Raw genomic sequence first — 60948 nt, 5'->3', positions numbered from 1 at the left:
AGAGCCGAATGGCTCACAGGGCTACACCAAAATAAATAAACTGAAAAAAACCCTGAAATTTACATGTATTTTGTAGAATGAAGTTGTTTAAGTTGCACCACCAGAGTTGTATCCGCTTTGTCCAGTGGTGAAGCGAACATGGCTCCGTCCAGCGGTGGAGGGAACAACCTCCTCGACAGGAATTAAATTTGACGTTGGCCTAAACGGGGCCTGAGTTCTGTGTGACTGGGCTGTGGTACTCTGTGCTGTGCGCACTGCGCAGCGCGTGTGTCGGTAGAGGCGCTGTTTCGCTAGTGGGGAGCGGTGGCGCCATGGTTAGTGCACTGCACTTCAAACCCGGCCTACCCAAGTTCAATTCCCGCTCACGGCCAACACAGTGACGATTATCTGAATCGGTCCTAGAACTTCGCGAGGTCGGCTCAGCCTTAAGTGAGTACCTGGTGCGATGTGTGAACATCGCCACTAGGGAGACAAAGGCGGATGGGCGTGGTGTTGGCCACCCACCACCTCTTGTGCCGTGTCGGTATTAACAGCACTTCCCCCAAGAGCATGTTCAATGCTATATACTCTGGGTCCTTGCCTCTGCTCTTATTCCGTGTGAGCTGTGCTTATCCTGCTTTGCACGAGCGCAGGAGCTGCTGTGTGCGCTGTGTGTGAGTCGGTGGAGGCGCTGTTTGGCTGTGAGAGCTGCGAGGGGTCGGTGTGTGAGTCGGTGGAGGCGCTGTTTGGCTGCGAGTGCTGTGTGTGCTGTTTGGAGCTCTGTGTTGGATCTGTATCAGTGGAGGCGCTGTCTACCAGAGGGCCGCTCTCGGCGGCTTTGCTCGATGGCGCGGCAGGCCTCCCGTCCCGGGGAAACCCCGGCTCGGCCGGGCCGCCACTGCGGCGGCGCCCGGGGCCGCGCCGGGATCGCGTCCTGAGAGGTGCGGGTGGAGGCGGCGGCGGCGGCGCGGATATGGAGCCTCCGCTTGGGCCCGCGGGGCCGCAACGCCCTCCCGGGGTCCCGGACCTCAGCCATCTCACGGAGGAGGAGCGCAACATCATCATGGCCGTGGTTGCGCGACAGCGAGACGAGGAGGAGAAGGAGCAACAAATGCTGAGGTGAGGGAGGGAGCGACGACAGCCAGAGAGACGCGGCCGCCATGTTCCTGTGCTGCTGCTGCGATGAGAGGAAGGAGGAGGTCGCTGCCGCTGCTGTTGCCGCTACCCCGGCCCCGTGGGCCCCGAGTACCCCCCCCCCCCCCCAAGACGAGGCCGTTCCCCTGCGCTGTGGCAAGAGGGCTCGGGGGCTCGGCTGGGGGCCCCATGGCCGCCGGGACCCTTACAGTGGGTTTACTGCTAGGCGCGTGGCTCTAATTGTGGAATTGTGGTGTATTATTTGTCTCTGTTTTATCAGACCTCGTTGCTCTAGTATTTTGTGCTTTTATTGTTTGCTGTTGTGGCTATTTCGTGCCGTGTTATTTTTCGCTGATGCCCCCCCCCCCCGCGTTGTGTTGATTCGCGCGGCTGCTGAAGCCGCTGGACAGCTCCACGCGCACCACGTGATCGCGGCGCCACTCACACCGGGCTGTGGGCCGTGAGCCACAGCGGCGTCAGAGAGAGGGGGGCACAGAATCAGTCAGGGGGGCTATGGTCAAAAACTGGATTGGGGGGGGGGGAAGATAGAGAGGGACCAGGGTCAGAGGGGGCTGGGGGGGGATTTTTTGGAGGAACTTGAGATGATTTGAGAACTCGGCAACACAGAGCTCATGTGTGACGGAGTATCGGTAATCAGTCACCAGTACAGTAATCAGTACATACCTGGGATTGATTTATACATGTTTGCTGTTGCTGGTTGACCAGGAGGTGGCACACGACTCGCCACAGCCATAGCGAGGGGTATACTGGATGCGGCGTGCAGGTGCGGAATTATGTTACGGGTCGCCTACCCAGAAAAAGTCGGCTCAAATGAACCCCTCGGTAAGAACCACTCATCACCCATTCCTGGCAGTGCTGGGTTTGGAGTCCCACTTGGTGGTGGCTTAGGGCGTACGTAGGTGCAGGAAGAGTGGGTGGAGTGAACATTTCTAGTAGACAGGTTCCACAGAGCAGCACGTTCGGTGCGGTGCATCGCAATTCACAAGCAGTCACATCATGGTCAGCACAGCGATTGTCATCGATAGCTTCACGCCGTTGGCGATTTGTGCACATAGGTTTTGCTGACATTTGTGCGATTGAGGGTGGGGGGAGGGATATGGTGCAGAAGGTATTTACGTCCCCCATGGACACGTAAGTGCGGAAGAACGACGATGGCCCAATTAAGCACCGCCAACATTGCGTACAAATTGAGCATCAACGAGGAGCGTGCATTTCCTCGATGTTGTTACCTTTGCAAAGACAGTGAAGTTTATATCAAAAGGGCAGCAGTTCTTCGATCACTATCCCCGGTCACTGTCCCCGTGAGGTGCCCCCCGTGCCCAGGTGCCCGTGCCCAGGTGCGCGTGTGCAGCTCAGCCACCGGGTGGCGCTCGAAACCGCTCAGTGCCGCCTCTCCCGCGCGGTGTTAGGAGCATGGAGCGGGCGCTTCTTATCGCACTCTGTCGCGCCTCGTCACTTATCACTCTCTCATCGTCACTGTCCTCGTCGGGTTAACTCTGTGGGTGCTTTGCGCGGATCTGAACGCGAGTTTGTGTGAAGCGCTGACCGCCCCCATGGTAATTGGAGCCGCGTGAGATTGCTCTCCTCGAGTCCTGTCGATGCTGTTCCGGCCACGGGCACAGTAAGCTCCCTCGAACATCAGGGGTCGCGCAGCCTGGCTTCGAGTACAAGGCTCCAGTGAAAAACACTGCCGCCGCCAACCACCAATAGCTTGGGGGGCGCGGGGCTCAAGCTGGTCATGGGAGGGTGCTGTGGCGAGTGCAACGGTTGGCGCCGGAGGCAGACGCTGACACAGCAGGGCCGGGCTCTGTGTGGTGAGTGGCGCTCACCCCCTCCGCCCCCCACTGCACTTCCCCTCTTCACTCCCCACATCACTCCCCCACCCTCCACCGCCCCTTCACTTACCTTCCCCCCCTCCTCCACCACTTCACTTCCCACTTACAGTGAGGGAAAAAAGTATTTGATCCCCTGCTGATGTTGTACGTTTGCCCACTGACAAAGAAATGATCAGTCTTTAATTTTAATGGTAGGTTTATTTGAACAGTGAGAGACAGAATAACAACAAAAAATCCGGAAAAACACATGTCAAAAATGTTATAAATTGATTTGCATTTTAATTAGGGAAACAAGTATTTGACCCCCTCTCAATCAGAAAGATTTCTGGCTCCCAGGTGTCTTTTATACAGGTAACGAGCTGAGATTAGGAGCACACTCTTAAAGGAAGTGCTCCTAATCTCAGCTTGTTACCTGTATAAAAGACACCTGTCCACAGAAGCAATCAATCACTCAGATTCCAAACTCCCCACCATGGCCAAGACCAAAGAGCTCTCCAAGGATGTCAGGGACAAGATTGTAGACCTACAAAAGGCTAGAATGGGCTACAAGACCATTGACAAGCAGCTTGGTGAGAAGGTGACAACAGTTGGTGGGATTATTCGGCCTGGGGCTCCATGCAAGATCTCACCTCGTGGAGTTGCAATGATCATGAGAACGGTGAGGAATCAGCCCAGAACTACACCGGAGGATCTTGTCAATGATCTCAAGGCAGCTGGGACCATAGTCACCAAGAAAACAATTGGTAACACACTACGCTTTGAAGGACTGAAATCCTGCAGTGCCCGCAAGGTCCCCCTGCTCAAGAAAGCACATATACATGCCCGTCTGAAGTTTGCCAATGAACATCTGAATGATTCAGAGGACAACTGGGTGAAAGTGTTGTGGTCAGATGAGACCAAAATGGAGCTCTTTGGCATCAACTCAACTCGCCGTGTTTGGAGGAGGAGGAATGCTGCCTATGACCCCAAGAACACCATCAAACATGGAGGTGGAAACATTATGCTTTGGGGGTGTTTTTCTGCTAAGGGGACAGGACAACTTCACCGCATCAAAGGGACGATGGACGGGGCCATGTACCGTCAAATCTTGGGTGAGAACCTCCTTCCTTCAGCCAGGGCATTGAAAATGGGTCGTGGATGGGTATTCCAGCATGACAATGACCCAAAAACACACGGCCAAGGCAACAAAGGAGTGGCTCAAGAAGAAGCACATTAAGGTCCTGGAGTGGCCTAGCCAGTCTCTCCAGACCTTAATCCCATAGAAAATCTGTGGAGGGAGCTGAAGGTTCGAGTTGCCAAACGTCAGCCTCGAAACCTTAATGACTTGGAGAAGATCTGCAAAGAGGAGTGGGACAAAATCCCTCCTGAGATGTGTGCAAACCTGGTGGCCAACTACAAGAAACGTCTGACCTCTGTGATTGCCAACAAGGGTTTTGCCACCAAGTACTAAGTCATGTTTTGCAGAGGGGTCAAATACTTATTTCCCTCATTAAAATGCAAATACATTTATAACATTTTTGACATGCGTTTTTCTGGATTTTGTTGTTGTTATTCTGTCTCTCACTGTTCAAATAAAGCTACCATTAAAATTATAGACTGATCATTTCTTTGTCAGTGGGCAAACGTACAAAATCAGCAGGGGACCAAATACTTTTTTCCCTCACTGTAACTCCCTCCTCCACTCCCCTTCACTATGTATTTTAACTTATTTCGCACCGTACGTTACCCCCCCCCACATCACTCACCCCTGAACCCCCCCCCCCCCCCTTCACTCCCCTACTCGAGTTTGATTCCCGCTCACGGCGAACACCAGTGACGATTATATGAATCGGTCCTGGATCTTCCCTAGGTAGACTCAGCCCCAAATGAGTACCTGGCGCGATGTGTAAACATCGCCACTGGGGAGACCAATGCGGCCTGGCTTGGTGCTGGTCACCCACCCTCTCGTGTGCCGTGCTGGCCTTCATAGGTGTTCACTCACAGCACTTGTACCGAAAGTCTATTAAGGATATATGGGGGATCTTTGTCGTTTTGTCTGTATTTGTGTTAAAGCTGGAGCGGGATCAAACGATTAAATGAAGCGAGATGGTGCTGTGATCAAGCATTGATGTTTTTGGGTTCACGTTTCACGATCATTTTTATGATTATTCGGTTTTAATCTCACGGCGTACAGTCTGTAAGGTAACCCTCACACGCGCCACTTCGTGATGAACTCGGGCGTGGGCATGGAATGTCACCACCCGTGTTCAAGCCACGAGCACCAAAACGATTCAAAGTCCAATTCGGTTCTCGAGTTCTTTAACCAAATTTTTTGCCGTGAGAGCCAATAGTGGGCTAATGCATTTTCGCCATCATTGACGATACTTATCCATCACGGCAACAGTCAATACTAGATAAATGCATTCCCTTGCATCTCCTTGTAATGCAATCGGTTACTGAGCAATCGAAAGATTGTTGCGACTCCACTTTGGCTGTAACGAGAGGTAGGCACAGCCTCGGTGTTTTCCGTTCGAGTTCAGTGTCTCACGCTGCACTGCTGCTGCTTTATGCCGCTGCAGTTGGTCCCGAGTCCGTGCCATCTCGCCAGTGCCGCGTTGGGTGAGGGCATCACTCATCTGCAATGTTTACTGCATTTAGTAAAATGTTTCACTGGGAGAATCTCGTGAGATGGAAAAAGGGCATCCAAGTGATACGTTCTTCGAAGACGCTGGTGGAACCATCAACCGCATTAAAACATCAACAGGCTGATGCGCATATCTCATTTATCATTGGAAAATTAAAGACAATAAAGAGTACGATTGTGGTCATGAAACCCAAACTGTGGACCATATAGTAAACCACTGTAATATGTGCTTCTTCAACGGAGAAGGAGGAACAGCAATACGACACGAATTCTCTCTCCGCTGAAGCCCTCTCATCGTGGGCAGCATATCTCGACATTGGCACGTATGCATTTATGCTGAACTTCTTTCACACGGTATGTAGACAATCGTGTTAATCGGAGGTGCGGGGGAAGGTTAACAAGCTAAACACAAAAGGCATTTAAAATAAATGAGTTATCAATCCAAATTTAAAAGTGCATACCTTCAGTGGCTTCCTAATATCGGAAAGAAGACCATTCCAGACGGCCGCAGAAGCGCAATAATAGAACAGTGACACACACCGAGCAAACACATAATTACGTGATTACAGACATTTTAAAATCTTCACCTCTTACATTCCTACTTTGTAACATAATTGCACTGTCTCAAGAAAATGAGCAGTAGGAGCAACAGTGGGAGAAGAATTATTGCGCGATGAGGCGGGATTCAAACTTCCTTCTCGTGTCTCATCCTCACAACGACGTGGGAGTGACAGGTGATGTGGTTTGTTCTGGATATCAGAATGAAGATGCTTTGGGTTACATTTTGGATTGTTTTCGTATTTTCAAATTGTATTCATATTATCACAATTTAATAATTGTAATTTTCCGTTACATTATTATCATGAATTGTAATCATCTGTGCTAGGTTAGGTGCACTTTTAGCCACCTGAGCTGCAGAAGGCTTCTCAACAGGTTTTAGTTCATAGTTTCATGTATTTGGTATAGCCCTGTGAGCCATTCGGCTCTTGAATCGGGTGCAACCGCAACAAAAAAACAAAAACACGAACAAGAAAACATCTTAAAGTGACTTTGTGCATGTGCAAACAGAAAATCCAGGAAAAAACATCAAAATATTCCTGAAATAGCACCGTACACCAACGCTGTGTGCAAGAATCCCAGTGGGATGCAAGTCAAACAACAACAATAACAAGAAAACAGATTAAGGCCATCAGTCTAACTCCGTACTACAATAAACAAAAACATGGCCAAACCAAAAAACTTTTATAAATCACCAAAATAAAGCCATAAATGCAATGTAACAGTGATCATAGGAACTGTGACCGATTTTTTAACAATAAACTACATAAATAACATGTAACACCAAACTCTAGAGCCACAGCTGGCTGCATGAGTCACTCCACAAACAGCAGGAGCATCAGTCGGAGGATCACATTTTTCAATGCACCTTTAAGATCAGCACACTAAATCAAAATACAGATAATACTTTGCAGCGGTCATCCGGAGCGAAACATTTTATTTTATTTTCGGCCACTGAATAGCAGTGGCAGCTAGGGGTGTACAACTCCTTTAGAGCAGTTTTGAGTGAAAATCTCATAGGTAGTGATTCAAGTTGCAGTTTATTGGCAATAGCATTCCAGACCCTGGGGGCATCAATAGCAAAGGCCCTTCCTCCAGTTTTTGTACGGCAATAAGGAATGTGAAGCTGGTAGATGAGCGAAGACCTGAGGTCAAATTTGTTCTTTGAAACAGAGAGGAGATCCAGCAGGTAGTCTGCGGATTTTTTTGTAAGTACATCGTGAATAAATAAGATCTGGTGTACAAGCCGTCGAACATTAAGAGATGTTAAGTTTGACCCAATGTAGAGATCACAGTGGTGAGTCCTATATGGGCAGTTCAATGCAAATCTTAAGGCCGAGTGATAGATGGAATCAAGCTTCTTCAGTACAGTACTTGGGGCTGATTTATACAGGATATCACAGTAATCAAGTAGAGGCAGTATGGTCGCTTTTATCAATTCCAAACGGAATATAGGGGAGAAGCAGTGCTTGTGTCGATACAGAAAACCAATTTTTATTTTTGCCTTTTTACCAATATAATCAATGTGATCTTCAAAATTCAGTTTTGAATCCAGGATGACCCCAAGATACTTATAGAACTTGACTTGCTCTATTTGATCATTATTTAAGGAATGTAATTTGGGAAAAAATAACTTCCTGCTTTAGTCCCGGTGAGAAGCATAGCACCTTGGTTTTGGAGGTATTTAGGACTAGTTTAAGAGCAACTAGCTGATGTAGTTTGTTGAAATCACCCTGGAGCTTAGCAATCACGTCATCCGGAGAGTGGCCAGCAGTAATCGGTATCATGTCATCTGCAAAAAGATTTACCCTGGAATGATCCAGGTCAGTGCCCAAGTCATTGACATAAAGAGAGAACAAGAGGGGGCCGAGGTTGGAACCCTGTGGAACCCCATTTGTTATCTTAACACTGTTTGACCTCCAACCATCTGTGAATACAGCTTGGGTGCGAGAAAAGAGGTAATTTTTTAACCATTTTACTGTGTTTTTGGAAAAACCGAGGCAACTTAGATTACCAAGCAGGGTGTTGTGGTCTACTGTATCAAAAGCTTTGGACATTTTGATTTTAAGCTTTCGTGACTGCAGTAATTAATATTCTTAGCTCTTTCGGTAAAGTCACGTTGAAGGGAAACAATAAAATAATAAAAAATATATAAAACAATCAAAATTCTCATGACGTTTCGACCATAAGACAAACGGTCGTCATCAGGTGTGTCGGTTGGTGTCAGGTACAGGAACCTTGGTGAATAAGGAAACTACATAAAAACTGACAAGCAGGTCGTCTGGGGACAGGGAAATACCCTTGATTGTCGATACCAGGACACCATCGCAATCATTGAAGACTTGGTTCATCAAGGACTAAACACTGAGGTACCCCCCCTGGTGAGGCACTGTTTAACCAATACATACTTCACTTGGAATGGAACTTTCTACAAACAAACTGAGGGCACCCCAATGGGCTCCCCCCTATCTCCGGTTATAGCTAACATTTTCATGGAGAAATTTGAGACTGACGCCATCCAGACTGCCACTCTGCGCCCAACCTTATGGAAGAGGTACGTGGATGACACTTTTGTCATCTGGCCACATGGCCGGCCTGCTCTAGACCAATTCTTCGACCACATCAATTCCATACACCCAGCCATCAGATTGACCATGGAAGTCGAAAAAGATGGCAAGCTACCATTTTTGGATGTCCTAATAAAAAAGAGACCTGATGGTTCAATGAGCCACTCTGTCTACAGGAAAGCTACCCATACGGATGCTTATCTGAAACCGGATTCCCACCACCATCCATCACAGAAGAATTATCTCATCAAGACTCTGTACCATAGAGCCCAATGCATATCCGACCAGGAACACATAGGCAGTGAACTCAAGCACGTACACCAAGCTCTTAAGGCTAATGGTTACTCCGACTATACAATCCGCAAAGCTATCAATCAAACCATGAGGAAGGACCCTCTTGAGGAGCCTTTCAAAACCATAACTTTACCCTACATTGCGGGGATCACAAAAAAGATCTCCAAAATCTTGAATAAACACAAGATCCAGGTCCGTTTCAACGCATTACATAAAATCAGTGATCTGGTTCCGTCTGTAAAAGATGTGATTCCGGACATACAGTACCCTGGTGTCTACAAACTAAGTTGCCTCTGTGGTAGTAGTTACATTGGAGAAACCAAACGCCATGTCTCAGACCGCATTCGTGAACACAGAGCAGACCTTAAACACGGTAGGACCAACACCTCGGCCGTGGCAGATCATTGTTATAATTCAGTAGGCTCATATGACATTGACTTTTCCAAGACAGAGGTTCTTTGTAAGCCATCTGGCTACCATGAGAGATTCGTTCATGAGGCTATCCACATATACAAGCACAGAGACAATTTCAACCGAGAATATGGATTCTAGCTTAGCAATCATTGGAAAGATTTGATTAACCATTTCAGGTCTTAATTGATTGTTCACGCTTACAGTGGCTTTCAGACAGCATACATTAATTTCTCGTCTCCCCCCTCCTCTTTTCAGAACTGCCAAATCGCTGCGCGTGGCGCTGACGTTTTTATAAATAAGTAAAGACACCGTTTAAAAATAAATAAATTAATGCAACCCACACACCTGATGACGACCGTTTCTGTTATGGTCGAAGCGTCGTGAGAATTTTCATTGTTTTATATATATTTTATTATTTTATTGTTTCCCTTCAACGTGACTTTACCGAAAGAGCTAAGAATATAAGCTTTGGACAGGTCAAGAAAAAGACAGGCACAGTACTGCTTATGATCAAGGCTACTGTAAATTTGATTCAGATAATCTAATGCAGCAGATGTGGTGCTGTATTTTTTTCGGAACCCAGATTGTTTTAGATGTAGTAGATTGTTGGTGGACAGGAAACTGCTCATTTGGTAGTTCAATAATTTTTCAAAAATGTTCATCAATGGGGACAAAATTGAGATAGGTCGGTAGTTATTGGGATCATCTTTAGGGCCCCCTTTGTGAAGTGGACGGACATAGGAATGTTTCCATTCTAGAGGAACTGATGCTTCTTTGATAGACAGGTTGAAAATATGGGCTATAGGTTTGTATATTAGGTGACCAACAGTTAGTAGAGCAAAGACGGGAAGACTAGCTGCTCCGGTAGAGGAGGACCCTTTGAGGTAGGACAGCTGTTTCAGAACATTACTTTCGTAGATTGGCTGGAAACTAAATTCCTTTAATGTTTGGACAGGGGTGTAGGGATTTGCATGAGCAGGGGTGACTCCCAATACATTATCAAAAAGATTACCAGCTTCAGAAAAATGAAGGTTAAAATTGTCAACTATTTTTTTGGGATCTGAAAAATAGTCCCCATTTCGGGTTAGCTCAAAGGGCAGATTGTCTGTTTTGGATGCATTTTCGATGCATTTGATTGTTTTCCAAAAAATTATGGCATTTCCATGTGATTCCAGGAGAGTGGAGGAAAAGTAGGCATTTTTTGCATGCCGTATTTTTTTTACGCATCTATTCCTTAAAATCCTGTACTCTAGCCAGTCATTTACCAAATTACTTTTCTGAGCACATGCCCAAGCCTTGTCCCTAGTTTTCATGAGCTTTGTAATCAAAGGATCATACTATGGTGGGCGGTTGCCTTTAGTTTTAAATCTAACCAACGGAGCATGTTTGTTAAGAATTTGGAGAAACGTGTACCTGAAAGTCTCCCAAGCCGTAGTCAGGTTGGGGATATCACAGACCTTGTCAATATCCGAGTGAAGCACATCATTAGTAAATGCCTGAGTGCTGAAGTGCCTCAAAGAGTGCTTCTCAACAATTTTAGGGGGGGCTTTGGGTCTGGCTGATGATCTCACCCCAAAAATGAAGGAGTGATCACTAAGGTTATTTCCCAGAACACCAGTCAGTGCGAAATTGTGAGGGGCATTTGTCAATAGGACGTCAAGCAGTTGACTGTCCCGGATTTTTTAGGTTGGGTTTTGTGGGGACATTTATTAATTGAAACAGGTTAAATTCATCTGTAATATTTGTGGCCACAGCTGGTGGGTTTAGCCAATTCCAATTTAGATCACCCACTAAAACTATTTCACCTTTTGGGAGGCTCTCAAAAAGCTCTCTCAGTGTAGATGCAGCTTCAACATCCTTCCCACTAGGCGGTCTATAGCAGCACACTACCAATATCTGTTGATTATTTGGGAGAGTTATTCTGAGAGCTAAACCTTCAAAGCAACATTTTTTTAAACAAGGAGTGAGCTGGTGAACATGCAATAGTATTACGAACATAGATGGCAATTCCACCTCCTTTAGATCCTCGGTCAAGCCGAAAAAGGTTGTAGTTGTCAATCGTAATCTGCAAGTCATTGACAGCAAGAGTGAGAAATGTCACAGGGCAAGCCGAGTGGGTAAGGATTGACGAACGAAGATGACCTGAAGATGCACCACCTGCCCTCCACACTGTGCCATCTTGCTGCGTTTTAGCCACCTAGCGCTCTGCTTGTTGGTGTTGGAGGGCAACTGCCTCCTCCTACTGCCCGGTAGCGTCCTTCACTTGCCTTCTCCAAAAAGGCCAATCTTGACACCGCTGGTACCAATTGTCCCCAAATCCTCCTGTGTCACAACAGCCCATCTTCTCTCAAGCTCGCTCCAGGCAGTGTATGCTGTACTGTCCAGGCACACAGATTTGTTTGGTCGTGGTCGCGCAGTGATTCTCACACCTCGCTTTGCACCAAGCTACCTGAGGTTGGATCCTGTCAAGGTGAACATCGGTATTGAGTGATGTTTGAACCGGTCCTATCGGCCCCCGCCCCACCCCCCTGCCCCCCAACTAACCCACACTGACATGTGTGAGATACAGTTACATATGCCCCATGACTGATATGGCCTTCACTCAAGCAGTGGATTGACCATGGTTTATGATGATATCGACGATGCGTGAGGCACGTTGAGTTGCGGATTGGCGACGAGCGGCTGGGTGAGAATACAGGGGACTTGTGCTGCGTGCTGAGCCACGTGGGCATGTAAGCCACGTGGGCATGGAAGCCACGTTCCATATTCGCGCGTCTGCCCCGTGGCCGACACGTGTCCGTGCAGCCTGCGGCGCTTTGATGACCGGCGCGCGCATTGGGCTCAACATGGGACCCCCTGCAGCCCCACCAATACACACACCGCAATCGGGCATAGGTGGTGATGGAAGGTGAGAGGAGCATGAGGCAGAGGAGGTGATGGTTGCTGAGAGATACTGGCAGGCGATAATAGATGGTGAGGGATGGTGATGGTGTGGGCATGTGAAAGAAGGTGTGAGTTGGCGAGAGGTAGTGAGGGTGGTGAGAGGCACGGAGGCTCTACTGGGGTGAGTTAGCAGCTCTCTGATTTGACCACGTGACGTCTGCGCGGGTGTAAACAAATCTGGGTAAATAATTGATAGAGTTGGACACCATGAATGTTTTAGGAGCCCGGTAGTTGCTGGTGAATCAAAAATAGCTCTGATACTGTTACAGGTGTTTAAAACACGGTGACAACGGCCGGGAGGGGAAATTTATTGTGTTCAGCCGTCTCATCGGTGAAGAGTAAAGAGCACTGCCACCATTGTGAACCATCATCGCAGCAGTAGTGTCCGAATCGCCTGTCGGCGCGAGGGAGACAGGGCAGTGGTCGCATTCCCTCCTCCCCCGACGTGCGTCCATGCGTGCGTCTCCGTATTTCCTGCACGACACAACCTGCAGGGCACCGAGTGAGGCAGACCACGCGTTCACCGGGTAAGGCAAGTGAGACGCGCTCACCGGGCGAAGCAAGTGAGACGCGCTTACCACTGGGTGAGGCAGGAGGCATCAGTGTTGTGGCGTCTGTGGACTGCAACTTGCGGCCGGGTGTTTTGTGTGGGGCTCGTACCGTATCGGCTCTTCGCAGTGTCAGTGCGAGGTTGTGGTGCAGTTCTTCATCAGAACGGAACTGTATCTATGTTGAACTTCTTTCACACCGTACATGAAATTGAGTGAAGTGGTAGTAATAATAATGATGTGAGTAGCCGCATGCGTGTGTGTTACGAGCTAGGTGGCCCACCCACTTGCCCACTCACCCATCCACTCACCTATGTAATTCACTCACTGAACCCACTCACCCAATCCACTCACCCAATTTACTCATCGACCCATCCATTCACCCACTAACCGATCCAACTACTCACCCATTCACCCACTCACCCACCCACTCATCCACTCACCCGTCAACTCACCTACTAACTCAATCCATTCACCCAATTTATTCACTCACCCACTCATTCACCCATTCACTCACCCACTCACCCAACCCACTTACTGATCCACCCACCCACTCATTCACCCACTCACCCACCAACTTACCCATCTACTCACAAACTCACTTACCATCCACTCACCCACATGCGTATTTGGGGCAGTTTGAAGTTACATGCTGCATATTGTGAAGTTTGTGGCGTAGTTGCGCACAAGATAGAAAACAATCTTTCTTATTTTCCACTTGTGTTGTAGGCATCCCCATTTCCGTGATTTGTGCAGATCCGGTGAAGCGCCGCTTAAAGTTTGCGTGAAGACGCGGAATGACATTGACAGGGAGGGCATTGGCCTTGTTCCTTCGCAGAGCTGTGGCTGGCATTGCTGCAGCCATTTGCCCGCGTGTCTGTGCAATGCATTGTTGATGCTCCACAGATCGGGGATTGGAACACTGTTGACAGGCATAGTTGAGCCTGGTGGATGGCGCCCGTAAACCTCGGCCGGGATGCGTTTATGTTGAACTTCTTTCGCACCGTACGTAGTCAATGGTGACGTGTGGGGCGAGCAGCAGACATGGCAATGGATGGAAGGGGCAGAGCGGTGGGGTCAGGTGGCTGCACCGTGCAGGACTTATAGGATTGTTCAGATTCTACCTGAACAGTCCAAGAATTGGAATATTGTGTCAGGTGGCAGGAATTGATTTGCACTGGCAGACGCTGGCAGAACGGAGAACTTCAGTGGCCACAGGCCCACGTGGGAGTGGCCCGACGGAACGGGTCGCGCTATTCATGCATTTGGACCCATGGTAGATTACTGCGACCTCGCATAGCTTCCAAGGAGCCCCCTGGAACCAGTGACAGTACTTGCCACTCTCTTGGGAGATCCGGGGAGACAAAGACGGTCTTTAGCCATAGGGCAATCCCTGCCTGCATCACCAAGGTGATACCCAATGGTGCAGTTCTACAGGAACAGAAGGCACATCTGAGTGCAAAATGCAGCTATGGGCTGCAGCGATTGAGAATCCAGGGCCAGAAGACTGAAAGTGGTCAATAAAAGGGCCCAGCCCACTCCTGGAGGCAGATGAGCCAGGAAGACTCTCTGACTTGGAATTTGACGACTGGGAGGAGGCTTCTGAGCCCCAGATAGCCCAGGCAGAGGGGAGCCTGGGAATAGCCCAGGGGAGACTGCTGTCCGAGGACCTTGAGAGGGCCATCCTGCATCTGGGAAATACAATGTTGAGCTGCATCCTCCTCTTCTATTCCGAGTTATCTTTGGTCAGATGGCAGCCGCGGTGGAGATAATACAATTTATAACACACGCAATGTTACGGATCTTAGATGCAATTCTTAGGCGCGCAGCCGAACTCAGAGTGAGATGGCGTCGCGCGGTTCCAGGGAGACTCGGTGGTTAAATGTCGAGCTGAAGAGATGTGCCTTTAGATGGTTTTTGATTGAAGAAAATTATTGATCGTTACAGAAGTGAATAGGGGATGGCGTTCCAGATGACGGGGATTGTAACGGAGAATGACGAGAAGCAATGACAGTCCTTGTCCTGGGAGTTTCCAGGAGGTTCTGGGATGCACTGCGAAGGTTTCTACGATTAATTTAAGTGTGTAAGGCATTAGCAGAGAACTTTGGTATGATGGGTAGCCGCATTTTAGGGCGCTAGTAGCAGAGGCAAGTGATCTTGAAGGTAATTCTGATCAAAACCAGCATCCCATGAAGGGCACAAAGGATGGACAGGGAGTCAGGGCGAGGGTTGCGGGGGCCGTGGACAACTCGAGCCATGTGGTTTTCTAGGCGTTGCAGATTATTTTGGTTGTTTAGAGTGGACCGGACGAGGACTGAGTTACAATAGTTGACCCATGACACAACGATGCTGCAGGCGAGAGTGTTTGCGATTTTGGAGGTGATGAATGGACGTAGATGGCGGAGGGTCCTGAGATGGTAGTTGCAGGACTTGAGGGTGTCGAAGAAGAGAGTGGGATCCAGAGTGACGCCGAGACATGTGAGGTGGTCTGAGAAGGGAACAAAGGAATCAGAGATAGAGATTCCCGAGGGGAGTGGGAGTGAAACCAGTCTTTGGCGAGTGACAATTAAGATGGCCTCGGATTTGGTAGGGTTTAGAGAGAGGTCGTGATCTTGAAACCAGTGCTGTATTGTGGTCGAGCAAGTGGAAAGACGGTCGATACCTTAGTTGCTGTGAGATTTAATAGAGGTAATGAGAAGAGTGTCGTCAGCATAGGAGTGGCGGCGGATCAGTTCAGTTCAGTTTATTTTGGTATAGCCCTGTGAGCCATCCGGCTCTTGAATCGGGTGCAACCACAACAAACAAAAAAACAAAAACACGAACAAGAAAAACATCTTAAAGTGACTATGTGACTGTGCAAACAGAAAATTCATGAAAAAAAACAGCAAAAAAACTGTCGATCAGTCGGCCAATGGGAAAGTAATATATGGAATACAGCAGGGGGCCCAGGACTGAGCCCTGAGGTACTCCGCATGTTAACGGAATTGCGTTGGAAGAAGTAGCTCCCACTTTGATGGGTAAACACCTGCCGGGCAGAAATGAAGAAATCCAGTTTAGTGCAGTCCCGCTGATCCCGACGTCAGACTGTAGGTGATTGATTAGGCGTTTGTGGTTCACTGTGTCGAAGGGTGAGCAAATGTCAACGCTGACGAATAAAGCTATGGTTTTATGGGCCTAGTTGAACTTCAATGTGCTCCAGTGGTGCCTGCTGGATGGGTGAGTTCTTGCGGGAGGGGGCAGCCCACGTCAACGCTCTTCCTTATCGTGATCGGCCAGGAAGGACTTGAAGTGGTGGCTCACCTCACCGTGGTTGCATGGGGCCCACCCTTTAGGCTTCTTCGAGGAGCACCTGGTTTCAGAGACGGGCTTCAGTCTGCTGGTCTGGGTAGCGTCTTGCATAAGAATGGCTCTGCAGGCAGAGAAAAGGTGGAGCATCAACTTCCTGGAGCTAAGGGTGATGCGATTACACTGGCGCCACTTTTAAAGATCGTGGCAGGCAAGGATCTCGTGACCAGATGCCACAAACGTGGCTGCAGCAGCAATAATCAGCGAACAGGATCACCCAGGCTGGACAAGCTGAGTCATCTGCTGGTGTCATGGCCAGAGGAGAACCAGGTTTGCTTGCAGGCCAAGCATCAGTCGGTAGTGGACAGTCAGATGACTGATTGGCTCAGCAGCCAGACACGTGGGAGTGGGTCGAAGTCTATGACCAAGGCGCCCTCAGGCAACGAATCCCAATAGTCGGACCAGTTTGCCTCTGAGGAGAATGCTAAGATGATCCGGTGCGCATCTAGGTTTTGGCACCGGGAAGCCATTGCGACGGATGCAATGTCCTGCCAGTGGGTGGGACAGTTGGGGGTACAGTATGTAATTCCGCCTTCCCCCGTCATTCCAAAGGTGTTGGAAAAGGTCAGCAGGAGAAAGAGCAGAAGTGGTCCTGATCGCCATGAATTGGCCCAGGGTGTCATGGTACTCTAACCTCCTGACCCCTGATTTTAGGAGAAGCCTGGCAGCTCCTGCAGAGAGCAGACCTGCTTCTCCAAAGGTGAGTGTGATGGCAAGGCCTCCTGGCACTGAACTTGATGGCCTGGCGATTGAGAAGACCTATTTTAACCGCTGGGGTCTAGATGTAGGTGTTCAGGATATCCTACTAAAGTCAAGCAGGGCCCCGACATGGAGAGTGTGAAACTCACATTGGAGGTTCTTCTGGGTTTGGTGTGAGAAGGATCTCAATCCGGTGGTCTGCCTCGTGGAATGTGTGGTGAGGTTATTAACAGAGGCATTCTAGAGGAGTTTTTCCCTGGCAGTCCTGAAGGTCAGGGCATTGGCCATTTCGCCTTTCATAATGAGGCCAGGGGAACCCCGGTTGAGAGTGACGTGATCATTTCCAAGCTGTTTCGGGCCATGAAGCAGGAGAGGTCATTGGTGCGGCTTGGGGTTGTTCCCTGGAAGCTGCATTTCATGTTGAATATACTGTGGTCCTCCTTTAAAAGCCCTCACTGCTTGTACGGAGAGGTTCTTAATTCTGAATATGGTGTTTCTGGTGGCAATAACGTTAGCCAGAAGGGTGAGCAAGCCGTATGCTGTACTGGCAGGACCCCTTCCACGGTGTTGGTAAAGTAACGAGCAGTGCTGAGGATGTCGCTTTTTTTGTTCATAAGCTTCCCCAGAATACCGTGTCAATTGAGAGGTAAGTCTTCCAGCATTATGCTCACCGCAATCAGGTCTTGACCCGAGTTCAGATGGTACAGAACGGACCCCGTGCAGGCTCTCTCTTTACATGACTCGCTCCAAGGAGTAGAGGAGGTCAGAGCAGCTCTTCATTCTCTATGAAAAGATTCCGACCATGAATACTGGACTTAACGTAAGCATAAAGCCCTGATTTGTGGCTCATAAAGGGGGGGATGTTATTGTCTACTTCTTTTGTGTGCGTGTATGTGCGTGTGTTTGCGTGCGTGCATGCATGTACGCGTGCGTGCATACCCGGTGTGGTGGCATGCTCTGCGCTCGCCATCACTCCGGCCGTCATCGCTGTGTCTCCATGCAGGAAGCTGCACCACCAGTTTGCGGCCTACAAGGAGTACAAGGACGAGATCAAGAAGCTTGGCGGGGAATCCTATCGGGAGGGAGAAGCTCGCGGAGCCGCAGCGGCGACTGTGGACGGATCAGAGGGGGCCCCTGCGAAGGGGGGGGGCCCTGGCGACGGAGAGGAGGCGGAGACCCGGCGTGAGACTCCCACCTGCGGGATTTGCCACAAAACCAAGTTTGCCGACGGATGCGGCCACTGCTGCTCGTACTGCCAGACGCTGTTCTGCGCACGGTGCGGGGGCCGTGTGGCGCTGCGCTCCAGCAAGGTGAGAGGGTGGCATGGGGAGAGGGCTCCGGGTTCAACCCGGCTCACACACCGTCCCGGCGATTGTGGTGCACAGATGCCGAGTTCGTGTGGTTTAATTTCTATCGTTCATTTCACCCTCATCTCAACATCAGCTCACCTTTAGCTCACCACTCTCATCCTTATCTCACCCAGATATCACTAACTCTGACCCATTCTGTCTTGTCCCAGAAATGCTCCTTCACATCTCCCATGGACCTTCCCCCATGGCTGTCTGTCACTTCCATGTTATGACACCACCTTCTCTCTATAGGCCATGTTGGTGCTGTGTACAGTGGCTCTTCTTGGGCCTGCCTCTGTACACACAAATCAATTGCATACACACCTGTGTCGTTGTGTATCGGTCTGTAGCGTCTCAAGTTTATCATAAATATTGATTTATGCGATCTAACCCCAAAAAAATCCTGTATTATGGATGATGAACTTGAGACGCTACAGACCAATGCACACACTGCGATACACGTGTATGCAATTAATTTAGATCGCGTCAATAAACATTGATGCGGTCTAACCCAAAAAAAGCCTGTATTATGGATGATATTGGTCGTGAAAGCCTCAGTTTTAAACTTAAGTTTATTGTTGTTTAACGAGATGAGAACTCAGGAAGCCTGGATGAGTCTCATTTACACTAGTGATCTAGGTCACCACATTAGCAAAAGCATTTACATTAAGACAAAATACAGCAATTAAGTCAATAGAAATCAACTAAATAGAAAGGGTATCAGACACTGAGTATAGAGGGGTTGGGATTGGGAATCCCCAGGCTGCTGTTTACCCATTGCTGCATCTGACGTGTGTCCCTGGATCTTTTGTGTTTCTTGCTGTTCCTTATTTCTCTCCTGGCCTGCCCGGACGCCCTGCACCGCAGGAGGACAAAGTGGTTAGCTTCTTTCCTTGCCTTTCCTGCCCCCATGCACAGCGCTGACACGCACGCACGGATGGGCTGTGACACACTGTGACACGCACCAACACGCTGTGACATGCGCTGTGACACACTGTGACACACACGAACACGCTATGACATGCGCTGTGACACACGTGAATGCACTATGACACGCTGTGACACGTGGACACGTCACACACGCCCCGATTGGTCGCCTTATGTCTCCTGTCTCACTTTGACATGCACAGATAAATGCAAGATTGCTGCGACGTCTGTTTGTGACAGCTGCCTAAACTAAGTCACCACCTTACACCTCACCACCTTACACCTCACCACCTTACACCTCACCACCGCACACCTCACTACCGCACACCTCACCACCGCATACCTCACCACCTGACACCTCACCACCTTACACCTCACCATCTTACACCTCACCATCGTACACACATCTGATGGAAACCCGTCCCCACGCTTGTGGCAAGCTTCTCTGTGCGTCCGAGTGCGCTTGCTGCATGAGAGACGGCTCTGGGCTGATGATGTTCGCAACACGTCTTGCTGCCAAGGGGCCTAGTGTGACACTGTGTGTGTCTCTGCTAATGTCACTATGTGTGTAAGTCGTGTATACCAGTGTCACTGTGTGTGTATTAAGTCGTGTGTACCAGTGTCACTGTGGGTGTGTAATAAGTCATGTGCACCATTGTGACTGTGTGTGCGTGTGTGTAAGTCATGTGTACCGGTGTCACTGTGTGTACCTAAGTCGTGTGCACCGATGGTTGTTGCGCTGGGGAGTGGACGATGAGATTAGCGTCACATTAGGATAAATCCGCTTTGAGCCGGAGCTGTGGAGGGGGAGAGCAGCGTGGCCCCAAGCGCAGCCTGTGCACAGCTAGGCAGTGCGACCCACTCCGCACCACGCTCACTCCTCTCCAGCAGGTGAGCAGGCACGTGTGGGAAGGTGAGCCACGGAGAGAGGCCTCAAAGCATCGGGGGTGGGGGGGGGGCACGAGTCAGGATGAGAGAATGTGAGGGGGGGGGGGAAGGTGAGGGGCTATGGGAACGGTGATGGTCTGATAGGGGGGTGAGAGGGCTGTGAAGGACGTTGAAGTTTTGTTAGAGGATACATTCACGGGCTACATGTGCCTCGCGATCATCGCCCTCGTGACTGGGGGACGGTGGTCTCTGGCGTAGCTCTGACTGAGACCGTTTGCAGCGGATGATGCTGGGGACGTGGTGGCAAGGACGAGCATCGCACGACATACAGGGTAGGGTTTAGGCAGTGCCATCTTTGTCTCAGTGCAAGTTCATCTCTTTGAGATGTGTTTGTGCTTCAAGGGCTTCTCCTTTCTATCGCAGTTCCCACGACAGAAGCCAGGCGATGATGAATTCACTCCCTCCCTTGCTTGCAGTTGGTACAGCCCAGAGCGTGTGGTTAACTCCGTGCCTGGTGTGACCTAGATCGAAGCACGCTGTGCCATGTAAGTCTTTAATCTGGCTTCATGAAGGACAAACCATTCTTTCCGCGGGCACCACGCAGGCCGTGAGCGGCGCTGCTGCAGCCTCGGCACGCGCCGCGTTAGCGAGGTACCGCGTGGCTCCTCTATGCGCGCGTCGGAGAGCCGCGGGGCTCTACCGCGAGAACCCACGGCTGCATCGCGATTTAACGGCTATGGTGATGCGTGCTGGTCGCGTGGTGTGAGCGTCCACCGAGCGAAGGATCTGCGTGCATGGCGTGCGCACGCCTGCGTCAAACAGCTGCCTGCAGTCACAAGTTCGCATTTGGCACGAGGGTCAGGGCGTGAACTTGGTGCTAATTCCGTGGTTGTGTCCGGCAGTAACGTGCGGTGCTCTGTTCTGCCGTAGACAAACGTGCAATGCGATCCACTATGGACGTATGTAGCACCCACGCGTAACCGCATCGTATCTCTCGGTGCTGCGCAGAAATAGCATTATTTTTCTGCTTCACCATTTGCTTAGTCTCTAAAGTTTACGGCTCTTTGGTTCTTTCGGTCAAGTCACGTGTGTCTCCGTGTCTGTGTTTTGTCTCTCAAATTTAGTTCTACCTGATGACGACTGCTTGTGTTGTAATCGAAACATCGTATTCTATTGAATTTATTTTCTTTCTACATGACTTTACCGAAAGAACCAAAGAGTAATTCCTGCAGTCACCAAAGCTTCAAATCAAGAGTTACTGTCACGTTGAGTGTGCTGCTGTATCTTGTGCGGCGCTGCGAGATCGCTGATGAGAGGCGCTCTGTGAGAAGTCATTTTTTTTGCGTGTGAAGACAGCCACTCGAGGTGCTGCCAGCATGGGTGGCACACTGCTCATATCGCGACGTTCAGGTCGGCCGGTGCTGTTGTCTCGGAAGGCCGTGACGGGCAGAATAGTAAACACCCGGGCCACTCAATGGGGCCCATCTCTTGTCCCCGTGTGGCTACCAGCGGCCCTCTGGTCACGGGTCGGCATGCTCTACCGTGGCGGCCAGAGACCTCCCTCCAGAGCGATGCCCTCGCGATTGCGCGGCGGGATTCAAAGATGGAATGCTTTGATCTCCGCTGCCTCAAGGAGCCACGGACACTCTTGCTTGGCGCCTCTGCCGTATCGAGGTTGTTTAGGGCTAAGCTCCTTTGCGGGCCTCTGGGTGATTTTAAATGGCAACGCCATGATCCTCGGGTCGCTCGGGGTGACGGTGCGCAATTGGTTGGCTGCTGGGTCGTGGAGTCTGACCCCATGGCTTCCCGATGAGGTTGCTTAAGAGAGCCCTGTTTCATCTGTATGGGGATTGAGTGTTATCCCCCTCACAAGTGTGGGATTTCTCCGGGTTCTCCGGTTTCCATCCAACATTTAGCAATATCAAATGTCCAAATGTAGGACCGCAGAGCTTGGAAATTATTGGCACCGGTTCTGGCTACTTACCCACTTTGCTGTGGTTTCCCACACCTCCCTCTGAGAGTGAATGGAAACTGTGTGTTGCAAAGTTTAAATAATGCATCTGTGGAAGTGTGGTGCGAGGGAGGCCACACGGTCGCCGGCTCAGTGTGACTGCAGACCATCGTAACAGTAAACAAGTACAGTTGGGTACACTTGGTATCCGAGACGTTCTTATAGCACAGGGCCATCATAAAGGCACTGCTGTGCTTCGCAGACGCAGTTGGCAATACACCTGTGGTAATAACCAGGGCAGCCCACCAAATTTGAACCACAAACCTCTGCCTGCAACAAGCAGCGAGCATGTTAACTCCGGGCTACGTCACCGCTCCGAATCCAAAGTTTCTGTGGGGTGCGCAATTACAGTATGTGGCACATGTGTGGATTTCTGCCGAGCGCTGCGCGCTGATTGGTTGTGAGTTGATATGCGGCAGCGGGAATATTGCAGCAGTTGGGGATTAGGGTAATGCTCTTACCGTGCTCCATCGCGAGGGGAGCCGGGCTGGCCGAGCCATTATTGCGTGCTGCACGCTGACAGTAAAAAGGGTTAGGGCCGGTGAATGGGAGAGTGTTAGGGTTAGGGCCATGCATGGAAGAGGGTTAGGGTCAGTGAATGGGAGAGGGTTAGGGTCAGTGAATGGGATAGGGTTAGGGTTATGGCCTTAGTTCTGCCGGCGTTGGTTACACAGCTGTTCTACCTATGCTCCTCATTCTGTCCCTCTCTGCTGTGTACGTGTGTGTTTACGTTTCTACGTTTGGGTGTGCCCTTGCATCTGGGTAACCTGGGCGTGTATGCGTGCGTGCGTGCGTGCGAAACCTGGGCGTAGGTGATCTGGGTTTGCAACCTTTGCCGCAAGCAGCAGGAGCTCCTCACCAAATCAGGCGCCTGGTTCTTTGGGCCGGTGGCCGGCCCCAGCGAAGGGCTGGGTGTGGAAGAGCAGAGCGACCCTGGGGCGGCGCTCGGACGTGAGCGCAAGGTCCGGGGTGGCCGCGGCGGAAATCACGAGGCGGACGGAGGGGAAACTGCCTCACGGGGTAGGCGGAGCCGCGACGGGAAGACGCAGCTGGCGCCGCCCGGACAGGCACGGGGGAACGGCAGGAAGGGATGTCGCTCCCCGCCCCGCAGCACCACGGACAGCGGCTTCACCCAGCCAGAGCTACCGGCCGTCCATGGGTGGGCGACCCAGCGTGGTTGCGCACCTCGCGCACCCCACCCGCTTCATGTCAGCCCCTACGATGGACGGGCAGTTGAGCGGTTGGCCATTGCCCATGATTAGCACGAGATTCACCGGTCAGGGTGATGAAAAACGTAATTTATCAGTGGCTCGGTGTCGCGGTGCTCCTCCTGATCCTGATATCGCTCTTTGTGTTCCCGTGTTCCCCCCTTGCTCATGTTTCTGGCTGCGCGGCGACGCCGGCGGAGCAGCTCGCTGGTCATGAATAACCACAGGTGAGTTTGGCCGCACGGCCGGTCTCCCACTACGCTCGTCGCATCACCCCCCACGCTGGCCCAGCACGTCCATGACCCCACGTGCGTGCGTAACAGGAGTCGAGGCCTGGCCGTCCCATCGGAGTGCCCAGAGGGGGTCACTGGCCGGCGGCCTCCCGGAGCGATGGGACGTGGAATGGATGGCTGCCTGCGGACGGGAGGGGGCGACAGGCCTCCCAATGCCACCGAGCCACGGCTGCCATACCGCTATGCCAGCGAGGCAGCGTGCGGGCCGCTCCGAGGTGGCCGCACCGATGATGCCGAGATGCAGGCCCGTTACCGCAGCGACCCCAATCTGGCACGCTACCCGGTGAAGCCGCAACCATACGAGCGGCAGATGCGCATCCATGCAGAGGCCTCTCGTGCTCGGCATGAGCGGCGGCACAGCGACGTGGCGCTGCCGGTGACTGAGGCGGACGAGACGGCGTACCCAGGGCCTGTCACCAGCCGCGCCGACCGCCCACGGCACCGGCGGGCCCTCGTGCCGCCCGCCGAACCCGGGGTACCGGACGCCCCCCGCCTATCCCGGGGCATCCGGCGCGGCCCCGTGTCCCCGGGCTGGTGCCCGGACGCCCGCGGGCACGGTGCCCACGGACCCTACCGACGCCGGGATGTTACGGACGGCACTGCGGTGGCGTGGAATGACTCACTGGGCTCGGATCAGTTGGATGGCCTGCGGTGCATGCAGCAGCAGCAGCAGCAGCAGAAAGTACTCAAGGTGAAGAAATCTCGGCACCGCTCTACCAGCAGTACCGAAGAGTCGACGCCAGAGTACAGCAGCTGCCCCGACGAGGAGGAGGGCGAGAGTGAGGGCGCCGGCGACATGGGTAGGTGCCAGGTGTGGCGGCGATGTGGGCTCCGCTGTGAGGCCGGGCGGGGCGCTGCGATCGCCGGAGAAGCAGAACCCGCCACGCTGAGTGGTCATGCCGCCCTCCGCCCTTGTCTCCCCCCAGCGGCCGGAGACCGGGACCCATACAAGCGCGACGTGGCTCGCACGTACCCAAGTGGAGACCCCTCCCTCCTGGCGACGGTGAGGCCACCTTACCCCTGACCTTCGACAGTGGAGCGGCGAGCGGGGCCGCGGGACGGCTCTGCTCGCCCGAGGGTTCCCTCCCCCCACGAACTCCTCCCTCCTCTTCAGGGCACTCGGCCTGCCGCCTCTCTTTGCTTTGAAGACTTTCCTCAAAACTTCCATTTCATCCCCTCTAATTGCTTCCTTTCTGTCCTTCTCTTGAGCAAGCGAGCCAGTGGGTGGGTGAGTCAGTGAGTGAGGGGGTGAGTGAGTGAGGGGGGTGAGTGAGTCACTGAGTGAGTGTGTTCTGTCTCTCTTACCCATTCTCACTCCTTCCCGTTGCCTCTGTGCTCCGGGATCTTACGCTGCTCACCCAAGCCGTTTTTATTCACACCGCACTTAAGTTGTGGCCGTGATGACATCCCCGCATGAGCACAAGTCCCTGTGCCCACAGCCCGTCACGTGGCAGCCGTCGCGCGAGGGCGACCGCCTCATCGGGCGCATCGTGCTCAACAAGCGCCTTAAGGATGGCTCCGTGCCTCGCGACTCTGGCGCCGTGCTGGGCCTCAAGGTACAGGGGCGAGTAGTGTGGGGGCGAAGGTGCTGTGAGAACACCTTCGCTCTTGTGCAGAAGACGTGTTTGGAGCTTACTGGAGGCGTGGGTGGCTGTGAGAGCAGTGTGGCTCATGGAGGTGTAGGTATGCTTGAGGTGTGGCTGTAAGTGAGAGGCTCATTATAGAGGTTGCTGTGCAGGTGGTGGGAGGGAAGATGACGGAGCCGGGGAAGCTGTGTGCGTTCATCACCAAGGTGAAACGTGGCAGTCTCGCAGACATCATGGGGAGGCTGCAGGCAGGTGAGTGAATTTCCCTTTGTGCGTATGTATGTCTGTTGAACTTCTTGCGCAATGTACATAGCCAACCGTGCTAATTGAAGGCTACGAGTGTGTGCGAGACTGTCATCTCCGGTATAGACTTTAACGTCTTGCCACCATGGGCGCCACGGTGCCGAGATGTTAACTACCCCGTCTGGTATACGGGAGGTCGTGGATTCGATCCCGACCTTGATGCCCGTATATTCTCTCCCCGTGGTTACGTGGATTCTTCTCCGGGTCCTTTTCCCCTCCACATTTAGAATCAACATCACGCGTTTAGAATCTTTGGGTGCTATAAATTTCCACATTGATTAGCCACTTCGTTGAGGTCACTTCTGAAAAAGAGATATATAGCTGAGTGGGCCTTACCTGGTAAGATAAAAATCATTCTGTCTATGCTGGTATGTGCAATCCAGAGGTTGAACACGAAATTTAACACTTCTGAAATTCGTGGTCCGCCAGGAAGTGTCTAACTGTGTTGTTGGCCTGACTGGCTGTGCTTCACATAATGTTTTTCAGGTTTGTTGAATTATCGTCTCTCATCTTTTTGTTGTATTTACCTCCATGATTTGTTCTTGACACCTGATGAAGATCGCTTGTGTTGTGATCGAAACGTCGTGATTGTTTTGTTTTAATATAAATTTATTGTATTTCTACATACGTGACTTTACCGAAAAAAACAATGAATAAGATAAAAATCGTTTAGTTTATTCATAATAAAGGTTTTGGGTTAGATCGCGTTATTTATAAATGTGTCGTAACCCTCCACCACCCGACACGGCCAATCAGCAAAAAAAGTGTCACGTTGACAAAAGACAAATAGTTCACTACTTTAGCCCACCAGTGTGTTGAAGAGTGAATCCACAACATTTACAGTTTGAGTACGACGTTTCGCTGGTAATTGCATCCAGCATCATCGGGCAATTCGCCAGAATGGTAAAGCTCTCACTTGCTCCCGGTCTTAAATAGAGCAGCAGGGTGACGTCATCATTTAACTCATTCAGATGCAGTGATTTGAGGCGGAGGGGGGGGTATTGTAATTATATAATCGATTGGTAATTAGTCAATGGTTATGATTAGTAATGAGTTGTAGATTAGTAATTAGTTGTAATGTGTGTTATTGTGATTCTATGCTACGTTAGTAATCCGTTAATTAGTATGTGTTTCCCCTATAAGGAATTGTAAAGTAGTGAACTATTTGTTTTTTGTCCACGTGACACTTTTTTTTGCTGATTGGCCGTGTCGGGTGGTGGAGGGTTGCGACACATTTATAAATAACGCGATCTAACCTAAATACCTTTATTATGAATAATATTGGTCGCGAAAGCCTACGTATTAAACTGAGTTTTAGTTTAGTTTAGACTGTCTGGGGCAAGTGCTGTTAGCTTGCATAATACTAAGAGGTGGATGCCCAACACTTCACCCGGCTTCCTTTGACTCCCCAGTGGTGATGTTTACACCGCACCAGGTATTCCTTAAAGGCTGAATCGACCTAAGGAAGGCTCAGAATTGGTTCATACAATTTCACTGTTATTGGGAATGAACGGGAATCGAACTTGAGTCGCCGGATTTGAAGAACAGCGTGCTAACCATGACACTCCCGAGGAGTGGAAAAACATCACCCACCTCTCTCGGTGACTTTAAGTAATGCCATTGGGGGGAAAAAGGCTGATATTAATCAGCTGCTATGCTCATTGATCAACAATTTGGCACAGTAGGGGGCATAGGTGGTGCATCTGTCAGTCTTCCCATTAAGTCAACCCATAATACCTGGATCTGTCCCGTGACCTGACAGCGAGGCCTTCGACACTTCACGTGGCCTCAAAGTGCACCAAGCCTCGCAAAAGTGCTGTGGTGACGTAACCACCATTTGGTGGCGAATGGCGGCTATCGTTGCTGTTTGTGTGCATCTCCCTGTACATACTGGTTTCGTCCTCATTAGGATTAGGACTCATCACCACAGTGCAGTCATCAATCCACCTGTTATATTTGTTTATAGCCTGAGCACATGTTCCTATTGCGAAAGTGTTCTCACCTTTTGCAGGAAGTCAACGTGTGGACTTCAGAGATGGGCTGTGTGTTGAGCATTTCTTACTTCGAGCTTTGGCCTTGAGCTACTGTGGGCAATGGCAGAGTTTGAATTACTCTTGAAGTTGCCCGTTAAGCCTCCCACTGCATCTGCACCAGATGGGAATTCCTATGGCACAGCCATGGAAATTTTCTCGAACTACCTGGTCAAAAAAACATGTCAAATAATGTGGGAGCCAGAGTGCATCCCTATGGTACTCCAAGGTGAATGACTCTGACTGCCAGCCAGGCAGCTCTACGCAGGCCTGCTCACCATTACAAAGATCCTTTGTCATTGTGGGAAAAGGATGAGGGATCCGGAAGACATGAGGAATAACACCAAGTACGAGCATCTTAATGGCATCGTAGGCCTTGACCAGGTCAATAAAGCGGATATGTAGGTGGTGAGAGCCAGAAAACCATACTTGGATTACAAGCATTTGTCAAACCTTGCGTGTTCCATGGAGATGCAGTCGTGTCACGTGCACGTGGTTCTGTGAGGCGGGTGTGAGTGGGGCACGTGCACGTGTCCCTGCGCAGGCGATGAGGTGCTGGAGTGGAACGGGCGGCTCTTGCGGGGAGCCTCATTCGAGGAGGTCTACAATATCATCCTGCAATCCAAGCCGTCTCCACAGGTGGAACTGCTGGTAGCACGACCACTCAGGTGGGCAGCATGCGTGTACTCGCATACGAACTCACGCATGTACTCGCACGTCCACTCACGAGTGTACGAGTACACATACACGCACACGTGTACTCACACGCTTACAATCACACATGTACTCAGTCTCACGTCCTCACACTCATATTAGCACGGTTGGCTATTTACGGTGCGAAAGAAGTTCAACATACATATTCACTCGTACTTACTCTTTGGTTTTTTGGGTAAAGTCACATATAAATAAGAGATAATAAAATAACATAATAGCGTACGCCGTTTCGGTTGCAACACAAGCAGTCATCATCAGGTACAGAAGAGCTAAATTTATGAGAGAAAGGAAACACATAACCCCAGATGTATATACAGACACCCAAGTAGGGGGGAACTAACACAGATACAACAGGGGACACAGAGAGAGACGCATACCAAACAAACAGGGTTTAGCAAAATTTGGAAACCATATAAAGCAACACAGACGGTCGGTAAAAACACAATTAACGCATAGTCTGGTTGATTACGCTATTTCAAAGATTGCTAAATTGTATCTGTGTTAGTTCCCCCCTACTTGGGTGTCTGTATATACATTTGGGGTTATGTGTTTCCTCTCTCTCGTAAATTTAGCTCTTCTGTACCTGATGATGACTGCTTGTGTTGCAACCGAAACGGCGTACGCTATTATGTCATTTTATTATCTCTTATTTATACGTGACTTTACCGAAAAAAAAACAAAGAGTAATTCCTGCAGTCACGAAAGCTTCGAATCAAGTCCCCACTCGTACTTACTCAAAATCTCACGTACTGGCACACGTAGTTGCAGTCACACACGTATTGACACTCAGACGAACTTGGATGTACTTCCAATCGTATTCATAGCCACACAGTTCATATCACTTCGGGTCTAGCTCTCTGATACATACAGTAACACAGGCATTACTCCCATCTCAACGCCCTCTTTTTATCATTGGCAGCATAGAACAGCCGCTTTGTAGGGCCCTCTTATGTGCGAGACCCGCCGGGAAAAGTTTCCCCTGTGGCCACCTTCCCGGGGTTCCGTGCGTGCGATCACCGAGCACGCCATAGTTTCTCTACTCGCCATCCGTGCGTCGGGACGCACGCCCACGCTCACGGCCTTCGTCGTGGGCCCACGCATTTGCTCGCACACACGCTCGCATGCATATGTGAGCCGTGAGACTCCAGCGGGCGCGTCGCTCGTGTGCATAACCGCTGCCTTGGCCCCTGCCGGTACCGTTACAGAGACGCTTCGAAGATCCCCGAGGTCACCCAGGTGCAGCTCGAGTCCAGTGAGTGGAATTCTGTACAGCCGCCATCGTCACTTGCATGTGCCTCATGCTGACGAGTCTGCGCTCCTGTTATTGGTGCCGTGTGCTGACGTGACGTAATGTCTTATGTGCTGATGCTTCTGGTGCCACTGTTGGTGTTGCTGTTGAGTGCTGGCGGAAGATGATGTCTTCTACTGCTGCTGTTCCAGGCTCCAGCTCTTTCGAGTCGAGCAAGATGGATCAGCTCTCCACCTCCGTTACGTCTCTCACCAGCTCGGGTCTGCTCAGGGATGCCCCGCAGATCTTGCCAGGACGTCTGTCTGTGGGTGGATGCACGCTCACTTACCTTACTCACACATGCTCGCCTAACTCGCACGCTCCCTCGCGCTCGCTTCACTCAATGCTCACACTGCATTGCTTACCTCGCTCACCCTCCCTAGCATGCTTCACACCAGCGTGGCAGCAAAATTTCATTTTTATTTTATGCTGGTGTTGTCTCCAAGATTTTGCTCTAGCTGAGTTACACATTCGTAATATGGAATTAAAAAAAGTATATTTTTTACATTTAATTTAAATATATACTTTGTCACTCACATTGTGTGTTTTTTTTGTTGCCCATGCCTTGTTTGCATTGCTCATGCTGCGCACGTGCGTTTTTGTGTTGCTCACGCCGCATGTCCTTGTCTTGAGTGTCACCCTCTTTGTTGTTGCGGCTGCTGCTGCTGTGTCCCGGCGGCTCCCAGCCTCGAGTCGTGGGCAGGCGGTGGCTCGGGCCGCAGCTGCAGGTACAGTAACGGCCCGGCAGCCCCGCTCGCTTGTGCCGTGAGCGTACAGCCCAGAGCACCGCATGCCCCTGAGCACCGTACAGTAAACTCGTGCGTGCCACCACGGCCAGGAGGAGGCTGCCCGGAGGACATGTGACATGGAGGGCTCATCGAACCACCTCACTCTCGGTCTCACTGGAACTGGTCGCCAGGATGATGTGTGGGGCAGTGCTCTTTCCGATGTGGCATAGACGAATCTCAGGGTCGTGCTGCCTCCTCTTCATCAGACTCTTGAGTCCCAGCGAATGGAAGTAGACAGTAGAGACCCTCTATCTTGGTGTGTCTGTTTCTGTCTAACCCTGTCTCTCCAACCCTGTCTCTCACTTTGTCTCTCTATCCCTATCTCTACAACCCGTTTTCTCCATCCCGGTCTGTCTGACTCTATCTCTCCGACCATGTCTCATCAACTCTTTCTTTCCTAATCAGTTGATTTTTGAACATCGCCTTGCCAGGCACACTGGGGAAAAGCTTGTGGTCCTACACAGACGCCATATTCTGTCCGTCTGCTACAGCAGATGTAGGGAATTTAAGTAGGACCTACTTCTCTGCTTTATTGCCCTGGTCAAGGCCTATGATACCATCGATAGGCCAGGGCTCTGGCTTATTCTTCGTTTTTTCGGAGTCCCTGACCCAAGTACAGCCGCACGGCCAGGAGTCAGAGCCATTTCCTCTTCACTTTGAGGTGTGATGGGGTTGTCATCTGGCTTCTACATTGTTAAACATATTTTTTGCCCACGTCGTTTAATAATCTTTCCATGGCTGTACCAGAGGAATTTCCATCTGGTACAGATACAATGGAAGGCTGATCAATGCCCGAGTGTGATCAAGTGATGGCTCCCTATTGGTAAACCATGTTATGTATGCTGATGATCTGGTAATTGCTGCTCCCTCTGAGAAAGAGATGGAGACTCTGCTGCTGAACCTGGAATATGCCACTAAAAGTTGGGACCTTACCATCAGCCCCATAAAAACAAAGCACCTGCCTGGGTATTTTGTGTCATCAAAAACTCCAACCTCTCAACCCCCCATGAATATTGAGGCAGTTGTGGATAGAGGGGAAGAGTTCCCATTCCATGACCAATTCTTTTTTGGCAGCTGAGGTCTCTGAATGAGTCAAGCAGCAATATCTTGTCATCGGCTGTGTAACACTGTGTGGAAGCTACCTGCCTATCATTCCACACGAAGCTCCGGGTCTTTTAGGCCACAGTTATGACCTCCATTCTCGATGCTTGCGAAACGTGGACTCCTTAAAAGGGACACCTGCGCTGGTTTGAAACATTCAGGCCAGCCTGCCTACGATCCATCCTAGGTGTAACCAGACTAGATTAAGTATATGAGGAGCTCACATATCCTTCAAAGATCTGGACGTAGTCCCATCAGTGAGCTGTTTTGGCAGGCGAGGCTGCGTTGTCTGGGTCACGTATACCGCATGCCCAGTCACCGAATGCCCAAGCAGCTTCTGTTTGGCTGGATAGATGGGGCTAAATGGTGTGGCACGGGCTATAGAAGAGATAGGCTGATGTGGTACAAGAGGATGCAGAGCCGAGTGGACTTATTGATGACTGGTACCAGCTGTGTCAGGGTTGACCTCTTTCGAGGAGGCTCTTGAAGGACTGACAGAGGAGCGATGCTCACAACAATGAGCGGAGCACTGGGTGGCTAAAATGCAGCAAGTTGGCACAGTAGGGAGCAAAGGTGATATATCCGCTGGTCATGTTAGTTAACCCATGGCACTTGGGTCTGTCCCGTGATGTATCAGTGGGCTTCACGTGGCCTTAAAGTGCACTTAGCCTGGCACAAGTGCTGTGGTGACATCACCGCCACTTAGTGGCGAACGGTGGCTGTTGTGTTATTGTGTGGTTGCCGATGTGTGTGTGCTACTGGGTGTATGATGGTGAGGCTGCGGTGCCTCAAATATTGGAGGAGGAAGTCGCCCCCTGTGAGTGGCTGGCTGAGGTGCCATCTGTGGAGGAAGTACTGAAGGTGATCCAGAGTCTGAGACCAGGAAAGGCTCCGGGCAGAGATGATCTCCCAAGCGAAATGCTGAGGGAGGGTGGTGTTTGTGCACAGACTACCCTACATGACATCATAAGAACAGTCTGGACCACTGGACGGGTTCCGCAGGATCGGAAGGATGCCCTGGTGGTCCCCATATTTTAGAAGGGGGACCGCACAGACTGTAACAACTACAGGGGCATCTCACTCCTCAGTGTGCCGGGAAAGGTCCTGGCAAGGATTATTCAACATCGCCTTGCTAGGCACGCTGAGGAGAGGCTTGCGGAGCCCCAATGCAGTTTCAGGAAAGGGTGGTCCGGCACAGATGCCATATTTTCTGTCCGTCTGCTACAGCAGAGGTGTAGGGAATTCTAATAAGACCTACATCTCTGCTTTATTGACCTGGTCAAGGCCTATGATACCATCAGTAGGCCTGGGCTCTGGGTTGTTCTTCGTGCTTTCGGAGTCCCTGACCCTCTGCTCACGATCATTAAGGACTCATATTCTTGGTTCTTTCGGTAAAGTCACGTAGAAGGGAAACAATAAAATAATACAAACGTAAAACATTAAAATTATCACGACGTTTCGACTGCAACACAAGCAATCATCATCAGGTGTGAAAACTACAGCAATACTTTTTTTGAAAAAAGTGGCGTTTTTTTAACGTTAGCACCACGGAAAGCGATTTGGCAGTTCAGATGGACGAGTCCAGCTATGTTCGGAAAAGAGGAGGGGGGAGACGAAAATAATGGATGCGGTCTGAAAGCCACCGTAAGCGTGAACAAGCCAGAATCCATCTTGTCGGTTGAAATTGTCTCTGTATATGTGGATAGCCTCATGAATGAATCTCTCATGGTAGCTAGATGGCTTGCAGAGAATCTCTGTCTTGGAGAAGTTAATGTCATGTGAGCCTACTGAATTATAACAGTAATCTGCCATGGCCGAGGTGTTGGTCCTACCATGTTTTAGGTCTGCTTTGTGTTCACGGATGCGGTCCGAGACATGTCGTTTGGTTTCTCCAATGTAACTACTACCACAGAGGCATCTTAGTTTGTAGACGCCAGGGTACTGTATGTCCGGAATCACATCTTTTACAGACGGAACCAGATCACGGATTTTATGTAATGTGTTGAATCGGACCTGGATCTTGTGTTCATTCAAGATTTTGGAGATCTTTTTTGTGATTCCCGCAATGTAGGGTAAAGTGATGATTTTGAATGGCTCCTCAAGAGGGTCCTTCTTCATGGTTGGAGTGATAGCTTTGCGGATTGTGTAGTCGGAGTAACCATTAGCCTAACAAACACAGAGACAATTTCAACCGAGAAGATGGATTCTGGCTTAGCAATCATTGGAAGGATTTGATAAACCATTTCGGGTCTTAATTAATTGTTCACGCTTACGGTGGCTTTCAGACCGCATCCATTATTTTCGTCTCCCCCCTCCTCTTTTTCGAACATAGATGGACTCGTCCACCTGAATAACTGCCAAATCGCTCTCCGTGGTGCTAATGTTAAAAAAACCGCCACTTTTTCAATTTTTTTCTTGCTGTGGTTTTCACACCTGATGATGATTCCTTGTGTTGCAGTCGAAACGTCGTGAGAATTTTAATGTTTAATATTTTTATTATTTTATTGTTTTCCTTCTACGTGACTTTACCGAAAGAACCAAGAATATGAATCCCTGCAGTCACAAAAGCTTTAAATCAAAATCATTAAGGACCTTCATGATGGTGAGCGGGCCCGGGTAAAACTACGTGGCCGGGAGTCAGAGCCATTCCCTGTATACCTTGGGGTGCGACAGGTATGTCCTCTGGCTCCCACATTATTTAACATCTATCTTGACCACGTAGTTCGTGAAGCCTTCAATAGGTACCGGAGGAATTTCCATTTGGTACAGATACAATGGGAGGCTGATCGATGCCCAGGTATGGTCAAGGGATGGCTCCCTAATGCTCAACCATGTTATGTATGCCGATGATTTGGTAATTGCTGCTCACTCAGAGGAGGAGTTGGAGGTGCTGCTGCTGAAACTGCAGCTTTCTACCAAGAGGTGGGGCCTTACCATCAGCCCCACCAAAACTAAGCACCTGCCTGGGTATTTTGTACCATTGGACACTCCACCCCCACAACTCCCAAATGGTGATAGGGCAGTTGTGGAGAGAGTGGAGAGTTTCCCATACCTTGGCAGTGTGCTCATGAACGGCTCCGGTTTAACAACAGAGGTCTCAATCTGAATCAGTCGAGCGGCATTATCTTTTCATCGGTTGCGTAACGCTGTGTGGAAGCTACCTGGTCTATCACTCCGCACGAAGCTCCAGGTCTTCTCGGCCACGGTCATTCCCTTCTCTACGCTTGCGAAACGTGGACCCCCCTAATGGAACATCTTCGCCAATTATAAACATTTAGGCTGGCCTGCCTACGATCCATCCTGGGTTTAACTAGGCTGGATTGTGTGAGGAGCTCACAAATCCTTGAAAGATGTAGACAAAGTCCCATCGGTGAGCTCCTCCGGCAGGCAAGGCTGTGTTGGCTGGGTCATGTAGCCCGTGTGCCCAGCCACCGCATGCCTAAACAGCTTTTGTTCGGCCAGATCGAGGGGGCTAAACGGGCGCGGCACGGGCTAGAGAAGAGATGGAGTGATGTGGTACAGGAGGACGTGGAGCTGAGTGGACTTGCAGATGACTGGTACCAGCGGTGTCAAGATCGGCCTCTGCGGAGGAGGCTCGTGAAGGACGCTAATGGGCAGTTGGAGGCAGTCGCCCTCCAACGACAACGGAGGGCGGAGGAGCGACGCTTACAGCAACGAGCGGAGCGCCGGGTGGCTAAAGCACAGCCAGTTGGCACAGTAGGGGGCACAGATGGTGTATCAGCCAGTCGTCTCAGTCAGTCGACCTGTGGCATCTGGGTCTGCCCCGTGACCTGCCAGCGGGCGTTCGACACTTCACGTGGCCTCAAGATGCACATGGCCTGGCACAAGCGTCGTGGTGACGTCACCGCCACTTAGTGGCGAATGGCGGTTGTCGTGTTGTTGTATGATGGTGGTTGTTTATACTGCTGGGTGCATGTACAGGTAAAGCTGTGGTACGACAAACCGGGTGAGCAGCTCATCGTCACGGTGCTGGGGGCAGCCGACCTCCCGGCTCGCGATGATGGGCGACCACGCAATCCTTACGTCAAGCTCTACTTTCTACCCGACCGCAGGTAGGCACGCGCGGGACCTGCAGGTTAAACAGCATCTACACGCAGCCGCATTTAAAGGCGTCGTACATAAGCAGTGGGTATATTTATGTTTCGATTTCAAGCTTTCGTGACTGCAAGGATTAATCTTCTTTGGTTCTTTTGGTAAAGTCACGTAGAATGAGAATAAAATAATAAAATTCTCACGACGTTTCGGCCACAACGTCGTCCCGACAGTTCTGTTCTTTCATCTGAAGAAGGCTACTTGTGTTGTGGCCGAAACGTCGTGATAATTTTATTGACTTATTTTATTTTATTATTTTATTCTCATTCTACGTGACTTTACCGAAAGAACCAAAGAAGATATATTTATGTTATAAATAGAAAGAGGCTGTCAGCCATAGGCAGAGGAGTAGAGTGAGGTCTGGAGTCCAGAGTTTAAGCAGTGGCAGGCAGTCGACAGCACGGATTCCTGGGGTAAAGGAGTTTGAGAATACGGTTGCATCAGAGGGGAATGAGCGGCCTCCCACTGGGCGGAAATTGACTGGGGACAAGAGACCTTTGTGTTCCCAGAGCAGAGAGGGTGGAGGGGAGTAGAGTCAGACGAGAGGGGAGAGGTGGGCAGGAGCGAGGTGTGAGTTCGTCTCTTCCTTTAATTGAGCGTGCACAGATCCTACTGGCACGTGCACACACAAACCGCGCGTGTGTTCTGCTGGTGCGTGCGTCGCCGTATGGTAGCGACAAGAGCAAGCGGCGAACAAAGACGCTTCGCAAGACGCTGGAGCCGCACTGGGGCCAGACGTTCGTGTTTTGCCCCGTGCGCCGCAGCGAGTTCCGTGAGCGGATGCTGGAGATGACGCTGTGGGACCAGGCACGCATCCACGACGAGGACAGCGACTTCCTGGGGGAGGTGGGTGTGGTGGCGTGTTTGTGCGCACGCGTGTATGCGTGTGTGTACGCATTCAGGTGTGGGGAGCGGTAGTGCAGCTGACACAGCATGTTGCGCTACAAACCCAACAGAGACCAGAGTTCGATTTTCGCTCACAGCTTACACGAGTGGTGATTATCCGATTGGGTTCTGGGCATCCCCTAGGTCGACTCAGCCTCAAATTAGTACCTGGTGTGGCGTTAAGCCATCAGCAGTGGGGAGACAAAGGCAGTCGGGCTTTCTGCTGGCCACCCATCCCCTTGTGTGCCATGCCAGTCTTCAGAGGTGCTTCTGAACTGCACTTGCCCCAAAATTATGTTTATACTGTATGGGCCATCTTTCACTTTGGACATATCTGTGCATCTGAATACATGTGTGTGCATCTGAATACATGTGTGTACGCCCACCTGCATAATTAGATATGAATGGTGTAGTGCAAGTGAGTGATGGAAACTCCACAATCCTATAGCAAGGCGAGTCTGTCCATACGACAACCGCCGTTGACATCCCCCATGGTGCTTGTTGGACTGGTGCGCTGTTTGTTGGCGAGGGACGCGATGGCTCCGCTCCACCATGAGTTCGAGCTTCAAGTGGATTTTACTCAAGTGAGCGGGATGAGTCTGATTTGCGAGACTCACCTGGGTCAAGCTCGTGAGGTCGGTCAGGGAGGGTGGCGGTTCCCCGGTGGGTGAGCCGGGCCAGCGGTGCGTGAGCGCACGCGATCGCTCGTGCCGCTTTTGCCGCTCGTGCCGCTGCAGATCCTGATCGAGCTGGAGACGGCATTGCTGGACGATGAGCCGCACTGGTACAAGCTGCAGACGCACGACCTCTCCTCGCTGGCGCTGCCTGCCCAGTCACCGTACCTGCCACGGCGCCCGCAGGCCGACCGCCGACTTACGCGTGAGGCAGCGTGTGGAGACGCGTTGACACCCGGACACCCGAACACACACACATACTTCGTGCACACACACGCAAACTATTTGTGTGGACTGTGTGTCATGCGTATGTGTACCTATGTGTATATGGATGGTGCGGTGACGCAGCACTTAGCACGCTTCACTACAAACCCGGCGACCCGATTCAATTCCCGCTCACGGTCAACAACAGTGATGATTATCTGAATCGGTTCAGGGCCTTCCCTAGGTCGATTAAGCCTCAAATGAGTACCTGATGTGGTGAGTAAACATCGCCACTGGGGAGAGAAAGGTGGTTGGGCGTGGTGCTGGCAAACCACCCCCTAATGTGCAGTGCTGGCCTTCAGAAGTGCATGCTGACAGCACTTGCCCCAACAGTCCGTTAAGGTATTACGATGTATTTTTTTCTTTGTCTTTGTGTGTGTATATCACTGGAATGCAAAGGACACGTGGGGAGCAGTAGCAGAGTGGTTAGCGCACTGCGCTACGAACTCGGTGGCCCGAGTTCGATTTCTGCTTATGGCCAACATTAGTAACAATTATCTGAACCGCTCCTTGGTATTCCCCACGTGGACTCTGCCTTAAATGAGTACCTGGTATTTGGTATTGTATGTCATCATCAGTACTCGGGAGACAAAGGTGGCTGGGTGTAGTGCTGGCCACCTCGAGTGCCCTGTTGGCCTTCATAGGAGCTCGCTGACAGCACTTGTCCCAGCAGTCTGTTCAGACTATAGGGGGGATCTTTGTCTTTGTGCATGACATGCACAGGGTCTCCGCGGATCGGTGAGAAGGAGGGGTCAGACTACGAGACGGACGATGGCATTGGAGCCGTGAGTCCAGGTGAGAGGCCTTTTGCTTCGGTTCCAGGGCCCGGCTCGTGTCTCCTTTCGGCCGCGTCTCCACGTGGCCGTCGCTCGCACACCCTCGCGTGTGTTTCACCTCGGAGATAACGTTACCCTTGAACTCGTATGACCTCGTGTGGTTGTGTGTGACCTCGTGTGGTTTGCGTGGCAGTGACGCGCCACCGTAGCCGCGAAAGGCGTGGTGTGGCCCTGGTGGTGCCGGGGCCGCCCAGGCACCGGGGAGGGTCTCGCTCTCGCTCCGCGTCGCCGCACCACCCCGACAAACGCAGCCGCTCGCGCTCGCAGTCGCCGCATCCCCACAGCACCAGGTGCTACACCGCACACCGCCCAGCACGGACCCGCGCAGAGCAGTGCATGGAGCGCCACATGTCGCACCACATGGGACACCACACACAGTACACTGCACACTACACAGGGGACTGGGTAACATACTGAGCTTTCCTATGTTCGCATAATGTACCAAGAGCACACTGGCTGCTTACTCGTGTGTGTTTTACCTGTGTGTGTGTGTGTGTGTATCCACGTGTGGGGAGCGGTAGTGTAGCCGTTACCTCCCTATGCTACGAACCCAGTGGCCTGAGTTCGATTTCTGCTCATAGCCAACACAAGTGAAGATTTATTGAACCAGTTCTAGGCCTCCCCCTTCTGACTCAGCCTCAAATGAGTACCTGGTGTGATGTGTAAACATCGCCGCTCGGGAAAAATAAAGGTGGCCGGGCATGATGCTGACCACCCCACCCCCTCCTGCAACTCCGATTAGCACGGTTGGCTACGTACAGTGTGAAAAAAGTTCATCATGCATACATCCTTATGTGTTGGAGTGCTCGTAAGTGTACTTGCCCGAATAATCTCTGTGGGCAACATTGGGAATCTTTGTGTTGGTTCCCTGTCTTGGGCAGTGGTGTGGACCAGGAAGGCTGTAGCCGACATTCCCGGTCACCGCGACGACCACAGGATGGGCCGGCGAGAGGAGAGTGCTGTAGAGGCCTTGCAGAGCAGTACTCTCCTGAACCCGACCGGTACTCACCAGCGCGCCCTGCACACCGCATACCACACCCTCACCATACACTCACCTTAGACCAGCTCCATACACCACACCCCATGTATGACACACGACATACTCTGCATACACCGCAAACTGCACACACTCCGTTCACCATCACACAACGTAAACCTCACACTACACATGCACACACTAAACGCTCTACACACGATGCAGGTGTGTGGGGTATATGAGGTGTGGGGACGACGTGTGTGGTGGTGCTGCTGCTGGGTTGGTGTGCAGTGCAGTATGATCTCCCGTGTCCTGGGAGGGCGCGCTCACTCGCTCGCTATCGCTCACCATCTCGCTCTCATTCGCTCTCACTCGCTCTTCCTCACTCTCTCACTCACTTTTACTCACTCTCTCACTTTCACTGTCATTTTCACTCGCTCTCCCACGCCACTTACCGTCCTTTATGAACTATTCAAACCATGATGTAGGTGGTTGTGGGAGTGTGTGTTGTTGTGTGGGTGTGTGGCTTTGTGTGTAGCTGTGCGAGTGTGTGGCTATGTGTAGCTGTGAGTTTGTGGCTGTGTGAGTGGGAGCTATGCGTTGAGCGACTGCTGTGCAGTGGATGTGGGAGTGCTTGACCCGGTGCCTGTGTGTGCAGTCGCTTCACCACCTTGCCCAGGGCCAAGCCGGGCCACGGGGCAACCGCATGGGGCGAGGGGGGGCACAGGTAACGCTGGGAGATGCTGGTGACCGTAGAGAGCATGGGCGATGTGCACGGGTAACCCCGGGGGGTATGGTAATGCCAGGCACCCGGTCCTCTCCATCTGTTTTCACACTCGCTTCATGCTTTATTTGTTTACGCATTTGTTTCAGCCAGCTGTACACTCCGCGTGTTGAGTTATTTTGTTCGGGTGATTTACATTTCTTTGTGCAAGCCTTGCATGACTGTTTTGTTGGAGTAAAGTTTATTTGAAATGTATTCGTAAATTTGCAGCAACGCATTCATCCCAGTGATTCCAATCTCCAGGGAGGACGCCATCAGCCTCCTCCTGTCACACGAGCAGTCCGCCACACAGCACTGCATGCAGCGCACACCGCACAGGTGTGTCACCCACTTGCTCACCACCCACCCACTCACCTGCTCACTCACCCACTCACTTGCCGACCCACTCACTTACCCACTCACCAACCCACGTGCTTGGCTCACGCTGTGTTTTTCAAGTGAACATGCGATGCCTGTGCCCTTGGTTGCTTCGGTCCACTCTCTCTCTCGCTTGCTCACCTTGGCACTGTCCGGTGCCTCTCCCTGCGCACTGGGGTGAGCGTTTTAAGCAGTAGGGGAAGCTGCACCGCCTTCACATGCCCGTACCTCATGCCAGTCCCCCAACAGCAGGGCTCACGTGCGATATGAGAGGTCGCAGGGAGATATGCCTCATGTCCCAGCGGCCTGGATAGACCTTAGTAGGGGCAGTGTAGAGGCTCGCTGGACTGTAGCCCTCTCGGTGCAGGCACGGTCCTCAGTGAGCAACGTAGGGGAGATTGTGATGGCAGGGGACATGTGGGATTCTCATAATTCAAAGGGCCATTTGTCGGCCGTGGGTTTTATGCTCGCTCGGTAGTGCTCCTGTTCTAACGGATATGCTGCATAGCGATTCTGTGTAGTACGTAAGCGCAGCGCTAGCGATAACAACACATACCTGATGAGTTGTGTGGGTGAAGGTGGTGGCTTAAGGCATTGTGGGGGTGAATAAACGTCGTGGGCATCTCGCCTGGAGTAGAGAATGCACGTGCTGTATTGACATGCGTGTGCGTGTGTGTATATGCTGCATGCAAAGTTCCGGGTCTTTGCCAGAGTTCTGCCCTCCCTTTTCTATGCTTGAAAAACATTGACCCCTTTAAAGTGACATGTGCGCCGGTTTGAAATATTCAGGCTGGCCTGCCTACAATCCATGCTGTGTTTAACCAGGCTGGATTGTGTGAGGAGCTTACAGATCTTTGAATGATCTGGACAGAGTTCCATCAGTGAACTCCTCTGGCAGGTGAGGCGCTGCGTTGACTGGGTCATGTAGCCTGCATGCCCAGCCACCGCATGCCCAAGCAGCTTCTGTTTGGCTGGATAGAGGGGACTAAATAGGAGTAGCACGAGCGAGGGAAGAGATGGACTGATGCGATATAGGATGAAGTGGAGCTGATTGGACCTGCCACTGACTGGTACCAGCAATGTCAAAGTCAGCCTCTGTGGAGGAGGCTCATGAACGATGCTACTGGGCAGTTGGAGGCAATCGCCCTCCAGCAGCAGCAGAGGGCAGAGGAGCGACGCTCACAACAACGAGCGGAGCACCGGGTGGTTAAAATGCAGCAAGTTGGCACAATGGGCAGCATAGGTAGTACATCTGCCAGTCATTTCAGTCATGCAATCCATGACATCTGGGTCCCGTGACCTGTCAGCGACTCTTTGACACTTCACATGGACTCAAAGTGCACCTAGCCTTTCACACTTGCCGTGGTGATGGCACTGCCACCTAGTTGCAGATGCTATTGTTGTGTATACATAGGCTAGTAGAGACTACGTAGGGATATCATCAGCGATGTTTATTGTTTTTGTCTATATTGTACAGTCCATTTTGAGTCAACGTGGCCACATGTCGACGTATCTCCCACGATTAAATGGCTTCACAGAATCCTGTGCAACTGTGAGAGTCGTTCACCATGAGAGGCGCGCCCTGTGCGTGTGGCCCTCTGGAGAAACCAGCTTAGGGCGGCGACGGCAACAACAGGGCAGTCGTGGTGAAATCAGGGTGCCCTGGATGGGCTCTGAATGCAATGTGAACGAACGCAAGGCTCTCGGTTTCCCAGGTTCCACGAGATATAAAAAAACGTGACGCGTGTGCCCTCCAGAGCGCCCTCCTCTTTCACGGTGGCATCGTTATTCTTTATTTGATGCTTCTGTCTTATTCCGCACCATTGCCTCTGCCCCGCGGCCGTGTTCGTCGCCATGCACGTTCACGTTTCTCATTGTGTGCGCACTCTTCACGTGTCCATCCCCTGCTGTCCCGAGGCTGCACCAGGGCTATGGGAGGAGTATTTTGTCAAACTCTACGAGTCTCGTCAATGGAAACCGGGAGAGCGCGGCATCTCGGTGAGCCTGGCGGTTTGTGTACGCGCGCGTGAGCGTGCACGGGCATTCATCTGCCTGAGTGAGCACGTGTGTACGAGTCTACGAGTACACACGTGTATGTGATTGTGTACACGTATGAATGCAGGTTTGAGTATGTGACCGTGTGCCTACAAATGTATGAGTACGATGTGTGAATGAGTGTGTCAATGTGTATGATTATGTCTGTACGTGTGCTACTGTGTGTGTAAGGGGGAACGGTAGTGTAGTGGTTAGCACGCTGCGCTATGAACCTGACGACTCGAAATTCCCGCTCACGGCCAACATCAGTGACGATTATCTGAACTGGTCCTAGGCCTCCCCTAGGTCGACTCGGCGTTAAATCAGTAACATGTGCTGGCCTTCTTAGGTGTTCACTAACACTACTTGCCCCAACAGTCTGTTGAGGCTATACGGTGGATCTTTTTACGTGTGAGTGTTTATATGAGTGCAAGTGTGTCTGTGCCCCCTACTGTTGGCACAGTAGGGGGCACAGGTGGTGCATCAGCCAGTCATCTCAGTCATCTCAGTCAGTCGACCCGTGGTATCTGGGTCTGCCCCGTGACCTGCCAGTGGGCGTTCGACACTTCACATGGCCTCAAGGTGCACATGGCCTGGCACAAGCGTCGTGGTGACGTCACCGCCATTTAGTGGCGAATGGCGGTTGTTGTTGTTGATCGTAGCTTTGTGTTAGAGAGTGTGTGTATGAGTGACAGTCATCTCAATCAGTCAACCCATGCCACCTGGGTCTGTCCCGTGACCTACCAGTGGGCGTTCGACACTTCACGTAGCCTTAAAGTGCACATGCCTGGCACATGTGCCGTGGTGACATCACCACCACTTAGTGGCGAATAGCGGTTGTATGAGTGTGCATCAGTGTGTACTAGTGCGTGTGTATGTGCGCGAGTCTTCATGTGCTGTGGTGGAATGCTGCAAAGCACATTGTGCTGTCCATAGGGATGGCGTAGTCAGTATTCCACCCAGAGCTGTGTTCTCATGCCCAAAGAACCTTAATTGTGAGTGACCAGTGGTGTCGTGATAGATGAGCTAAGGTTCCCTCCACTCAAATAATCATATCAATCTCATATAATAATTACCTAGGAAATCCACAGAGTTAAAATACCTTTTTAGGAGGGTCCTGTTACACAAGGATGTTTGGCCAAGGCAAATTACATTGTATGTTTTTATCTATGAGAGAAAACCGAAAGGAAAGCCATGCAGAATAGGCTAAGAACATCCAAACTCCACATAGAAAGACGGCGATTGAGTCAGGAATGAATCACAAGGCCCTTCTTGCTGAGTGTGACCTCCGCGCCGACCACCCAGGAGCAGCACAGCACCTGGGCATTGGGGGTCTCCCATCAGGCGGGCTGCGGGTCATTGGCTAGGCAGTAGTCTGACCTGGCATCACCTGACTGCGGCAGGAGTCGGTTTGGGCCACGGGTGAGGTGACAGTGACCATGCTGTTCTTAGAGCCATCACGTTGATCACCTCGTCAGCCGTCACACAGTCCCCTCCCTGGGCTTCTTGGCCTCCTCGCTAGGGTGGAGTCGCACCGGCCCGTGCTTGATATGAAACCCCTGACCGGGTGGCTCCCAGGTAAGCACATCCTGGGCAACACTTGCGACCAATCCCGCAAGTGTTGGCATCTGCCGGCTGACGTGCGAAATCCTCTCTCTCAGCGCCGGCTCCAGCCTCTGCGCCGCACAAGTGGAAGGTATTGCCGAGGATTATCATCACATGCTGCCAGGGATTAATTTATTTAAGAATAATTCCTGGGTTGCTGCTCGAGTGGTAGAGATGGCACGTAACTAGGGATTGTCATGGCCAAGCGCGTAGCTAGAGCTATGGTGGATGTGTTGTACCAGGCATGCTGACTCCAATAGACCTGGCTGTAATGAATCCCTGGCATAGAGTTGTCTCAGTAGTAACAGAGTTTGGTCGTTTAGCTGGCTCTCCCGGTAGTCACCGGCTCCTATGAGTCTACGTGCTGTGCAGGTCCACTGAAGACGGAACGCCTAGTCCTGTAGAAACAGCACTTCTCGTCCTGTAGAGACCACACACCATGCTCGATGTCCCCTGTACCTTATGAGTGAAGTATGATTGCTGTGGGGTGACAAGTTGGTTCGATTCCTTTCCCAGGGATCAAGATGTAGCCTCTGTCTCTGCCATTACCATATTCCCACATGTCCCACACTGACTGTCTTGCTGTGTGACTCCGCTTGTTTCTGCGTGTCTCTGCGTTGTTTCTTGTGTTTTTGTATGACCCTACGTGTCCCTTTGTGTCGCTTGTGTTCCCGTGCATCCCCGGGACCTGTCTCGCTACAGGATGAACCACCAGAGCAGCCCAATGGCAGCTGCTCCGGGAAGCACTCCTACGCTAGGCCGCAGGGTCAGGCAGCTGCCCCAACTGCCCCCAAAAACAACAGATGGTCGCGGTGAGTAACAGAAAACATGCCGTTCACTATGCTCACCACACCTCACAAAACTCACAACACCACACTCCACTCACCACATAAAACCCTAACCACCACACTGTGTCCTACACAACACACCACTCAGCACACTACACGGCACGCACTACACACCAGTAACCACACACCGAACACCACATACCACACACAACATCGTACACCACTAACCATCCCGCACCACACACCACTAACTACACACCACAACCAACTAACCACACACCAATAACCACACACTCTGACTGTTCGCTCAATGTCACAACTCTTACTCCTGCTCAATAGAGGAGGAAGAGCATGAGGAGGGGCATGAGGAGGGGGAAGAGGGGAAGGAGGAGAAAGGTACAGCAAGGGATTGTAGCTAGAATAGCGTGGCCTCGAGCTAGTTTCCCTCACACCCAGGGTAGTCCTTCCGATCGCTCGGATAGTCGCTCCTCCTGTCATGTAGTGTTTCCTTTAATGCGGTGTGGTTTGTAGCGATGTGGAGTACACTGGTGTGGTATACACTGGTGTGGTGTTTAGCGATGTGGAGTACACTGGTGTGGTATGCACTGGTGTGGTGTGTAGCGATGTGGAGTACACTGGTGTGGTGTGGAGCGGTATGGTGTGAACTAGGGTGGTATGCACTGGTGTGGTGTGTACCGGTGTGGTGTGTACTGGTGTGGTATGCACTGGTGTGGTGTGTACCGGTGTGGTGTGTACTGGCTTGGTCTCTCAGGCCTGGTTGCCATGGTCGAGGCGGAGGAGCGTGGTCGGCCGATGAAAATGAAAATTGGAGGCAAGTTCCTGCAGGCCGGGGCCCCGGGGCACTCAGGATCCTTTACTGATGGGGGCCCTGCAGGGGACCCTCACTACAGGGTGAGTGACTCTCACACTCAATCAGTTGCTCATACTCACTCACCTTTCCCATCACATTTACTCTCACACTCACCACATTATTAATTTGGCGGCCTGTGTTTAATTCCCGCTCACAGCAAACTTTGGTGACGAATGTCTGAACTGGATGTTACACATTGGCTTTCACGACCGATATTATGATTCATAATGTTTATTTTGGTTCAGATCGTTAGGGAATAATGTCATATTTTACAATAACATTCCACTCTCCGATAGTCAATCAAATCAAATTCTTACCTGGGTAAATGTACCAATTGATTTAGGAGGAATGTTCCAAAACAAGGAAAATGTTTGACAACTTTGCATGACGTTTTGCTGGAGATTACATCCAACGTCATCCATCGGGTCTTCACGGGAGCTTCTTGATCCTGGGTCCTTCAGTGGAGGGTCCTTGCTATCACGAGGACAGCCGTGCATGCGATCCCGCCCGACAACGCGACTTGACTGCTGGTTGATTGGTTGTAGTTTGCAGGGTAGATGAGTGTAATGCGGTCAATATACTTAGCATTTTATATAACTCGGCTGTCCTTAATTATATATTCAGGTATATTGTGTTAGTAGTGAAGTTGGAGTTATAACGTTATTGTGATTCGAGGTAAGTGTTGATTGGTTAATAGGGTTGGATAAATCAGCCTTATGGGGATTAGCACTTTGAAAAATGTTGATCCTCCTACTGATCTTCCTGCTGTTATGGAGTGACTCATGCTGCCAGCTATGGCTACAAAGTTTGGTCGTACATGTTATGTACGGAATATAGTTTATTGTTAAATTTGAATCATAGTTCCTATGATCACTATTACATTGTTTTAATAGTTTTATTTTGGTGATTTCGAAAACGTTTTGGTTTAGCCATATTTGTTTGTTGTAGTATAGAGTTAGACTGATAACTTTTATCTAAATTGTCTTATGGTTGTTATTGTTTGACTTGCATCCGACTGGGATTTTTGCACACAGCATTGATATATGGTGCTTTTTCTGGAAGACTTTGCTGTTTTTTCCTGGATTTTTCTGTTGCGCGTAGTCACTTTAAGATGTTTCTTGTTCATGTTTTTGTTTGTTGCGATTGCACCCGATTCAATAGCCGTGTAGAGGTGTTAACTACGCACTGTTCGGTAACCTGCATTGCCACCAGGTATCAAGGGGGCAGTGCAGCATTACCTCTGGGTACATAACGGTTGGGGTCAGACGAGGTGAAGTGGATCATAGCCACGGTTTGGGGAGAACCAATAAGACGGTTCCACGTGGGAATGTGGGATTGGTTGTACCTGGCCACAAACGAATATAAGAAGGGTGACCACGCAGAGCTCGGGGAGTTCTCTCCCTACACGAAGACCGAAGCCCGGGCTGAAGACTAGCTAGGACCCTGGACCAGCCTTCCAGCCCTTCTGAGGGCTAAGGCTCGGCGTATCCAGTGGTCAGGACCCACCCGGCCAGCGGTGGGTCAGATAGCCTCCCCTAGGTCCCAGCCGGAGGACTCTGGGATAGGGTAGCGGTAGACGTGCAAGTCCCACCAAGCTAGGAGGCTGTACCTCCTTAGGTATCAAGGAGACCTGTGTGTAGGTTACGCTGAGTCCGGAGGCTGTACCTCCTTAGGGTATCGGGTGAGGGGACCAGATACCCCTCTGTGTGTTAAGGACTGTATAAGGAAGGAATTACAATAAACAGAGTGTGCCTTCTAAGAAGTTTATTCGTCTTTAGAAACACTACAGCCGTATGGCTCACAGGGCTATACCTAATAAATGAACTGAACTGAAGGAAATTACCTGTGTCGCTAATTCCTCATACCTGGCGATGCTGGGAGTGATCTCCAGCAAAACGGCGAATAAAAATTGACAGCAATTTGCTCACTTTTCAACGTTCCTCCTCCTATGTCTGCTGATAAACTAAACCAATTGAAGCATTTGCTGCCCACGACGTGACAACTTAATTTGATTGGCTCTATCTGGTGTGGTGGAGGGTTATAGTTCAACATTGACATTATACCTCCATGATCTAACCCATAATAAACTAATTATAATAAACTGAACTGGTCCTGGACCTCCTCTAGGTCGAATCAGCTTTAAACGAGTATCTGGTGCGGTGCGTAAAACATCAACATTGAGAACGTGATTCTGAGCACACCACCCCCTCGTGTGCTGTGCCGGACTTCGTAGGTGCCGCTAACAGCCCTTGGCCCAACAGCCAGTTAAGGGCTATGCGGGCGGGATCTGTGTCCTTGTCTTTACAGCACCACGGCCCGAGAGACAAGAGGCTTGGTTCTGACATCACATCACGCAAGTCTTCGGACAGCGACGTGAGCGACGTGTCGGCCGCATCGCAGACGTCGAGCCTGTCCCGCGTCAGCACCACCACCTACCTGTCGGTGCAATCGGAGCGCCCGCGGGGCACCCGCAACATCAGGTACCCATAGGGCCGTGGCGGGGCCTCTCCGTGGAGTAACCCCACCTCTGCAGGCAGTCTTCTCTGTCTTTCACTCGTCCGGATTTGCAATCATGCCTGCTGAGTGCTTGGATAATTATTTGCTTTTTGTTTACTAAAAGTTCCTGTGATTTAGTTCATGGCTGCTGTGTGCATTTGGCATGTTTTTCTCGGTGGCTGTGTTTTTTTTGCACATTGCGCTGGTCATCTGCATGCGCTTGTGTGCGTGTGTGTGCATGCGTGTGTGCGTGTATGCTGGTGTCTGTGTCTCGCTGAACGCGTCGCGCTAGAGGCACTCAGAGTGGCGGTGAAACAGAAGGGAGGGAGGGCATGGTGGGGACGTGCACATGGGGAGACGGGGAGGCTGAGGGGGAGGGCGATGGGGAGGGCGAGGGGGAGGAGGAGGAGGAGGATGGGGATGGCGAGGGGGATGAAGGGGGCACACAGTCTGGTCCAGAGGCGGAGGACAGGTAACTACCACCTTGCCTAGCTATCACCTACTACCCCCAGCTTTTACCTGTAGTATCCACCTGTCTTGCTGGTGGCTACCTCGCGCTGTGGGCACAGGTCTTGTCTACTGCTCCACACAGACCCTAGTAGCCCAGTCCCGTGTCATGCACGCGACCCCATCTGCGCGTGCGTTTTTCCCATCCCACGCCTCAGCGTCCATGCTTTTACCACCTTTTGTGTTCACGCTGAGCTTGTGTTGATTTATTCTCTTTTCGCTCACCCTGACTTTTCCTGGTCCTCCCTGCGCTGGTGAGTTTCTCGAGTTATCATTGTGGAATGAGCGTGCAGCGGCTCGGCTCAGGTAACCGATAATTAATCAGTCATTGTTTTCAAACTCAGCGATGGTGACGGAAATGGGGGTGGCCTCATAGAGGAGATCGTTGAGATAGACTCTCTCCTGACTGCTGTCTCCAAAGTGTCTCAGACGCCTGCGGTGCAACTTGCATCATCTCAGACAAACACTTCCCTGTGCGACCCCTGGCCAGGGTGTTCTCACGAGATGAGCGGTCACAGGCCCTACAAGCGATACGAGCGCTCCACCACGTAGTGCCAAATGCTTCCAGCCCTGTTTTACTGATGTGCCCTGTATAGTCTCTATGCCATGTGTAGTCGCTATGCTCAGTGTAGCCCCCATGCCCTGTGTAATCCCTATGCCTATCTCTTGTGTATTTCGAGCGAAGGTAGTTGCAGGCTGCGTGGGAGTGTGTGCGATGTGGTGCTGCGGGTGTCCTGCCTCTTCGCTCTGCTTTACTCTTCTCCTCCCTGCTCTTCCCCTGTGTTCCTCACCTCACCCACCCCTCACCATCCTCCCCCCATCCCCTGCCCCACCCGCCGTGCCCCATGCCGGTCACAGCATGTTTATGTCTAAAATGCAAAGTCGGCAGGTTGGAGCGTCGGGCGGGCGCCGCATGCCCAAGAGTTCGAGTGTGAGCGGCGAGATGTACCGGGCGGAGCGCGCCGATGGCAGCCAATCTGACACGGGCCTTGGCACAGCCGCGGACACAGCCCCCAAGACGCGGCGCTCCTCCTTCGGCGCCAAGATGGTGGCCATCGTGGGGCTGTCACGGCGCAGCCGCAGCACATCACAACTGTCTCAGACCGGTGGGCATGGTGGGCACGGTGGGCATGGTGGGTGTGGAGCACATGGTGGGTGTGGCGGGCATGGTGGGTGTGGTGAGAATGATGGCCGTGGCGGGCATGGTGGGTGTGGCGGGAATGGTGCGTTTGATGGGAATGGTGGGTGTGTATGTGTGCGTGTTTGTGTGACAGACGCGAGTGGGAAGAAGCTGCGCAGCGCCGTGCGACGCAGCACGGAGACAGGAATGGCCATCGAGATGCGGAACTGGATGACGCGGCAGGCGAGCCGAGGGTCAAATGATGACAGCATGAACTCCTACAGTTCGGAGGGAAAGTAAGGACGGAGCTCATCAGCGTGTTCACCTGTCCACTTACCAGCATGCTCACCCGTCCACTCGACAGCATGGTTACCCGTCTGCTCACCAGCATGCTCACTCGTCTACTCAGTACCATGTTCACCCGTCCACTCACCAGCGTGCTCACCCGTCCGCTCACCAGCATGCTCACCCATCTGCTCACCAGGTTGTTTGTGCACTGATGTGTTAAACATCGTTATTATGGGAACAAAGGCAGCCAGGCATGGTGCTGGCCACCTACCCCCTCGTGTGCCATGTCGGCCTTCATAGGTGCTACTCACTAACAGCACTTACCCCAAAAGTCTGTTAAAAGCTATATGGGGGAACTTTGTCTTTGTGTCTGTGTGTGCAGCCTGATATTCCCTGGCGTGCGACTTGACCACGACAGCCAGTTCAGCGACTTCCTGGATGGGTTGGGGCCAGGGCAGCTGGTCGGGCGGCAGACCCTGGCCACCACACCCCTGGGTACCATGCACACTGGGGGTGGGGAGGGGGGCGCTTTCGACCCACAGTTCCCATTTCACCCCAATAATTCACGTCATAGTTTACCAGGCACGAGGGTGGTGGTGCAGTGGTAACTTTTGTGCCTCACAACAAGAATTCCCTTGGTTCGATTCCCTACTCAGGCATCTGTCTGTGTGGAGTTTGTATGTTTTCCCCCTGTTCTGCATGGGTTTTCTCCAGCTTTTCCTGTTTCCTCCCATAGCTAAACACACATTCAAACGTCATCATTCAGAAAAAAAGTACCTGCAAATTACTCAATAGGCATCGCACACAGTAAGATCGCCCCCTTCTCCAAAAAAACCCTTGGTAGGGCCCTCCTATTAAAGAGTTGTGTGACTCGGTGAGGCTTTCCTGGATAAACTAGCATCATCATAATAATAGTGTAGTGACGTAACGCGTGGGGTTAGCAAAGGGTGATGTGAGGTGACACTGGAATGGCGTGGCAGCAATTAGGGGCCGAAGCATAGATTGAGCGGGTGCAAATGGAGACAAGCAGGTGTGAGCGTTGGGGCACGGGGTAGGCACCAGAGAGGCGGGAGATGGAGGGATAATTTGGGGATAGCCCGTGCAGGAGACGCCGTGGAGGCGGTAGCTTAATGGGGGGTAAGTGAGGACTCGAAATGAGGAGGGATATATAAGGGAGTGTGCGGAGCAACACGGGGTTGGTGCTCAAGGGATGAAGAACACAAGAGTCGGGGAGAAGACGCCAGAGACCTCGCCCTCCTCACCTCGTCCTCCCCAGCAGTGTTGACTGATCCCCTGCTGGGGGCAGGGATGAGGGCGGAGGTGTGAGGGAAGCAGGACAGGACAGCGGAGTATAGAGTGAGAGAGAGAGCGGGGGAGACAGAGTGGTTACCGTGCACGAGGTGCGCGGAGGTGAGTAGGGGGAAGTCGGGGAGTTCGGAACAAGGGTGTTCGTGTAAGTGAGGAGCATCCACACTGGATGCAAGGTAAATAAAGTGACACAGGTGAAAAGTTAAGAGTGTCCATGTGAGTACAACACTACAGTAGTAATGGGTTCCACGTTATTTGCATATTGGTTAAAGCAGTGGTCAAAATGTCAGTGTAGAAGCCCTCGCATGAAACCTGTTCGTCTTGCAGCCCGTGTTCAATGCCGGTTCTCATAAGCGGAACGTCTCGGTGGGGGTATGGAAACCCTCCTAACAAATGGTATTCACACTCGGTGTACTGAGAAGTGCCCGTATAGCACCATATATCAGGCCACTTCTACCGCTGCGCTCCAGGGAGAAACCCCGCATACTGTTGTAGAGGGTCCACGCCGGCGACCAATGCGGTCGAGTTCTGCCGTGGCTGCTGCGCTGGAAGAGTACGTGTGTAGAACTTGTAGCTGTGTCCGGGCCACGTGGAGGTGAGGATTGTCATCTCAAGACACCGAGGTCCCACCTGTTCATCTGTGATCATGCGCAGCTGCAATGTGCTGCTGGTGAAACAAGGTCAAGAGTGTCGGGGTGTTGTGCTGATAAGGACGAGCGTCGGCGCTGTGTGTCACAAATGGGTGCCACCGTTGTTTTGCCAGGCGACATCCAGCTGACGATGATCAGCCGACGGGGGCAGCTGGAGGTGGAGGTGGTGAAAGCGCGAGGACTTATCCCCAAGCCGGGTTGCAAGTCCATTCCAGGTGCTCACAACCACTCGTGCATGTCTGCACACATATTATCCACAGAGAATATGTGTGAGAGTGCATTCGTGTGTGGGGAGCACACGCCTGAGTTTGATTCATGCTCATAATCAATAACAGTGGCGATATTTGAACCGGTCCTGGGCCTTCCCTAAGTTGACTCAGTCTCAAACGAGTTCCTGGTGCATTGTGTAAACATCAGCACTGGGAAGACAAGGGTGCTGGGCGTGGTCTTGGCCAAACCACCTGCTTGTGTGCTTTGTTGGCTTGCCTGAACAGTCTCTTAAGGCTATATAGGGGGTCTTTGTATGTTTTTGTCTGTGGGTAGCAGTTGTGTAGTGGTTAGTGCACTCTGCTACGAATGCGGCAACCTGAGTTCGATTCGCATTTACGGCCTACATCAGCGTCGAATATATTGACCAGGCCGACTCAGCCTTAATTAAGTACCGAGAAAGGTGTGTAAATATCACCACTAGGGAGACAAAGGCGGCCGGGTGGGTGCTTGCCACACTATCCCCTCTTGTGCTGTGTTGGCCTTCATAGGCGGCTCATTGAGAGCACTTGCCCTGACTGCCTACATGGCTATGCGGGGGATTTTTGTCTCGTTGGGAGTTCACCTCTGCTCTGGTGTGCTTGTGGTGGTACGTGCGTAGCCCCCTATGTGAAGGTGTACCTGCTGGAGGGTGGAGTGTGCATCGCTAAAAAGAAAACCAAGGTCGCCAGCAAGTCGCTGGATCCCTCCTATGGCCAGCAGCTACTGTTCGATGAGGGTGCCCAGAACAAGGTCCTGCAGGTGAAGGGCCATTCACGAGCTTCACCACTACAGCGCATACGGAGCCCTGCGCGCGTGTGAGTGGGTGTGTGAGCTCCCGTGTACAGGCGTTCACATGGCGATCATCCCCCCTGCTTGCATAATAATGCTCACTTGCAGGCCTTGTACCGCACAAGGAAAAGTTGCCACTGGTGGTTCCCTATGCTTAAAACAGCTGTCCTCTGAGATGCTTCACTACATCATGGGTGCAATATAAATGTGAACATTATTTTATTCACGTCTGCATATGTGTGTAAACATGCCTCTGTTTAGATGCATGCGTGTGTCTTTGTATGTAGGAAGCGGTAGCATAGTAGTTAGCGCATTTATGGTCAATACCAGTGACGATTATCTCAACCGGTTCTGGGCCTACCCGAGGTCGACTCAGTGAATATCTGGTGCAGAGTGTAAACATCACCACTGTAGAAACAAATTTGGCCAGGTGTGGTGCTGGTCACCCACCCCATCGTGTGCTGTGTGGGCTTTCATAGGTGCTCACTAACAGCACTTACCCCAACACTCTGTTAAAAGCTATAAAGGGGATCTTTGTCTTTTGTGTGCGCATGCGTGAGTACAATTGTGAGTCCACAGGCCATGGCATGGAGTAAATCCACAGGGGGTGATTATTATGGCCGTGGCTCTCTGTCTCCCTGACCTCCTCTGCATGTGCGAGTGTGGGCGACTTCCTCTCATCAGATCTAAAATCAGTGTCACTCAAGGTTTTATTTTTGTGTCCAGGTCATTGTGTGGGGTGACTATGGCCGTATGGACCACAAGTCCTTCATGGGGGTGGCCCAGATCCTCCTCGAGGACGTTGACCTCAGTCGGAGTGTGACCGGCTGGTACAAGCTCTTTCCCACCTCCTCGCTGGTGGATCCCACCTTCGCGCCACTCACCCGGCGTCCATCGCAATCCTCGCTGGAGAGCTCCACCGCACCCACGTTTGCAAGATCATAGCGAGGGGTACGGGGTCAGGGAACGTGAAACTCTGTGCTGGCTCCCCAGGCGGTGCTGGGCCCACTGGGCCCACCGCACCATCTGTCGTAACCACAGCAACACACGGGTTGCAGGTGGGAGGACATCATGGTGGGGACAGGGGGTGGGCAACCCTAAGATATTGTCCTGCCTCTGGCGCTGGACACACCAGGGAGTGCACACATGCAAACACATACATATACGCATCCCCTGATGTGCAGCAATCATCCAAGTGGCATTGCAGTTTGCCTGACGTCACATTTCCGAGACTCCCTCACCCACTGTCCCTCCAGAAGTCCTCACACTGCATTCTCTCCCCAGCCTCTCCTTTATCCACACTGCCAGGCCTCACTGCCCACTGACTGCTCATATCACGAGGGCTCCCTGTCCCAGCAAGGGAAGTAACCCATGTGAGATGTATCATCAGTGTGTGCACCACGAGGCGATAGACGGGGCAATGCACTGCCTCTCCTATCTGTGCGGGGCCAGTATGCGTATACTTGTAGTGGCACATAGATGGAGGTATGTGTACACGCGTGGCACAGGGTGCGATCTTGTCCGTGCTGGACGGCGTGCGGACTTAATATGCGGTGTGGAAAAAGAGATGTAGGTGTTCGTGTTTGGTACTGGGAAATGAGTGCCGGCATAATCCTCCTGCTTCTTTTAAGTTGGATAGATTGTGGCCCGTCTCACCAAATCATTGAGTGTTGTAAATGTGCGGTTGCACCAACTACACTTTCGAGTGAAGCCGTCTTGATTGGATACAGGGCCCCGTAGGTTGGGTGGGGGGGAGACCTCAGAGTGCTGTCTACTTGGGGTGGTATGGGGGGGGGGCGGTGCTGAAGTTGCTGCCCACTCAGGCTGCCCTGAAGACACTCCGAGCTCTGTGGCAGCTGAGCTGCTGTCTGTCGCAGCACGACGTGAACCGTGCCAGTTTTATATGACTGCGATTGCATTTATTATGATTGCTGTCGTTATACATCCATGTTGTGGAGCATGATTATAAACAGCCACATTTTAAGGGCTTTAATCACCGTAGCGTTGCATGTCCTTTTGATGCAACCGTGTCTGTGAGTGACGCCGGCCGCGCTGTGTGGGGCATCGGTGCACGTGCTGCCCTGGCGCGGGGCTCACTCCACGTAGTCGCTACAGATGCCGTATAAGAGAAACTATTTTTTGCTTGAATACTTGCATGTACATACGGTACTCGATCCGCAACACTGATGAGTGGTTCCGACTGTAGCATTCCACGGATGAGGCGCAGGCGGGAGAGCGCGCACCTCATCCCTCTCATCTCCACGAAACCAAACGCGCTGGGACTCGTGGCTAGGGGGTTTGCAGTCACCGTCTCTACCACCACCACCACTCCGTGGGGCTTGGGTCGTGGCGCTGCCGGTACAGGCAGACGCGTGGTCGCCCTCTGCGCCGGGCCGGATGGATGATTGTCGTGGTGCAAAAGTTACGGTGTGGCTGAGCTGCTGGGTGAGGCTGCTGCTGATGATGCGGGCGAGTACCGGCTATAGCAGGCAGTGTTGATGGTTGCTACTGGTGGTACTGGCGATGTTAGTTGGTGGCGCTGCTGGTGAGGTGGAGCAGAGATGACATGCGAATGGCCGGGGTTCGGCAGCCGAGGACGACACGCGTCCTGTGGTGACGGGGCGCAGATTATGCAGACGTTATCATTGCCTTCTCTGGGTGTGGGTGCAATACGGGGGGTGGGGCGTGCGGGTGGTGGCGCCTGGTGGCCCTTGTCTCAATAGCCTCACTCTCGCGTATCAAGACGGAGGCGCCCGCTTCTCGAGTGCATACATTTTTTATATTTGTGTTGAGAGCAGAACAGTAACAAAGAAGCCACGTGTTTGTATATATTTATTGGAGTGTTTGATCAGAATGTGAATTTTATCTCTTAATTTTAAACGGCGTTACCATGTCCCCATGTACCCCGCCGTGTCCATGGCTGGAATAAAGACGACTCTCTTTTCTACACTTGGGCGATGTCTACCTACATCAATGTCTGCTTGTTGTGTGAGTGTCTGTCTGCTTCTATGTCTACCTGTCTGTCTGATTGCCTGTTTGGCCAAATTATGGAGAGAAGTCAACGTGAAGCAGCCGTGCCTCTGTTGCGCTGCAGAGTCCCGAGAACTGGAGGAGTGGCATATTTGTATGCAGCGAGAGCGGTGGTGGATACACTTTTATTTTTAAAAAAGTATTTACTACTATAATGAGCCTGCGCGTGACGTCACTCCGTCGGCTAGCCCCCCTCATTAATAATCATGAAGAGGTGACGTCTTCCAAATGGACACCCCCCATTTACTACTATCATGAGCCAAGAATGTCTCTGTGTCCCGCGCGTGACGTCAATCCACGTCGACCAGCCCCCCTCATTAATAATCATGAGCGGGTGACGTCACTCCACAAGGAGCACCCACCCCCCTCATTAATGATCATGCGCATGTGCCATCACTCCACATCGAACAGCACCCCTCATAAATACTCATGAACACTCCACATGGGGGGGGGGGGGGGGGTGCGAGGCGCCTCCTCCCCCCTCCTCAGCGTCAACTCACAACCCTCACTACAAAGGCAGAACCCTCACGTCACGCGATCTCCAAAACGCTATTGAGACAGAAGTAAAAAGGACGTAATTATGAACAAGGGATTATAACCTTACTCTTTGAAGTCACGTAGGTAAAAAGTTAAATAAAAAAAATGAAAACAACTAAATTAAATCAAGACGTTTCGGGCGCAACACAAGCGTCCGTCATCAGGTGGGGACAACCACAGCGAAAAAATAATCGCTGAAGTATGCCAAAGAGATGGCTTTGACAAGGGATTATATAGCTGAAGGGGGAGGAGCCAGGGTGAGTGTGTTAGGGCGGGGCGTGGGCCGGAGGAGAGAGGTGCGGATGGTCCAAAGGCTCGGCCTACTGCTGTGACACGTTGGGGGGGTGGGGGGTTGGGGGAGAACTCTTCAGGCTCGACGCACTGCACGGCAAATTTCGAAGTGATGGGAGTCGGCAGGGCTGGGAGTAAAAAACTGGAGATGCGGATATAAATATTAACTATAAGGCAGCTAAAGTTTAACTTGGTTAATAACATCCTTCCAATGATTGCTCAATTTGAATCCATCTTCTCGGTTGAAGTTATGTCTATGTTTGTATATCTGAATGGCTTCATGGACAAATCTTTGGTGGTATCCAGATGGCTTGCAGAGCACTTTGGTATCAGAGAAAACAATATCATGAGAACCCACAGCATTGTAACAATAATCAGCGACGGCAGAATAATTCGTCCTACCGTGTTTCAAATCTGACTTGTGCTCGCGAATGCGGTCAGAAACATGTCGTTTCGTTTCCCCAATGTAACAATCACCACAAATGCAACTCAGTTTATAGACACCAGGGTAATGTAAGTCAGGGATGACATCCTTTACAGATGGGATCAGATCACGGATTGTGTACTGTACTGAATCGGACCTGGATCTTGTGTTTGTTTAGAATTTTGGAAATCTTTTTGGTAACGCCTGCTATGTATGGCAACGTGATGGTTTTGATCAGAGTCTCCTCGCCAGTGAATTGCAACACGTACGCCTGGCCCTTAAGGTGAATGGATACTCGGACTGTACTGTCCGCAAAGCTGTTTTTTTTCACTGTGGTTGTCCCCACCTGATGACGGACGCTTGTGTTGCGCCCGAAACGTCGTGATTAAATTTTGTTGTTTTCATTTTTGTTTTATTTTATTCAATTTTATTTAATTTTTACCTACGTGACTCTACCGAAAGAACCAAAGAGTATGGATCCTTGCAGTCATGAAAACTTCAAATCTAGGATTATAACCTTTAAATTAACTAAGTCTGTGTCACCGCGGCCTTACTAATTGCACATGAATTGATGCAATGAATATCACGTCACGGTCTGCTTTTCACTTGCAAGTTTCAGATTTACTGAAATACCCCCGTCCTTGGACGGGCAAAAGGCTTGTCTCCCAATCTTAAGTCAAGGCAGGGTTTAGGGGTTATGGTTAAGGATTAGTGTTACATGCGGGTTCGGGTTACACTTTCACACGGTTTTGGGTTGTATTAGGGTTTGGGTTAGGCTTCAGGGGTTACGATTAGGGTTACTAACGCACGTGTAGGGTACATGGTGTACCTTGGGTCATATAACTTGCGTAGAAAATTGTGCTAAATAGTACAGTGAAAGCTGTAGGTATGGGCAGGGGTAGTCCATTCTGCTCCAGAGCCATCACAAGCAGAAATTATAATTTTTGAAACCGGTCCTGGCCATCCTGGCCAAGACAAAGGCGTGAGGGGTGGAGCACTCATCATAGAGGCGGCTCAGTTGAACACCACAAGTAGCAGGAGCAAAATTGGCAGCAGCAGCAGCAGCAGAACCAGCAGAAGCGTGTGCAGGTGTAGACGATGCCAACCCCACCACCGGAGCGGAAGAATGGCAGGCGCATCTTACAGATGACAATTCGATGGTCAGAGGGCAGATCAGCTCCATGGTAGGTCCTGGTGTCAAGGACATGGGCTCGCATCCGCTGGTCCGTCACTATGTAGTCCAGCAGATGTTCTTGCTTGGAGCCGGCATGCATCCATGATGTTGTGTGGATGCGCCGATGCCGGAACAGCGTATTGGTAATTACAAGCCCATGGGCTGCACAAAAATCTAGCAGCCTCCTACCGTTGTTATTGAGCTGATCTGGCCCATGCCCTCCAATCACTCCAGACCAGGTGCCAGCATCATGACCCACTCGGGCATTGAAGTCACCCAACAAGATGACTCTATCCCGAGGGGCCACTTTAGCCAGTACCTGTGATAGGAGGTTATAGAAGGCATCTGACTCGGCTTTGCCTGCATCTCTCCACGGATGTTCGTCTTCGGTGGGGGCATAAGTAACCACGACCACCACTCCTCGCCTCCGATTAATGGGAAGGCGAGCCCAAAGTAGTCTGGGGCTTACAGCTTCCCACACCTCACCGCCACACTCTCACGCCCCCTTCATTCTTTTGTTCATAAGAGCCACACCCTGTTGTTTGACAGTCTGCTGCCCTGAGTAGAGGACTGTCCACCCCTCATGATGGCAGGAGCCAGAACTGGTCCACTGGACCTCCTGAATGCCACAGAGATCCAGGCAGTACCGGTACAGCTCTTGACAGAGGAGTGCCAGCCTCTCCTCCGCAATGAGCATTCGAATATTCCACGTGGCCACACGTAGTGGCTTTTCGTTGTTTCTGGAGGAGCCCCAAGGGTAGAGATTCAATCTCCTGGCTCCGCCAATTGGGGTTTGGCCAGGAGACGTCATAGACGCCTGTCCCCCCGGGGCCTCCGGCACAAGCTTATTAGTCAGATATTTTATACGTGGTTTATTGGTAAATTTTTGAAGGTGGAGGGGTTACCAGCTCCCTGCACCCATCCAGAGCCCCCATTAAGTCACTGTGGTGGTCACAGACGCCATGATGGGAGGAGCCAATCGGAATTGGACCTCCCCCCACAGCACTGTCCACGACAGAGTTGCCCGTCCGGCACCGCGAGGAGGTAGGGGGTTGTTTTGCCGGATAACATAAACACACACGTGCACTCACGTAGGGCCTCGTGGGGGGGGTCACGTGCCCCTGAGTTTTCACCCGAGGGCCCCCTCGTGGGAGTGCTCCACGGTTTCTCAGGGCCAGGGAATTGGCAGAACCCCTCCCAGGCCGAATGACACTGCGGCGCCGTGGAGTGACTTAAAATTGCACAGCCACCGCGGATCACTGAGAACCGCACTGAGGAAACCGCCAAAAAGTACACACGCAACAAGCAGGCCAGAGGCGGGGGGGGGCGAGGCGGCATGGGTTGACCTTTAGGGTGCGTACACGACATGCGCAGGGACCTCGCCGTGGCACAACGTGTGTCGGAGCGGTAGCCCAGGAGGACGCCCTCTAGGACCTCTACACCGTGCACTCGGTTAAACAATGGGGGGCGGGGCGTCAGGGAGGGGGTTCCTGATTGGATGAGGGACCAGCGGATCGGCGGCGCTTGGGCTGAAAGCATAAAAAGAAGTGGGATTGGGAAGCAAGGGCTTTTTTTTGTCCGGGATCTTGTGGAGTGAGGACCGAGGAGTGATCGTCTCCTGCTATTTGAACGTCCGTGAGATGGGTCGTAGAGCAGCCAGATTCAGTTCTCAGCAAAAGCCGCATGCAGCCTCGTCTTTCCGCGACCTCCAACACCACGAGGTCGGATCGTAAGTACGAAGACGAGAGGTACGGTAAAAGGGGAAATTCTAATAGAGAGAGTGAGTAGAGAGAGGACAGGCTACTTGGGTATTAGACCATGCAGAGATAGTTTTAGATTTGAAGCTTTCGTGACTGCAAGGATCCATGCTCTTTGGTTCTATTCGGTAAAGTCACGTAGGTAAAAAAATGAAACAAAAATCACGACGTTTCGGCCACAACACAAGTGGCCTTCATCAGACTGCGCAGTCTTCGAGACAGTCTGGTCCCTTCACCTGATGAAGGCCGCTTGTGTTGTGGCCAAAACGTTGTGATTTTTGTTGTTTTATTTTTTTATCTACATGACTCTACCGAATAGAACCAAAGAGCATGGAGAGATAGGTTAGATCTGTCCTGCTGGTCCACACTGACATGGGTAGATTAACTCTAATTAAACAGAGAATAAACCACCAGCATACATTAAACCGTGTCGTGTTGTCTCTGTGAGTACGGAGGAAAGGGGGGGGGGAGTGCATGGTTTGGTGAGCCTGTGCGTTGTGTGGTGTCTTGTGTTTACGCACGAGCGTATATTTTGCCCGCGCGTGCGCGTTCGCCATGCACGTTAACTTATGAGCATGTGCGTTGTGCTGTCCCGTGTATTCTGTACGTGTGGGCACTCTCGCCGCTGCGCAACTCGTGGTTGGCGTGTACGAGAAGGGCACCGCGGTGTATTTGCGAGGTGGTTAGTGCAGCTA

The 60948-nt window shown here is 51.5% G+C and overlaps 1 protein-coding gene across 15 annotated transcripts; it reads left to right on the top strand.

Moving 5' to 3' along the window:
- The first annotated feature begins 271 nt into the window (after window positions 1-271).
- Window positions 272-55989, top strand: LOC116942524 (regulating synaptic membrane exocytosis protein 2-like). Of its 15 annotated transcripts, none has more exons than XM_032954525.2 (31): window positions 272-1098; window positions 17964-18270; window positions 19177-19188; window positions 22948-23294; window positions 23547-23570; window positions 23667-24436; window positions 24563-24639; window positions 25076-25192; window positions 25375-25474; window positions 28100-28223; window positions 29475-29521; window positions 29710-29822; window positions 30244-30285; window positions 35389-35519; window positions 36234-36405; window positions 37182-37323; window positions 38106-38177; window positions 38352-38508; window positions 39100-39219; window positions 39853-39921; window positions 40189-40296; window positions 42253-42333; window positions 44677-44786; window positions 45535-45674; window positions 47941-48113; window positions 49495-49742; window positions 49911-50052; window positions 50427-50539; window positions 52116-52217; window positions 52871-53066; window positions 53767-55989. In XM_032954525.2, exons 1-31 carry the CDS (start codon window positions 953-955, stop codon window positions 53861-53863), a joined length of 4599 nt encoding a protein of 1532 aa, XP_032810416.2. In that variant the 5' UTR covers window positions 272-952; the 3' UTR covers window positions 53864-55989. The 15 variants fall into 15 exon arrangements, with proteins under 15 accessions (XP_032810416.2, XP_032810412.2, XP_032810413.2 ...); XM_032954521.2 differs by having other exon boundaries at window positions 276-1098; window positions 49519-49742; window positions 52871-53010; XM_032954522.2 differs by having other exon boundaries at window positions 278-1098; window positions 40222-40296; window positions 52871-53010.
- Window positions 55990-60948: the final 4959 nt, after the last annotated feature.

This window comes from Petromyzon marinus, chromosome 15 (genome assembly GCF_048934315.1).
Source record: "Petromyzon marinus isolate PM22_M1 ecotype Great Lakes invasive population chromosome 15, UKy_Petmar_22M1.pri1.0, whole genome shotgun sequence".
Lineage (NCBI taxonomy): Eukaryota > Metazoa > Chordata > Hyperoartia > Petromyzontiformes > Petromyzontidae > Petromyzon > Petromyzon marinus.
Note: the sequence above shows the minus strand (reverse complement) of the source record. Positions and strands in the feature narration are given on the sequence as shown.

Excerpts from the sequence above, each read along its gene's own strand:
- LOC116942524 (XM_032954519.2), top strand. The coding sequence starts at position 953 with ATGGAGCCTCCGCTTGGGCCCGCGGGGCCGCAACGCCCTCCCGGGGTC. Across the intron at positions 23,295-23,546 it reads GAGCTACCGGCCGTCCATGG|CTCGCTGGTCATGAATAACC; the intron begins GTGGGCGACCCA and ends CCGGCGGAGCAG. Across the intron at positions 44,787-45,534 it reads AAAAACAACAGATGGTCGCG|GCCTGGTTGCCATGGTCGAG; the intron begins GTGAGTAACAGA and ends TTGGTCTCTCAG.